The sequence below is a fragment of the Malania oleifera genome, chromosome 13 (genome assembly GCF_029873635.1).
Source record: "Malania oleifera isolate guangnan ecotype guangnan chromosome 13, ASM2987363v1, whole genome shotgun sequence".
NCBI lineage: Eukaryota > Viridiplantae > Streptophyta > Magnoliopsida > Santalales > Ximeniaceae > Malania > Malania oleifera.
Window position 1 is genome coordinate 7,747,747 of NC_080429.1, and position 57,535 is coordinate 7,805,281.

General features: G+C 37.3%; 1 protein-coding gene and 1 long non-coding RNA gene across 2 annotated transcripts in view; both read right to left on the reverse strand.

The window, feature by feature from the left end:
* Positions 1–20,378: 20,378 nt before the first annotated feature.
* Positions 20,379–29,810, reverse strand: LOC131145668 (DUF21 domain-containing protein At5g52790). Its single transcript, XM_058094869.1, has 13 exons — positions 29,630–29,810; positions 29,402–29,478; positions 29,230–29,313; positions 29,021–29,134; positions 28,709–28,795; positions 28,460–28,599; positions 28,291–28,378; positions 21,763–21,836; positions 21,390–21,574; positions 21,097–21,239; positions 20,917–20,963; positions 20,522–20,786; positions 20,379–20,426 (listed from the first exon to the last, which is right to left on the reverse strand). The coding sequence occupies exons 1-13, from the start codon at positions 29,808–29,810 to the stop codon at positions 20,379–20,381; spliced, it is 1,533 nt and encodes a 510-aa protein (XP_057950852.1).
* Positions 29,811–52,312: 22,502 nt separating this feature from the next.
* Positions 52,313–57,535, reverse strand: part of LOC131146749 (uncharacterized) — a 9,321-nt gene continuing 4,098 nt past the window's right edge. The window contains exons 2-3 of the long non-coding RNA XR_009134453.1: positions 55,481–55,551; positions 52,313–52,530 (exon numbers count right to left, since the gene is read on the reverse strand). This is a non-coding gene — a long non-coding RNA (uncharacterized LOC131146749). The remainder of the gene's footprint in view (positions 52,531–55,480; positions 55,552–57,535) is intronic.

A 57,535-nucleotide genomic window follows, 5' to 3' on the forward strand; every position in this document is an offset into this window, starting at 1 on the left:
CTGAGTAACTGTAGCATTTTGATGCTATATCTGTATAATTTGTCTTTATAAATTGTCTGTATAATCTGTCTGTATAAACAATATGTTATGACATTTAGAAAACATGGCATTCTGTAAATACTATAATATAGTGAACTGAATAAAATCTGTTTAAATCTGTCTGTTAAATATCTGTATATAGATACTATATAACATGATATGCTAAAACCCTATATAAATTCTACATCATGTAAATATCTACTCAAGCCACACAAACATTAAAACTCTTATTCTGTAAAAACTGTATAATAAACTGGTATATATTTATCTATGAGATCTCTATTAACATTCTTAAAACTCCTAACATATCATATTTCACTTACCTTAAATCTGAAAAGCCTCTCACTGAACTTTAGCCCTATACCCGCAGGGTTCTCCACTCGACACCTTGAAAACAACATCCCCTAGAACAAAACTTCAGTATTTTCTTACCTACAACATTTCTTATAACTACGAGGAAGACATAATCTGAATAAAATATCTTATCTTGGATTTGGGATGAATTCCAAACCAACTTCTCCCATGATCAGCTCCTGCATACTTGCTGAAAACTTCGCCAGAAGCATCGTGGTGGCCTCGGATTTTCGATCTGGCGAGAAACGAGACCATGATCGAAGAGAGAAGGAGGGAGAGGCATTTTAGAGAGAGAGAGAGAGAGAGCCCTTTTTGCACCAAAATTCTGCTGAAAAATCTGGGTTTTGGCAATTTATAGCCCTAGATTCATCGATGAGACACGTCATCTCATCGACGAGTCTTTAAGGAATTTTTTCGACGAACTTCCTTCTTCGTCGATGAATTTCAGACTACCCCCAAAACCTCTCTTGGTATTTTCTCTTCAATGAGGCGTGGCTTCGTCGATGAGGCCCTGTGTAAAACTTCCGAGTTATTACGTCCAAAGTGCAATGTCGTCGACGAATGTGAAGCATTCGTCGACGAAGCCTGCTGCCTCCTTCTGTTTCTGTTTCCATTTCCCTCCCTCTTATTATTTAAATATCATTATTCTTCGGGTCGTTACACGTCTTATAGCTGTCACATCACATATCAGCTTACAGCCATCACGTCACATATCGTCTTACAACCGTCACATCACATATCGGCTTACAGCTGTCACATCACTATAGCCGTCATTTCTCATATCGGCTTATAGCTATAGGAACCCGAACCTAGAAAAATAAAGGGAAACAATTATAAAAGGGAGAAACAAAAGAATATAAAAGAAAAGGAAGGAATTGGGCAAGTCAGGGCCAAAATCGACAATGATTTTCCAAGTCGGAAGAAAATCGGCCACAATTTTGGGTCAATTGGGCTAATCAACCACAAAACTGGTGACGATTTTGTGGGAAAAGGGGAAACCGGCGCTGATTTTTTCCTAGACTGCCCACCTATAAATACAAGTGAGCTCATTTTTTTTGGAATTCTCAAAAATCTCTCTTTTGAGCTCTACGAGGGTTTCGGTATTTCTTCATCAAAAGGTTCCTAAGGGCCCCCTAGTGCTCCCAGATCACTCTCTCACCGTTTGGTGCATAGGATCTCGTAGTTTCACTAGTTCAAAAAGTTAGGTTTTCAGTTTTTCGGTTCTTTTCGGTTTCTATTTCGAATATAGGTAAGGGGATTATGTTAATACAACATTTTTTTATGATTTTGAACTGATGGAAATGTTTATGGAGTAGTTATATTTATGTTTTCAATTGAGGTTTCTAAAACCAACCATTCAAAAGTCTCGTTTTTCAAACCTAGGATATACGATATTCTATTTTAAGTACAAATGAATGGTGGGAAGATTGATTTTATATTTTTAAACCGTAAATGTTATGTTTTCATGGTTGCCTATGGGCTATGTTTTAGTTATGAAAAATTGTGTGACAGGTGAATACTATTTTGAGAGTTATGGTAATACTGAAAATGAGATTGTTTGTGTAATATTGAACTGCTTGTGAAACATACTGGAACTGTTTAATTAATATAGGGATTTATATGATGGCCGCGAGGGTCGATTTTTGCCAAATGGTCAAGGGTTGGAGTTTTATTCAGTGGCTGAGAGCTGAGTTGTAACAAAGGGTCGAGGCCCGAGGTTGTATTAAACGACGCGAGGCCGAGTTTTGTAAAATGGCATGTTTTATGTGAAATGAGTTTTAACGTACAGTTTTAATTACTTAAATTATGTGATATGCTCTAGAAACCCTGAGAACCCAGTTGTTATGAGCACGGTACCGTAGCTAGAGAGAGTTTCACCATTTGACCGTGTGCGCCCACATTGTACTACGAGAGTGGTGTCGAGCTGTCCTAGCTAATTGATCCCGGTAGAGGTGTTACCTTCCTTGGAAGTACGTACCAGGAAGTGGTAAGGCAATCGGACCCGCAAGCGAGTTGTGGAAGCTTGCAGACATAGTTAGCAGGGAGTGAGTTGGTCTGGGTTAATCCCCCAAGTTTTAGTCCAGCCTTCGGACAACACAACCTTGACCACGGGGGTTTATACATGGCGTATAGTTCCAGGATGAGTCTTTAATGCATATTAGTATATTTATGTAAATGATGTAATTGTTTTCAGTACCATTTGATACTATGAGAAATAAGAAGTGAGTATACATACTATTTTCAATAAAAAAGAGATGTATGATTTTATATACACTGAAACACATGGTGACCACACACTGTCATTAACTTAGTCTTCCTTACTGAGAGGTGTCTCACCCTGTATATAACATATCTTTTCAGGGAATCACAGAGATCAAGTTTAGCAGAACCAGGGGGTGGAGACTAGTATAGTTTCTTTTTTTGAGTGTCTGCAAGAACTCAGATGTCAGATGTTTATGTTGTACGCCTTAGAGCTTGTATTGTGGTCGTTTGGATCGAGTTAGTTGATTTTTTTTTAGTTTGGCATGTAATATGATAATGGAAAGACTTTGTTGTATGTTAATGGTTAGACTCTGGTAATAGACTATGGAGAATGTTTTACTTATTCTGCTGCATGTTTTATATTATGAGATGATATCAGGTACACAAATGTTACAAAAGTAGCACCTCGGGCCCACGAGGGGTTCGGGCATTACAGGTGGTATTAGAGCCTAGGTTTGTTAGGTTCTGTAGACTTTGATGGTTAAGGATTACCAGAGTATAGGTTGAGATGAGTTGAGAATAATAATTAGTAAGTTAGGTGGGTTTTAATCTGGAGACTTGGAGGCGGACCTCTGTTGATGGCCTTCTTTGTTTTTCCTAAAATGACGATTTTAGGAAAACATGGTAAATCCATCGATGTTTTCGTTTTGGGGTCGAGAGGTTGAAACTCGGAATCTAAGTTAGAATGTTAAGTGAGTATGTAATTTTCCTGGAGTAGGGATAGAGGTTTATATGTCGATGGTTTTATGTCAGAATTGTTTGAACTGCCCTATTAAATTGAGAATTTTGTTGTCACGGTATTTCTTCATTTAATGATTGTGTTCCACATGATAAAAATTGAATATTGAGCTGGTTTCTATCCCATTTACAAGATGGACTATAGGGGAAATGATGTGGATGTTAGAGGAGATAACCATATGGACACATCCAGCGAGGACGATGTCGATGCTTCGGTTGTAATGACCTGCTTAATAAACTGGGTTTTTTTTTTTTTTTTTATACTATAAAATTCTACATGCTCTGATACCATACTGGGGAAAAACCCAATCATAAACCTAAGCAGCGAGAAGCATAAATCACATAGACCTTATCATTTGAACATATATATACTATACCACACAATACCAAAGTACTACATGTTTCCCAAAATATGTACATATACTTGTTCCCCAAAATACCCTCAACTAGCCAGGGTTTACAAAATCATTCCCAAAATATACTCACTCTCTAACAGAGCACTACAGAAGCCCCTCTATCTGCGAGCCTGGTCTGCTCGCCTACCTAGATCACCTGAAAAATAATTCAACACTGGGATGAGCCAACGCTCAGTAAGACGAAATATGTTATTACTAGTGTGTGGCAAATGAGCTACTATATCATAAAAATATGTTTTCAAATAAACATGTGTAACTGAATATATAAATAAAGTATAAGTGATAAATTCCACCACCCCCATCTCTATTGCTTAACATGACAATATTGGAGTTTATTATTCAAAATACTTCTAGTGTAAGTAAGTATGTTCCCTGTTTCTGCAAATCTATACATACGTAATAATAACTGAAAATGTTCCCTGTGGCTATCTGTGTGTCATGACTTACCCCCTCATGACAGGGTTGTGCGGCTCGTAGGCGGGATTTACCTTGGCTGGCCAATCAGGAATAAATCACTATACTCCATCAGTCGATCTGCCCACCTCAACCCATATCTAGATGGGGAGCCTAACCTCTTCAAAGGCCTAGGTGATTGACCTTACCACGTATTATCTAAATAGGTGGTTGCACTCATAAAGTAACATAATATCTGTAGCAATGGTACCATGCTTTGTAGCTGCAAGTCCAACAGGGTTTGATACTATATAATGTATTTCTATATACAACTATCTGAATTACCATGATTTTAAAATAATCGTAATAACCATGATATTGCATAACTGTACTGTAATTCATTTGTTGTAATACTGTGAACTGTATAATCATAACACTGAAACTGCATAATCATAATACTAAAACTGCATAATCATAATACTGATATTCGTGTAATCATGATAACAAGATTCATAAAATCATGGTACTGAAATATCGTAAAATCAGAATACTGAAATATCATAAAACATATATTCATATTCAAAAGCCACATGATATTGTAATACATAATTTTCATCATTTAATAAATTGTATAATATTTTAAAAATACCTAGCATAACATATTTCCCTTAATTGACTATTGAAAAGCCCCTAGGGAATACTAACTTAACACCCGCAGGGCCTCCTACAAAACACCCTGGAAACAATATATGCCAGAACATAATATCAGTATTTCATCGCCTACATCATTACTTATAACTACCATAAGGCCAAAAATAGGCTAAAAGGCCTTGCCCTGAATTTGGGATGAAATCCAACTTTATTTCCCCAATGATCCGCTCCAGCAAACGTGTAAAGAACTTCGCCAAGAGCGTTGTGGTAGCCTCAAATCTTCGATCTGACGACTAACGAGGCCAGAAACAAAGAGAGAAGGGAGAGAGAGAAGTAGGAGAGAGAGAGAGGAGCGTCAAAAGTGAATAAAAATCGGATTTTTAGCTATTTATAGGGTCATATTCGTCAATGAGACACGTTACCTCGTCGACAAGTAATTCATTAAATTTGTCGACAAAGCCATGTATTCGTCGACGAAATTCAAAGCAACCAAAAACCTCGCTCGGTATTTTCTCTTCGACGAAACCCTGTATTCGTCGACGAATTTCTTTACCCACTCATCAACGAAGCCCTGCATTCGTCGACGAGTCTTGGCAATTCCTTGAATTTATTTTATTCTCCAAAATGCAATGTTGTCAACGAACTCCTTATATTTCTGTTTCTATTTCTCTCTCTCTCTCTCTCTCTCTCTTTCTCTTTCTCTCTTATTATTTAAATGCTATTATTCTTCGGGTCACTACATCGGTGGTGCTACGCAGTATAGCGCGGCAGGCTAGGAAGGAAACCCGGAGGGATTCCAGAGAGCGGGATCAACCAATGGCTGACTGGGGCTGCATATTTCAACAGTTCACCCGAACTCGATTGCAACGAAGGATTAGGTTCAGGAGATAGAGGAATTACTGGGGGTGCTGGAATGAACCGAGGAGTAGAAAGTTTGGTTTGCCGCCTTCAAACTTGTGGGAGGCAAATAGGTGGTGGAGATCAGCCAGGTTAGAGGAGGAGCAGTGTCTAGGGTATGTATCGATCACCTGGAGCTGTTTCAGGGAGATCTTCTTCAGCAGATACCTCCCTATGCCACCCAGGAGGTAAAGGCTGAGGAGTTCTTCGTTTGACTCAAGGGTCCATGATTGTATAGTAGTATGCAGCCCGACTTGTGGAGCTATCTTGATTCGCTCCATATATTGTCCCAGACAAGCTGAAGAAGACTCAGATGTTTAAGAGAGGGCTAAGGCAGGCAATTCGTGCATAGGTGGCGGCATTATTGGTCCAAAGCTTTACTAAGCTGGTGGATAGAGCCATGGCGGCATAGGCCAGTATTTTGGAAGGGGAAAGAGAGGCAAATTAGAAGAAAAGGCCTTTATCTCAGAGTTTTCAGTCCAGCACCGGCCAGAGCTCTTGAAAGCGGCCTAGTAGTTCATCGGGCAAGCAACAACCGACGGGACCTCGAGCCCCTCAGGAGAATTTCAAGCACTTTACCAGTCCCAAATGCCATAAAAAGCATGTGGGTGAGTGGAGGGCTGGTTTTATGGGCTGCTATCGGTGCGATGGTGCGGGACATCAGGTGCGGTATTGTCGCGCCGTATTGAATTACGCGCCTTCATAACAACAATATTGTGGAAGTAGTTAGGCACCCAGAGGTAGTCACCAGAGGGGCACCGCGTAGGCGTAGGTGTACTCATTGACGTCAGGCGATGCAGAGAACGCCAATAATGTGGTGACATGTACGATTTTAGTTTTGTTACATAATGCTACTATGTTAATTGACTCAGGTCGTGTGTGCGCTTTGCACCACAAATCCTCTTAGTGATATAGGCAAGAAGGTTACTTTTGGACGATTTCCAGGGGTACCTAGCATGTGTGAAAGCGGTAACAAAGGAGGGACTGAAGCTGGAGGATATTCTAATAATACGGGAGTTCTCGGATGTGTTTCCTAAGAACTTACTAGGATTGCCTCCAAATCGTGAAGTGAAGTTTGCTATTGAGTTAGCACCAGGGATGGCACCAATCTCCAAGGCAGCATACAGAATGGCTCTAGAAAAACTAAATTAGCTAAAAGAGCAATAGCAGGAACTTCTTGATAAGGGGTTCATTAGATTGAGCATATCACCCTAGGGAGCGCCAGTGTTGTTCGTAAAGAAGAAAGACGGGTCGATGTAGATGTGCATCGACTACCGAGGGATTAATAAGATGATAATGAAGAATAAATACCCATTACCTCGTATTGATGACCTGTTTGACCAGCTGAAGGGTACTCAGGTTTTCTTTAAGATCGATCTGCGATCCGGGTATCACTAGTTGAAAGTGAAGACAGAGGATGTGTTGAAGACAACCTTTTGGACCCAATATGGCCATTATGAATTTTTGGATATGTCGTTTGGTTTGACGAATGCACCTGCAACATTCATGGACCTGATGAACAAGGTATTCCACAAGTACTTGGATAAGTTCGTAGTAGTGTTTATGTAGCGACCCAAAAAACTTAATTAATAAAAATAATAAAAGAAGAGAAAAGGGAAGAAAAAGAAATATTTTAATAGGTGTTAGTAAGAAATCGTTGACGAACCAATTGGTCTCATCGACGAGCATTCTACCTTGGCTCGTTGACGAGGACACATGTCTCGTCGATGAGGGGTTACCGAGAGGGGTTTTCATATTACTGAAATTCATCGACGAGTTTCCGGTTTCGTCCACGAACGGTGTGCTTGGACTCGTCGGCGAGTCCACATGTCTCTTCAACGAATCCCTCCCTATAAATAATGAATCCTTTCATTTTTAGCGAGGATTTTCTGCATGTAGCCTCTCTCTCTCTCTCTAGAAAACGACTCTCTCACCTTCTCTCTAGATTTCTGGCTCCGTTTCTCTTCAGTTCGACAATCGGAAGCTACCACGAGACTCTGTGGAAGATTCTCTACAACATAGGCTTAGTAGAATTTCAATTTGAGAAGTTTGGGAAACATCCCAAAATCAGGGTAAGTGAATTATTTTGGAAATTTTCTTAATAAATATATTTATTTGGAGCCTAGGAAGTATTAAATGGGTATTTTTCTAAGATTTGAGTAAGTTAGGATTTTTGAAATACATAGTCTAGTTTTGTTTGATTTAGGCAGGAATCTCGAGGAGCAGGTAAGGGGAAATATTTTATAACAACATTTTATTGATTTTAAACAGGCTAATTTTGAGTATAAACTCTACATTTTTAGGTATAATTTTCTGAATCGTGCAGGTATTGAAAATACTATTTTTGAATATATATTATATTGGAAAAAATTGTGTGGCATGAAAATAGCTTTGAAAATTAAATGGTTGCGAATACTATGAGATGATGATTTATTGTGATTGTGAATACTGTTTGGATTGCGATTTTTGCTTGGTTGGAAATATTGGTGTATTGCGTATACTGTGGTATATGTGTGGACGTGTTTGAGTGGTTGGATTTGCTTTTGATTTGTATTGTGGTTAATGTAAATTGCAATATAGCGTTGGCAGTGGTACGAGGAGGTCGTTATATCATACCTGATATAACCATCATATAATGTTGGCAGTGGTATAAGGAGTTTGTTTTACCTATTTACCATGAACAGGGTGGTATGTGTTATAATCTGTGTGATGATTAGTCCTATGTGGACCGTGTAACCTATGTGTGTATGATAGTCCTGTGTGGACGTTGCATTCTGTGTGGATTGATTATGGTATGCATATATGTGTGGAACTTTGTGAGATGATTGGTATCGGTTGTGTGTAATTTTAATTACTTAAATATTTATGGTAAAGTAGAATACTCCACTCGAAGGCTTGCTGAGGAAGGTGAGTACTCTGGTAATTATTTGTGGATACCAGAGTAGAGGGAAGCCACTTGTATGGGTGGGTGACCTTCCCTATTCTCGGAGACTTTATGTGAATAGATAACCCGAGAGCTTATTAAGGAAGGTGAGTGCCCTGGTGTTAGTACTAAAGTAAAGGGAATCTACTTGTATGGACGGGTAGACTTCTCTATTCTCAAGAATTATCAGTAAAATAATTATGTGTGTGTGTGTATGTGATTGGGTGACAGAGAAGTTGACGATGGTGTGTTTATGAATGCATTTACTTGGCTGCTATAGATAGTGGAATACAATTGTATGTATATTTTGAAATTATATATTAAACACTTCAGCCACACACTATTATAACTTATTTCTTCCTTACTGAGAGTTGTCTCACCTCGGCGATTATTTAATCTTTTTCAGGTCTTCTAGGTGATCGAGGTTAGAAAGCTCCAGGGTGGGGTAGTTTTGTGAGTAAATAAAAAGAACGGATATGTATAGTTTTATGTTTAACTATTCTGGCAATGTGACATGGAGGATATGGTTGTAATTTTATGGGTTTCCTTATGTAAATATAGAACTCTAGTATTATATTTGAGGTTATTTAATTATTTATGCTACGTGAATGGTATTAGAGACGTATGGATGATCTCATAACACTCCGGGCTCCACGTGGCGGGTCCGGGGCATTACAGTTTATTGATGACATCTTGGTTTATTCTAGGAGTCCAGCAAAGCATAGGACTCATATGAGATTGGTTCTTCAGGTACTCAGGGAGAATAAGATATTTGCTAAATTCAAGAAATGTGAGTTCTGGCTGGAATAGATTGCATTTCTAGGGCATGTAGCATACAAGGAGGGAATATCAGTGGATCCAAGTAAGGTAGAAGTGGTAGTTGATTGGGCGAGACCGAGGAACGTGCATAAGGTTCAAAGTTTCTTAGGTCTGACTAGGTATTATTGCCAGTTCGTCGAAGGCTTTTCTAAACTGTTAGGTCTTCTGACGCAACTTACGAGGAAGAATAGTTGGTTTGAGTAGACTGGAGAGGGTGACCAGAGTTTCTAGGAGTTGATACAATGTTTAGTCACTACTCTAGCTTTGACCATTCTATCAGGCGGTGATGGTTATGTTATCTATAGTGACGCATCCCATAAGCGACTTGAGTGTGTTTTGATGTAACAGGGAAAAGTTATCACATATGCTTCTCGCCAACTCAAGGAGTACTAGAATAACTACCCTACGCAAAACTTAGAGTGGGCAGCAGTGGTATTTGCACTAAAGATCTGGCGACACTACTTATACGGTGAAACGTGCGAGATCTTTACTGATCATAAGAGTCTTAAATACTTCTTCAACTAGAAGGAGTTGAATATGAGGCAACGCAAGTGGCTCGAACTGATTAAGGACTACAAGTGCACCATTAGTTACCACCCTGGGAAAGCTAATGTGGTAGCTGATGTTTTGAGTCGGAAGTCAGTGGGTGTTTCAATTTTAGTAGTTGTTGTACAACATTAGATCATGATGGATCTGGAGAGGTTAGGAGTGGAGTTGGTGGACAGAGACCCACAAGCGTTCATCGCAAGTTTAGTTATTCAGCCAACTTTGTAGGAAAGAATCAAAGCTGCTCAGAAGGAAGATGTAGAGCTGGTAAAGGTTATGGAAGGGATTTAGAATGGTTTAAATCCAGATTTCAATGTCTATATTGATGGGATATTAAGATTCCATACTAAGATTTGTGTACCAAATGATGTTGATATTAAACGAGTCATTATAGAAGAGGCTCATCTCTCTCTTTATACTGTTCATCCAAGGAGTATGAAGATGTATAGAGATTTGTGAAAGTCGTTCTGGTGGAGTAACATGAAGAAGGAAATTGCTAGATTTGTGGAGCAATGCCTGACATGTCAGTAGGTTAAGGTAGAACACCAGAGGCTAACGGGACCACTTAAACCACTTGACATTCCCAAGTGGAAGTAGGAGCATATCTTGATGGATTTTGTATCAAGGTTACTTGCAGTAGTGCACAGTCAGAATGTCATCTGGGTTAGAATGGATCGGCTGACGAAGACTGTGCACTTCGTTTCCATCAGAGTTAGTTATTCCATGAATAAGCTGGCATAGGGCGTCCCGATTTCTATCGTTTCAGAATGAGACCCACGATTTACCTCTCGTTTCTAGAAGAGTTTGCAGGATGCCTTGGGATCGCAACTCACATTCAGTACCTCGTTTCACTTATAGACGGATGGACAATCTAAGAGGACCATTCAGACTTTAGAGGATATGTTACAGGCGTGTGTGCTGGATTTTGGGGACAGTTGGATTTGGTATCTACCACTCGTGGAGTTTGCATATAATAATAGCTACTAGGCCAATATAGAGATAGCACCATCTAAGGCTTTGTATGGTCGCCAGTGTCGATCTCCGTTGTATTGGGACTAGGTAGGTGAGTGGTAGATTTTGGGACCGAAACTAATTCAGTAGACCTCTACAAAGGTCGAGCTTATTAGGGAGAGGATCAGAGCAACACATAGTCGGTAGAAGAGTTATGCGGATACTCGTTGATGGGAGCTAGAGTTCGAGATCGAGGATATGGTATTCCTGAAGATTGCCTTGATGAAAGGGGTGGGGTGATGAGGTTTGAGAAGAAGGGGAAATTAAGCCCTTGGTACATCGAGCCATTTGAGATCCTGGAGAGGATAGGTCCAATTGCTTATTGAGTGGCGTTACCCCCAGCACTATCCAGAGTTCATAATGTGTTTCACGTATCGGTGCTGAGGAAGTACGTGCCAAACCCTTCACTCGTGCTAAGTTATGAATCTCTGGAGATCGGAGACGCATTAGCATATGAGAAGGTACCGGTTCAGATTCTAGACCAGAAGGTACATAAGTTGTGTACTAAGGAGATACTATTAGTGAAGGTGTTGTGGCAGAATCACACAGTAGAGTACTAGAGGGGAAGCTTTTGGGAAAGTTAGAGTTGAGATACGCAGGAAATACCACGCTTTTGAGAGAGGTTTTAGGATTAGATAGGTAGGTAGGTTTGTATTATAATTATTTAGTTATGTTTCAAGGTCTGGGGAGAGTGTAGTATTGCGATTCTGAATGCCGAGAGACCTTATGTTGTAACCATGGTATTCCTCCGCCATAAGTGAGGGTATGTAATAAACTTGGGCTGGAGCTGCTATGTGGGTGGCTGCCGACTCTTTTGTAGAGTTGAGTTGTGAATTTAGAGTATGTTCAGTAACAGTTAGCAAATTTCGGGGATGAAATTCTTATAAAGAGGGGAGATTGTAGGAACTCGAACCCAAAAAAATAAAGGGAATTGATTATAAAAGGGAGAAATAAAAGAAAATGAAGGAATTGGGCAATTCAGGGCCAAAACCAATGACGGTTTTCCAAGTCGAAAGAAAACCAGCCATGGTTTTGGGTCAACTGGGCCAGTCAACCACAAAATAGGCGACTATTTTGTGGGAACATGGAAATCGGCGCCGATTTTCTCCTGGGCTGCCCACCTATAAATAGAAGTGAGCTCATTTTTTTTTTTTTTTGGAATTTTCAAAAACCTCTCTTTTTAGCTCTGCTAGGGTTTCGAGATTTCTTCATCAAAAGGTTCCTACAGGCCCCCTAGTACTCCTGGATTACTCTCTCATTGTTTGGCGCATAGGATCTCGTAGTTTCACCGGTTCGAAAACCTAGGTTTTCAGTTTTTCGGTTCGTTTCGATTTCTGTTTCGAATATAGGTAAGTGGATTATATTAATGCAATAGTTTTTATGATTTTGAACTGATGGAAATGTTTATGGAGAGGTTCGTGTCTGATTCTGTTTTCAATTGAAGGTTTTAAAACAACATTCAAAAAGTCCTTCGTTTTTCAAACCTGATTACAATATTCTATTTTAAGTACAAATGAACGGTGGAGATGATTTTTATATTTTTAACAGCGTAAATGCTATGTTTTCACTGGTTTCCCTACGGGCTATTTTAGTTATGGAAATTGTGTTGTGGCAATGAATTATTTGAAAGTTATGGAATACTGGACATGAGATTGTGTGTAATACACTAATGTTTGTGAAAATAACTGGAAACTATTTGATTAATCATTGCTCTCCACGCTCCACCCTCCACAGGCCTCCTTTCGACGCGATGGTTGGCCCGTTCTCCGCCCCCTGGCCTCGAGAGTAGGGGCTTGAACAAGACGGCCAAAGGGTGGGATTTTTATTACAGTGGCTGAGAGCGAGTGGTAACAGAGGGTGTGAACAGGCCGACCCTCTTACATGGGCCCGGCGAGTGAACTAATCATTAATTTACCTGATAATCCACATACTAAGATCAGTTTTTTATGACCGGAAACATAAATATAATCTCCAACCATATAATACCGAGTGCACTATCCTATCTACCCACCATAATAAATAAATTAATCATCCTATTCAACCTATATAAATATCCACTAAAAAACCTCCAGTATTCACAATTAATGTCCTTCATAGATAACTCAAAACCATAGTAACAAAAAACATTAAAATTATACATCTAAAAAATGTAACATAAAAATATCATACCCTTCTCTCTTTCTGTTTTCCAAAAAATGCTACAAACCTTGAGCTCTCTAAGCTCGATCTCGAGGAAGGAAATTCTTTGAAAGCTCATTTTTATATTCGGCGAGCCACATCTCAGGAGTAAGGGAAGAAAAGAAACATATATATAAAAACAGTGTGTGGCTAACATGAGTTATTCTAACAACATAATATTTTTTAAAAAACATGCTGGAAAAGCGTTAACACAAAATTTATGCTAAAATCTTCTTGTCCTAAACCAAAAAACACATGCAAAGATTAACCAGAGATTACCCAAGGATAGGAGTGATTACCCACCCATACAACTAGCACCCCTCTGCTATAATATTTAGGTAACCTTAAGGTCACAATTGAAGCATACCAAGGCACTCACCTTACTCAATAAGCCCTCAAATATTATATTGATCTCGTACTCACACAATTCAACAATAGCTTACCGGCAAAGGCCCTAAGGATAGGAAAATCTACCCGCCCATACAAGTAGGTTCCCTCTACCCTAGTACGTTAGTAGCTACTGTCACATCTGAAGAGTACATAGTTATACTCGCCTCTCAACAAGCTCTAGGACGAAAGAGTACGCCTCGCCTATCATAACGTTTCTACGTACATAGTACTTATGAGTTATCATAATACCTTATTCTCTTTTTATATCAATCCTTACTTTTCTATTATGTTTATAGCTTAAACATGATGGCATTCGCTTTACGTGGATCTTCTATATTACATGTTCACATTGTTATTTTAATTCATGCAGTGCCACAACATTTCATTTCATTTTTCTTCATACTACAAAATAGTCGTTAGCAATAATTATTGTCTATAACTCCTTTTAGCCGTCACAGGTGTCACACAGAAGAGTGGTTAGATTATGCTAACATGATTGTCGTTCAGGTGTCCTTACAGTTTACATCGGTTTACATTGAACATACACAAGGAAACATACGTTCCTAAAAGATTTATTCTCAAACTTTACGTACTTAGCCTGCATTCAGTACCCATTGAACATACATCTCTGTACAGAATCTCATGCCACAACAATTTAATAGGTAAATTAACATAGTCTTGTATAAATAGGCCAGACTCACATTAAAATTTAACTATGAAAATAGAAATTTCCCATTTTACCCAATTAATCCAAGACAATTTCATTCACTGTCTTTAGTTCTGCCACAATTACATAAACTATCATTAAGTGGTGGCTAGGCTCAGGGAAATCATGTTTACATGGTTGGACATTTTATATTTACACCAAAACATACATTAATATAACATAAATTATTACTTTTTTAATTCATAAATCTGAAGTATAATAATTTCCCTTACCTGGTTTCTTGGAACTACGCCAACAGGGACTCCGAAAAATGTTTTGCGGCGCTCACCCTAACCCAGAATGCAAAATTACTAATTACCATTAAATTACTTTCATAAATAAAATACTATTTTTAATAATTCCTAGGCCCTTTAAATACCAAATAAACGTTATACCCTTCAAATAAATCCCAATTTGCCAAAAAATTTTCAAAATCCACTCTCGCTTGCGTGAGGTTGAGAAAAAATCCCACTTAGAAATTTAATTCAATCAAATGACGACGATCACAACTAGGATCCCGTGGTGGTGTCTAATCGTTGATTTAATAACATATTTAACGAGAAATTGAGAAATTAGGAAAAAGTTACATTATCCTAGGAATGGTGCCTACGCCGCTCCCTTGATAAATCACCTCCAGTAGAAATGTCGGTGGCGGAGTTAGGAATCCAACGACACCTTCTGTTTTCCGATCGACACTCGTTAGACCAACGAAATTGAGGAGAGAGAGAGATGGAGATGGAGGCGAGCGAGACGGTCTAAGAGAGCTACAAAGAGAGAGATTAAGAAGCGCTGAAGAGAGGCGCATGTCTTCCCAGCTAAGCTTTTTATCGACGAGGGGGGAGGGGAGGGGGGGGAGAACGGGAAATGAGGCATCCGAGGAGAGGAGAGAAGGGACGGAGACGGAATATATATTAATCACCATTTTACTTAAATTAATTAATTAATTCAATAATAATTAATTAATTACCTAATACAATTTAAATTTAATAATCTTCTAATAATTTTTTTAGATTCCTTTATTTGTGTATTTAACACATGATGTTAATAATGTTTAACTAATTAATTGATAACTTCCTTTCTCATCTTTCCTCGTTTTCACCCTTCCATCCTTCTTTCACAACTCCTATTTTCCCAGCTTTTCTGCGGTTAGATTGGTGCTCCGCTCTTCTGTCATTAAATAAGTAATTAAATATTTTTTCATAATAATGGTTTTTCGGGTCATTACATTCGTCTCTCCGTTAAGAACTTTGTCATCGAATTTTTGACTAATCCACCATCTATGCCAAAATTAAATCATTATAGATAATCATAAATAAACTATACCAGCGCCTCTGACATATAGGCTGCTCTTTCATGTCGGGATTCAATGAGTACTCGTGTTGATTCTCCTACCTAGAGGGGGTAAGTGTGGTGTCCTCCGATACCCTAACCTCTGAATGAAATCAATTAACCAACCTCAGACCATAGTTCCCTATAACTCCAATTAAGATAAAAACACCCAACTGCCACAAATCATGTCACCACATCACCTAAATTATTCTCCATCAAAGATTTTTCCTCTACAAATCACTCTACCTAACCTTGTTGTCAAATTCAAAGGTCTAACTTTTTACTTGAAAAATCACCATCAAAATGGATTTATTCATGTGTATGATGAACACTAGCTTACTTTTTTAGAAAAGACACAGAAGACATCAAGAGAGTTAGGTCCCCAAAACTTATTGAAACAACTCGAAAATTCTAATGGTATCTAATCGTACCCATCCCTATCCTTATCTGCAATGCAACTATACTATAGTAGAAATCATTCCGAACCTAATATCCAAACATTTTCCATATCCGGCCGATGTGAATAAACACCATTTCGGTGCGGACATACTCTAACTATCGTAACGAGCCGACCCTCAATGTCGGTCGGAGTAGTGCTATAATCCATTCATATGAAATCCAATACTAATAGTATGTACGCAGCGTAAAACATAAATCTAATCTCCACAAATATATACTAGAGGTTTACATCCCTCTACAAACATAATACAAATCATTATCCATATGTATGCAAACATCTAGAAAAATCCCCAAAAAACATCCAATATTCACAATCATTCCTATTCAGGGATAATCAAAACAGAGAACAAAAAAATAAATTTTACACATCTAAAATTAACATACAATATATACCATTCTTTCTTTCGATTTTCCATAATGCTACAACACCTCGAGCCTCTCTAAGCTCAATCTCGAGGAAATCTGAAAACAGAATATGATATTCGTATGTGAGACACATCTCAGTAAGAGAAGAGAAAATATATTAAAAACAGGTGTGGCTAAATGAGTTTATATAACCAACATAAATTTAATTGAAACTCGTTAACACAATTTCTGAAATCATTCTCTGATCCTAACCAAACACATGCAAAAGATTTAACCCACGAGATTACCCGAGGATAGGGGTGATTACCCGCTCATACAAGTAGCACCCCTCTGCTATGATATGTAGGTAACCCTAAGGTCACAATTGAAGCATACCAGGGCAGTCACCTTACTTAGTAAGCCCTTAAGTATTAGATTGATCTCGTACTCACATAATTCAATAATAGCTTATTGGCAAAGGCCCTAAGGATAGGAAAATCTACCTATCCGTACAAGTAGGTTCCCTCTGCCATAGTACGTTATACAACTACTACCACATTTGAAGCTATTAGTGCACTCGCCTTTCTCAGCAAGCCCTCAGGCGCAGAGTACGCCTCGTCTAATCATAACGTGTTCTACGTACATAGGTACTTCTGATATCATAATACATTATTCTCTTTGTCATTAATCAATCATACTTTTTTGTTCATGTTTATAGCATAAACATTGCATTGACATTTGCTTAGGGATCTTCTACATTAACATCGTACACAGTGGTCATTTGCTTCCAGTCAGTACGGATCATGCATAACATTTTCATTTGATTTCTTTCATACTACAGTGGTTCTTTAGCCACATCAGTAGTCCTTGTAGAGCTGCCTTCCACTGTTCATCAGTTAGTTCTACACAAAAGGGTGCTAATCTGGCTAAATATGACTATCTTTCAGCTTGTTCCTCTTTAACATCGTTGCATTACACATACACCAACAAGCAACATAGTTATAACAAAATTTATTCTAATACTTACTCCTTCGCCTTGCATATCAGACAGTCACAATATTGTACATACTTCATGCACCCAAATTAAATAAAATTCATACATATTCTGTAAAATAGGGCCAAAGCCACATTAGCATTAATTACTTGAAATCAATTTCCATTTCTTAATTATTATCCAAAAAATTCCTTTAGGTCGTTAGTCTTTCCACACATACATAAACTAAATAATGGGGCTAGGCTCAGAAATCATAATTTTAAATGGGACATTTTAAGTATTCACCCCAAACATACATATAAACACAGTAATATTACTTTAATTTATAAAAATCTGATTTAATATATAATTTTCCCTTACCTGATTTCTTGAACTACGCCAACAGAGACCAAGAAAAATACCTGTGACGCTCACTCGGACCCTGAATAAAAAATCTTAATTCCATTAAATTAATCATAAATAAAATACTATTTTAATATTTCCTAGACCCTTAAATACCAAATAAACAGTTATATCCTTAAATATAACCAATTTTTCAAATTTCCTAAATCCCACTCCCGCTTTGAAGTAGGGCCTAAAAACCCAATTAGAAATTTACTCATGTTAAAATGACAACTATCACGACTAGGACCCCGTGGTGGTGCCTGATCGTCGATTTAACAGCAGATTTAATGAGAAATTGAGAAATTAGGAGTTAGCTTAGCTGCCCAAGGATAAGAAAGCAATTGGTTGCAAATGAGTTTATGTAAAGAAAGAAGGATTTCTAGATACAAATAATATTCGCTTCAAAACTAGATTGGTAGTTAAGGGCTACGCACAGAAGGAACACATTGATTATATTTAGGTATTTTGTCCAATTGTTAAACATTCTTCATTCAAATTTTGTTGGCTTTGGTAGCATAATTTGATCTTGAATTGGATCAACTCGATGTAAAAACAACATTTTTACTTGGTGATTTGGAAGAGAAAATCTAAATGACTCAGTAAGATGGATTTCAGGTTGCTGGAAAAGAAAATTGGTTATGTAAACTGGGTAAATCGTTGTATGGTTTAAAGCAGTCTCCAAGACAGTGGTACAAACAATTTCAGCAGTTTATGATGGGTCAAAAGTACATTAGAAATAAACATGATCATTGTGTTTATTTTTGCAGACTACAAAATGGATCTTTTATATATTTGCTTTTGTATGTTGGTGATATGTTGATAGCTTCAAAGAATAGGGAAGAAATCAACAAGTTAAAAAGTCAGTTAAATCAATAGTTTGAGATGAAAGATCTTGGTGAAACAAAGAAGATACTTGACATGGAGATTCGTAGAGACAAAATGAGAGGAAGAGTTAGTTTGTCTCAGAAACAGAATTTGAAGAAGGTAGTACAGAGTTTTGGCATGTCTGAGCAGTCAAAACTAGTAAGCACTAAGCACTTCTCTTGCTCCTCATTTCAAACTTAGTGCGGCTTTATCTCCTAAATCAGATGAGAAACGTAAGTATATGTCACAGGTTCCTTATGCAAGTGCTGTTGGTAGTCTGATGTATGCAATGGTTTGTACTAGACCTGATATTTCACAAGCTGTTAGTATGGTGAGCAGGTATATGCATGATCCGAGTAAAGGACATTGTCAAGTTGTGAAATGGATTTTGAGATATATTATGAATACGATTGATGTTGGTATAGTATTTGAGAAAAATAATACTATTGATCAATGTGTTGTTAGATATGTGGATTCTAATTTTGTAGGTGATTTGGATAAACGTCGATCAACTACTGGAAATGTTTTAACATTTGCTAATGGTCCAGTGAGTTGATGGGCGCAAGATACTTCTTTAGAAGATTGCTACAACTGAAAATCCCGTAGATATGTTGACCAAGATTGTGACAACAATTAAGTTCAAACATTGTTTGGACTTGATCAATATCTTGTAAGTCTGAATATTTTTTGAAGGCATCGATGATGTGAAACTCCAGAAAATGTTGGTGACTGAAAAATTTATTGAATTTATCGTCAAGGTGGAGATTTGTTGTTTTTTGTCCCACATTGGTAGAATAGTTTCACATTAGTATAAAAAGTTGTTTTGAATTTTTTGTATTATTTGTCCCACATTGGAGAGAAGTATTTTTTGGACTTGAGGTTTAAGCTATATAAAGAACTCAATTCTTTATTTGTAAAACACACCTCAAGGTTGTACTTTGTTTAGAAGTAGTGGATTGATCGCGAGGACGTAGATAATTCTATACCGAACCTCATTAATTTTTTGTCGTGTTCTTTTTATTATTTTATTATTAGTTTTTGCATTACTTTAGTTTCTTATATATTCAATAGTAATAGTTGTATTATTGGCGTTTGGCCTAAGTGGGGTGCCTGACACAACACACTATTATAAGGAAGAAAATATATAGAGTGTAGCAGTACAATACTCTCTTTCTCGCTCTCTCGTGAAGTGTGACGGCTTAACCTAATCACCCAAAAAACAATCGTTTTATATGCTACGCAAAAGATTCCGAATGGGCTACAAAACGGGCTCAAAGCTTGTATCAGTACTTGGACTAAGCCTTAGGATAGAAATATCTTTTTAAAGAAAAGTTGGGTCATCATCCAGATCAAACGCAATTAGACTCACAAAGCCCAACACATGCAGTATGACATCATTAATTTGCAAAAGCATAATTTTTTGTTAACACTAGGAAAACAGAATGATCCACAGAAGGGCAGGACAGAAATGGATACATAGTTTGTCAAGCTATTTATATCACATGGGCAACTCAAATGCATGCACGTGATACATAGTAATGGCGATCACCAACTCTCCCAGTACAAAACAAACCAAAAGAAAAAGAAAAGATAATTCCTTTGAGACTAGATATTGCAATTTACAAATGGGATTGTTGAAGGAACTGCTTGGGATCATCCTATTGGTGATTAACAGAAGCTTTATGAACCATTAGGCTGTCGAAGCTTCTCATATGACTTTCTTGAGACCTGCCAAGAACATGTTATAAAGTGGATGGGGTTGATCCTATGACCGGACATGGCAACAAAGAAAATATACAAAAATTCTGCACATATGCATATACCCGGTTGGAAGATGGAGAGTTGCGAACAGGGCCGATGGATCCAACTGCAGGAGAATTCGGTGCCGACATTCCTGGTGAAGCTAATAGAGTTGGTCGTATAAGTGGTGGCAGAATATATGGAGAAATGGGTGAACGAAGTACTACAGGACTATATGAATGAAGTACTGGTGATTGCTCTGGGGTCCTCCAGATATGTGGAGAAACCGGAGCTCCTGCAGAAGATATTGGAGATGATCTTCTTGAAGATAGCAGTGTCATTCTAATTCTGAAAGGGGGGAAAAAAAAAGAAACAGCCACAGGTACCCCAACAGTATTAAAACAAAGGATAGTGTACTTTTGTTTTTAACTTTTTATACATAGTATCTGCAACAAGACGAAAAATTGGGATTACTCACTTGTTATGAATATCAGTGCATGCATCAGTTTCATCCAATATTTGCCCCTTTAACACAAAGAATGGATAAGTTTGCTTGGAGAAGCCTCAAAACAAGGGATTTTGGCATTATAATCACACTGAAAGTCAATTCAAATTTAATAGCATATACGCAAAGTGTTAAAACTTATAAAATATGAACCTGGAGCAGCTCCTCTAGTACATCCTCCATTGTTATGATACCAGTGACCTCTGTGCTGTCTAATCCGCTTGCAAACAATTCTGAATCCTTGAACGAGAAATTTTCATTCCCTTGCTTGCAGTTTAACTGGGGAGAACCCTGACCTGAAAAACAAGGAGCTACCCCATTAATTAAATAATGTGACCTGTTTACTAATTTGTAAATGAACTTGTTTCTGTTTACCTGCAGAAGGTAACTCCCACAAAGTCTAAAATTAATTGTGAAGTTTGTATTCCCTTGCTAACTATTGTTACCTTCCTTCTTTGTTTTTGCCGAATTTGAATCTGGATCAACTTTGATCTCCAACATGCTCAGATTGCCTTCGGCATTTTCTGCATCTTCCTCGACATCCTTCTTACATTTCACAACTACGGCCATGTGGCTGTGACCCTTCTGGAATTGGTTCAGTATATCATACAATGGCCAATTATCATGAACCCTGTTACAGAATAAAATCACCTTAAGTGTATTTTTTTTTTCGGGTAAGCAAGTGTATTGAGCAATGAAAGCCAATATATGATTGTCATCAATATATTTACTTTGAATGTGAAATACTCTAAAAGCTAAAGATGCTGTCGAACATTTGCTCAATTTGAAGAGTTTAGAAGATTGAAAAAAACATCATACCTAGGAATTCTTCTGATGGTCAAATTTCTAATTGGCGTTTCATCTTCAGGGTGGCAGAAGATCAGATTTTTTACCTAAATACAAAAAGAAAGTGTACCATGGTCACATAACACCAAGGTATTTTCCAATATGAAAGTGGCAAGAGACTAAGTATCACATCAGTGTAACCTTTATCCATGCTAACTCTAAATTAACATTACCTAAAGTTTTCTGCAGGGTACTTTAAAGAGAAGCTATCAGAAGGTACTAAGAAATGGTCAAACCTCACAGAAGGTACTTTCATTTAATTAACAAATAATCGACGCCTCCAACTACTAGGAATTTCAAGCAACAAGAAAGCAAAACTGTGCATATGCATGATTTTTTCTTTTTAATAAAAAAATTCAATTCAATTCATCACAATCATCATCAACATTATCCTCACACGATAAGCCATATCCCAATAATTTTAGGATGGGATTAATGAATTATTTTCTCAACCAAAATTTAGAAAAAACTATACTGAAGTTAGGAGATGCATCATCTTGACTAGACAATCCATATCCAGGCAATTTTATTTTTCACAGGTAATGCGGGTTGACACTAACTTCTAACTTGTGTCTCCAGCAGTGGTTGTGGTTGTGAACCAGTGGTTGGCGAGTTTAGTCGCTGAGCCAGTGTATTTATCACCATGCTGACCTCCTCCACCCCCATTTGCCATCGATCTCCTGCTTTGAACTCATGAACAATTTTTTTCAAGTCCATGAGACTACAACCCGGCAATTCTCCAAATCCTTTAACCTTCATAATCTCTTTCACCCTAGCAACATCATTCCATTGGCCTGGCACAGCATAGATATTCAATAGCAATGCATAGTATGACAAATTTTGAGGTTCTAATTTGATCAAAGACTTGGCTATTTGCTCTCCTAAAGTTACATATCCTTGGAAAAGACATAAACCGAGCAAACCAGCTCAAATTGTGGATTGTGGTGACGCATTTGCATCATCTAGTGGCATGCTCTTCGAGGTTTCAACTGCCTCTTGAATTAGCCCAACACCAGCAAAGAGATTGGTCATGCACCAATAATGTGCAAAAGTGGGCTTTATACTAAATTGATTAATCATTTGGTTGAAGTAATTTTTTCCCCGTGTCAACAGCCCCATGCGGGCACAGGAACACAAAACACCAACAAAGGTAATTTCATTTGGGAAAACTCCTTCATCTAAATTCATCCCCTTAGGAAGGTCGGTCATTCCATCTTCATCTTCATACCTCATTCTATCCACAATTTCTACAAATAGATTAAGCCCGTCTTCTAGATTCCTGTGAATGCAATGCCCCAGAATCATTGCATTCTAGCAAACCGAATTCCTCCCAATCATCCTGTCAAACAATTTTTGGGAAACACTCTGTTGGGAAGTGGATCTATGAGCAACAATCGCACAAGCACTCACAATCTACTATAACCGGGAGAATAATACAAGGAGGAGGAGGAGGCTACTACCCTCAACTCCACTCTCTCTCTCTCTCAACAAAGATTCACTCTGCCTCACACAACACTCTGTTCCTTGCACAACACACCACTCCTCACTACACTGCACACCTCTCTACAACAACACAACTCACAGCACACACAACTCACACTCTTTCCACTAACATACATCACATATATATACACATAAAGGAGGGGGGAAAGTCATACAAGGTGGCTGCAAATTCAACATGGTAGGCAGCTGTTTGGTGGCCGTCGGTTTCCAGCATCAACTATTGCGGCTGGGTGGTGCGGCTGCTGACGTCAATACAAGCCATACCCTAACACACTCACCCTCCGGCATTTTCTATACATATCAATCAAAGTAGTATTCATGATTAAACTCGATTCTAGGAGTGTCCTCATGAGAGCCCGTGAACTGATTTGCCTTCCTTCAGTCTAGCTGATCGACCACAAGTAGTAAGCACGCTTACCATCATGGTATCATTCCTTCTCATTCCTTTATTCGTTATTCCCATAAATAACTTCAACCCGCACCCTGGATTCCAACCTGTCAAATACCCAACAATCAATATGTTCCAAGAAATCACATTTCTCTATGGCATTGCCCCAAACAGCCTGTGGGCAACACTCAAGTCTCCAAATCTAGCATGCCCATCAACCATCGAATTCCAAGACACCAAATCCCTCTGAGACATTCCATCAAACATCTGACCAATATCACCACAACTACAGTACATGTGAATCAACGAGTTACACTCCAACAGTGTTAGAGATGGAGCCAGAGACAGCTGGAGATGATGCGTTGCTGAGTCAAAAAAACGCGTGGAATTATCTCTTCATTATCATCCCCATTGTAACTCTCATTTGTGATTAATTTTTATCTTAAATGTAATTTATTCCAAGCCACTATAAAAGGAGGGCTGTGGAAGATGTTTTTATATGGAAGCACAGTAGCTCAGAATAGCACAGAGAGTGCAGAGAGAGCTGAGAGGAAGAAGGGAGGAAGAGAGAGAGAGAGAGAGAGAGAGAGAGAGAGAGAGAGAGAGAGAGAGAGAGAGAGAATTGTAACATTTTTTCGGCGAGTTATTGAATAGTTGGTGTGTGCTCCGTGGACGTAGGTCGTTCTTGACCGAACCATGTAAATTCTTGGTGTCATTTTCTTCTGGATGCTCACAGGGTCCTAACAAGTGGTATCAGAGCCCGGTTGGAGCAGAAAATCCAAATCGGAAGTGATCCCAAAATTCAGAGCTCTGTCCAGTAGATCGAAAGTGTGTTTTGAAGCCACCATCGTATTCTTCTCGCCGAGACGAAGAGAAGGGTGCCCACCGGAGCTCGAACGGAATTCAGACAAGCCCGTACGCACCCCCACGCGCCTTGTCGGAGCAAGACGTTTCTTCACGCGCCGGCCAACATCTCCTCATGGGCTGCACGCACCGCACGCGTCTTCTTCGCCCGTTCCTCCTCTACTCGACCCAAAGAGAACCCGACCCGACCCTGCAGGTGACTCAGATTCGGGTGAACCCGAGATCTGGTTCCTGACCCGGCTCTGTCCTCAGCGCCACGTCACGCGCACGCGCCAGAAGGGCCACGTCAGTAGGAGTGCCACGCGGCAGAGGAGCCACGTCATCAAGTGGGTCCCACTGACACGTCAGCAGGTGGACCCCACTGCCACGTCAACAGAACGTCGCAGTCCCATGTCAGCAGATGCCACGTCAGCGCCACATCATCGGTTTGACCAGGTTTGACTGAAAACTTTGACTAAGCTTTTCGGGGTTGTTTTGGGTCCATTTTTCGAGCGACTCGAACCATTTCTAGGGTTTTCGATCGTTCCAGATCCATCTGTGCTATCCATTTGAGCTAATTCCATCTCTAGATTATCAAATCGAGATGTCGAATGAAAAGAGCTCAAAAATCGAAATGTTCAACGGGAACAATTTCGGTTTCTGGAAGATGCAGATAGAAGACTATTTGTTTGGGAAAGAATTACACTTACCATTGAAGGGTAAGCCAACATCCATGAACGAGGACGAGTGGGAGTTGCTTGATCGAAAAGCCCTCGGAGCCATCAGAATAACGTTGTCGAAATCTGTGGCGTTCAATATCAAGCATATAACATCCACCAAGTCTCTAATGAATGCGCTCTCAAATATGTACGAGCAGCCTTCAGCCGCAAACAAGGTACATCTCATGAAAAGACTATTTACCATGAATATGTCTGCAGGTGAGAGTTTCAGCAGACATCTGAATAACTTCAATGAGTTGTCTGATCAACTCGCCTAAGTCGGGATAACGTTTGATAATGAGATTCGGGCTCTATTGATTCTCAGTCAACTGCTTGAAAATTGTAATGGTGTCATCACTGCCATCAGTAGCTCCGCAGGAAAATCGAAGCTTGTATACGATGAGGTCGTCAGCATGATTTTGACGGAGGAAATAAGAATGCGGCCGAACCATAGCTCCAATTCGAGTTCAGCCTTGAACATGGATAATCGAGGCAGAGGAAACAGGCATGGACGATCAAACAATCGCGGCAGATCTAGGCCCAGGTGGTCTCAATCCAGAAATCCCAGAGGTACTCAAGACACAGGTTCTCAGAGCACTAAAGCTATTGAGTGCTGGAACTGTGGAAAGACTGGTCATTACAGGAACCAGTGCAAGAGTTAGAAGAAAGAATTCGAGACGAGGGCAAAGACAGAAGCAAATATTGCTTCTGAGAATGATGAGATGTTGATCTGCTCTTCAGAGAGCAAGCAGGAGTCTTGGGTCTTAGACTCCGGAGCCTCATTTCATGCCACATGCTGCAGAGATTGCCTAGAGGAGTACACACCAGGTAATTTTGGTAAGGTGTACCTTGGCAACGATCAACCTTGCGACGTAATCGGCAAGGGAGTTGTGAAAATCAGTATAAACGGGTCAGTATGGAAGCTGAAGGATGTCAGGTATATTCCAGACCTGAGAAAGAATTTGATCTCAATTGGTCAGCTGGCAGATGAGGGATACACGACGAAATTCATTGGCGATGAATGGAAAGTGTCAAAGGGTGTACTAACGATTGTGCGAGGTAAGAAAAGCGGAACTCTTTTTCTAACCTCCAATACCTCCATGTCTATTTTAGTTCCTGCAGGAAATGACGACAGCAACATCTGGCACCAACGACTTGGTCACATGAGCAAGAAGGGACTCAGGGTGATGCACTCAAAGGAAAAATTGAGTGGTCTACAGTCAGTGCAGGTTGACATGTGTGAGGATTGTATAGTCAGGAAATAGAAGAGGGTTAGTTTCCAGATAAACACCCATGAATGTGTTGGGACACATCAGCAGAATACCGAGAATCCTCAGGTGGAGGAACCAGTGGAGCAGATTATCGTACCACCATCTCCTACTCCAGCTCTAGAGCTTAGGAGATCTACTCGGTCTCATATACCAGACAGAAGGTATATTGATTAGTTACTTCCTACAGATGGAGGAGTGCTCGAATGCTATGATGAAGCATGTCAGGTGGCAGATACGAGCAAGTGGGAGCTTGCGATGAAGGATGAGATGAAATCCCTCACCTCCAACAGAATGTGGAAGTTGCCCAAAGGCCTTCATAACAAGTGGGTGTACAGAATCGAAGAGGAGTTTGACGGTTCCAGAAGGTACAAGCCTCAGTTGGTAGTCAAAGGCTTTGAGCAGAAGAAAGGGATTGACTACACTGGCTTTTTTACACCAGTTGTGAAGTTGACAGCCATCAGATTAGTCCGTAGAAATCGAGCAGACAGAAAGGTGGCGACTACAGAGAAGCTGAAGTTGTGTTCAACTTCAGTTGGTCTTCATGCCTGAAGACATGTTATGAGCACATCATTTATTCATGATACTCTGGTTGAGAAGGTGTCTCTGTCTCCAAGTGGGAGATTGTTAGAGATGGAGCCAGAGACAGTTGGAGATGATGCGTTGTTGAGTCAAGAAAACGCGTGGAATTATCTCTTCATTATCATCCCCATTGTAACTCTCATTTGTGATTAATTTTTATCCTAAATGTAATTTCTTCTAAGCCACTATAAAAGGAAGGCTGTGGAAGATGTTTTTATATGGAAGCACAGTAGCTCAGAATAGCACAGAGAGTGCAGAGAGAGCTGAGAGGAAGAAGGGAGGAAGAGAGAGAGAGAGAGAGAGAGAGAGAGAGAGAGAGAATTGTAACATTTTTCCAGTGAGTCATTGAATAGTTGGTGTGTGCTCCCTAGACATAGGTCGTTCTTGACCGAATCACGTAAATTCTTGGTGTCATTTTCTTCTGGATGCTCACAGGGTCCTAACAGACAACACATCATCAACGCCATTCTTAACAGCCTGCCCATGGCATTTCTTCCCATTTTCCAACCGACCATATTTGGCGCAAGAACTAATTAGTGGAGGGTAAGTGAAGCTGTTGGGGAAGAATCCATTCTGCAGCATCTCAAAATAGAATGCCACAGCTTGGTGGGGCACATTGATGACTGAGTACGCCCTGATGAGGGTATTTACGCAGTCAGTGTGGGGCGATTCGATGAATCGGAAAACCAACACGGCGCAGTTGATGTCGCAGTAATATGTGGAGTGTTGGAGAACTCTGGCGGCGAGAAAAGGGTTGAGAAATAGCCCCGAGGTGATCAAGTGAGCTTGGATTTGGAACAGGTGTCTCGTGCTTTGACATGTTTTGAAGAGGGCAACGATGAAGTGGTAGAGACATGCAAGCTGTGCTATCCTTAGAAGATGAAGAGCTAAAGGCAGAAGAATAGAAAGCGGATCTGGAGGGAAGTGTAGTGGGATGAGAGAGAAAAGAGTTTCTAATATGAGAGGTTCCTCGTATTGAGATTCTTGCCATTCATCTCGAACTTGTGTTTCGTTGATCCTTGTACTTAGTTTGGTTTTCGCCATTAACGCCCATTCCTCTCTCGCTTTCGTGTTCGACTCCTTTGTGCATATGCATGAATTGAATTGGCCAATGCTTATCAAAAGTTCTCTGTTAAACTATTGAAGTTACTGGCTAGAAGTTGAATATTATGGTGCATCAATTCCTAGAATTACTTACCAAAATGAGACCAACTATATTTGTTTGACTTCCAAAGTAGATAGGTATTCGACTGTGACCTTTGCTCATAATTAATCCCATTGTCTGCCTGAGGACAGTAGCAAATTAATATTATTTCTGTAACTGTTAAAGATATGTAAAAAAACATTTGCTGATAAGAGGAACATACCTGTTGAGTTTAGAATTTACATCAAGGGAAAAGGTTTTGGATATGGGTGTCATTGCATCTTTGGCGGTCTTTTGTGTCAAATCCAAAGCACCACAGATGATAGCAATTTCTTCATGTGTCAATTCTCCACCTCTTCCTGACTATTTCAGGACATCAAAATTATAATATCACTTTCATCTACATATATATATATATATGCTATAATGTTTGAATTTGGTTGAAGTATGATGACCTCAGAATTAACCTAACCTCCTTTCCATGCAAGTCCACCAGTGTCTTCAGCTCTGCTCGTCTTAAGAGCACTGAATGGCCTTTCCCAAGGAGCCAATCCAACAACTGTCATGGTGAGAAGCCCCCATAAATATTATAAAGAAAAAGGCAAAAAAAGAAGCACCCATATCATTCTAAACACAAGGGTAAACTTTGGATCCTATGTATTATTGGAGTGAAGAACAAAAGCAAGCACAATATAATCAAGTGTATAAATAATGAAAAGAAGTGTCAATTGGAACAAACCAAGCTAAAAATTTTCTCAAGGAATCCAAAGAATGAGAAAGTTACCTTACTAATTGGATGTGCTATGGGAAAGAGTACCAACAGAAGAAACCTTACGAGGATGGACAGTTTTGCACCAAAACTTAGTCCATACCGTGCGCACGCAGCTTGAGGGAGGATCTAGACAAAAAAACTTAATAAACATTAACGACCATATTCTATTAAGTATTAACAGTTCAAACTATCAAATCACATTTGATAATACAACTATTTACCTCGCCAAAAGCTAGAACAAGGATGACTGACATAAGAATGGCACCCCAAGATGGAAGAATCCTATCCAGGAAAATAGGCAGTGCCTTAAACAACACAAAATTTCACAACCATTGTTTTTAGAGCATAATTAATCAAAATTGCCAAACCCATATGCAGTGAGTAGTAACTTACTTCCATTGCCAGTGTTTTACTTATGAGGAGTGTACACAAGAGTAAATGCTCCTTCTTAACAATAGGCAGAATCTTTGCTGGTGAGCAGCAAGAAAAAGAGATCAGAACATGTATGCAGCAGGTTAGGATGCTTCAAAAAAATAGAGGTTACTAAGAGAACAGATTCAGAAAATTGGCCAAAGGAGCAGTTGGGTCACAGAATGTGGAATAAAGGGATTATAGAAGAACCTGCATTGTCCCGGTCTTGGGGCTGGCCAGCCTTGATGAGGACCTCTAGATCAACCTGGGTAAAGGACAGGAGTCCTAGAGCAAGGCCTGATGTGAGACCTGCAAACGACACAAGGCCCAAACATGTGGTCAAGTACACCCAAAACATGGGTTCGCAACATGGCACATCGTCCTGTCTCATTTTGCTTGCTATATATTCAGCAAATTATGTGTCTTTACTATACAGAGATAAGGAGATTGATGAAACAGAAAAACAAGTACTGGACAAATGGAGTGAAGCAAATCAAAAAAGGGTCTTGGGTTTGAAAGGAAATGGTCATTAATTAGCTTGCAGACGAAAACAAAGAGATGGGAACTTCACAACAAAGACATGGGGAGAGGAAGATATGGTGACGAGATGTTGGGCTCACAAGTCCAAGACTTCTCAACTGATGTATGCATGTTTGTGTGTGTGTGTGTGTGTGTATAACATATATATAAACCTTTAGACTCTGGAGAGACGTAGCAATCACTTGTATAACGGTGCCATTCATGTGGCTGATTAAATCAATAATCAGATATGATCTTCCTCTATTGTTTTCTTTTAATTTGTCTCCGCAAACATGAGGTAGGTTGTTCTAATTTGCATGGATGTGTATATGCGTTACTGGGGTGGTTAAGATCCATGTAGTGTTTTAATTTCCAACGGCGGCCACTTTCTCCTGGCCAGAAGGAAACTCCACCAAGTTGTGAATAATTAAGAACTAAAATTTTGAAAAGATATAGGACGAAAAACTTTAATTTAATTGTATGATGTTGAATATATGTGCCTGCTTGAAAACAAATAAAAATGTATGGATAAGCATTCATCCCAATTTCTATGGTCAAAGGATACCTTAAGCTTACAAAGCTGGCACCTTGGAAGAATTATTTTGAGCCTAATTGATCAGCTAGCCTGCCAATCTATAAATTCACAATTTGATTAATTAATCTGCACCCACATAGTTATAGCTTAACTAGCTTGAAGCTAGCTGGGGACTCTATCGATCCAGCGTGTGTGTGTGTTTATATATTAGAGTTTGAAACTTTCACATTAAAAAGCCTCAAATTGTAACACCTTCAAGAGGAATAGCAGGGAGTACAGGATCAACATGGATTACCTCCCGTTATATAGCTTAAGTCCAAACAACAAATTAATATATATATTTTTATTTATATATCATGAACATATACCTGCTTATTCAATTGGTAAGAAACAAGAATTGCAGCCACCAGTGACACAATTAATATATAAATCTTGATTCTTATAATAATAAATAAATAAATAAAAACTGCACAATAAAGCAGAGGAATAATAAAATGTGATTTTTTGAAAGTCATGTATATGGGAATGATTCTATGCAGGCCAGCTAGTTACTCCCAAAATCATTTATTATTATTACTATTATTATATGCACACACAGAACAAATTGGATACACCTCATCAATTAATTATTTCTTTATTCAGAAAATTCAACATCTGCCTCTGGACATAGCTGATAGTAAGAGCATTGTCCTAATCCTTTAAATCAAAGCAACCAAACTCTAATTAGTTGTAAAAGCATTTTCCTTTAGGCCCTAAAGACTGAATTCAAATCATGAAATATGCCACCCAAGGCTAGCATCATGAATGAAATTAAAATAGTGTGAAATCTAAATTATAGGATCCATCCTCACCCAAAGCACATCTTTAATTTTAATTGCTAACGTGACATTATTAGGTTTCGAATCTGAAATAGTTTTTCTAAGCATTTTAATTCGCCTTGCCCTATAATCTAGATGGGACTTTAAGCTGAGGTATAAGGGAAAAGTAAAAGAAAAGGGCATAATGTTAGAGTATGGACTTGTTGGCAAACCCTATTAATTTTTATTTGATTAATTACAATGTTTGTGTGTGTATATACATTGGGTGGTGGTTGGCTATGCATCAAAATTAAGGTTGTAATAAATGCGTGTATGGATATAAAAAGTGAAAGCAAGGAGAAGAAATTAGGAATGTGGGGAAAATAATTTGAATATGTAGACCCCCAGTTTGTTCAAAGCTTATATAACAAAATTTAACAAGATTTTATTTTATAAGATGGAAAATATGGGGAAATGAAATTTTACATGGAAAATAAGAAAATAAATGATTAAAAAAAAACAGAAAAGGAAAAATAGAAGTGGGGGTTCAGGTTCTTCAATTCTCCACGCTGACACCTGCACACACACATGAAATAGTAAGCCATTAAGAAATATCGCTTTTTAATTTGATTAATTCGTTTTTAATTTTATTGATCAATTTAAATGTTGATTTATCAATTAAATTCAATGTTGATCAATACCCCCAAGCCTATAAATAGAAGGTTTTTGAGAAGGGATAAGACACACGCAAAGGAATAAGCCATTAGGAAATCAACAATAAAAATTGATTGATCTATTTTTAATTTGATTGATCAATTTAAATGTTGATTTACCAATTTAAATTAATGCGGATCAATGCTCCCAAGCCTATAAATAGAGACTTTCTAAGAGGGACACAAACACACATTCACTGAATCACAGAGAGAGCATAGGCAATCGAGAGAAAAATCAGAGAGTTTTTTATTAAGAGACAGATAGACAAGAACAGAGAGAAATCATACATGCAATTGTGAGAAAATCAGAGAGCTCTGATCGAGGATAAGCTATAGAGCTTGGGAGTTGGAGATATTGTGAAAGAAAGAAGCTGGTTGAGGTTTGAAAAGTCCAAACTTGAGATTTAAGGATTACAGATAAAATAAAAGAAAAGCTGAAGGACCAATATTAATCTGAAGCCCAAAGGAGTTGAAGACTAAGGTTGGTTTCGATTTTGTTTTTGTGCTTAATTGGGCTTTTAAATTGCACAAATTTTTGAAGATCTAGTAATTAAAAATGCAAATTTTTATTCTAAAATTGATCCTTTGACCTAGATCCGATCCATTATTTGGATCCAACCCATCAACCCAAACACCATGACCCAAGACTCAAGTCAAGTTGGACCTAGGTCCATTGACTGTTGACCTAGCCCAGATAATTCAACTTAAGCCCAAAACCCAAACTGAATTGGGCTCGATCTAATTCGTTAAAGCCCAAGATCATTAAATTCATTCCACGACCCAACTAGGCTTGGCCAAGTTGGACCTAAGTCCATTTACTATTGATCCAGCCCAGATAACTCAACTTAAGCCCAAAACCCAAACTAAATTGGGCTCGGCCCAATTAATTAAAGCTCAGGATCATCAAATTCATTCCATGGCCCAACTGGGCCTAGCCTAATCCAACAGTAGCTAGAGCCCAAATACCATGACCCATTAGCCAAAACCCTAACACAACTTGGATTCAGGCCCAAGGATAACTTTACCCTAGGTTAAACATATTTGGTTCATAAGAAAATGATAGAAAATTTGAGAAAATTTACAGGAAATTCAAAAGAAAAAAAAAACTTATCTTCACTAGCTAGGGGTCTGGTGCTCTCAATTAGTGCTTCCCTTTCAAGTCAAGACTTGCAAAGATTTTAAAAAAGGGGGTTGTATGAGATTTGAGAAAAAAGAGCAGAGTGAAAGGAAAGAAAATAAAAGTGAGAAGAGAAAAAGAAGGAGAAAGAAGAAGAGAGAGTTGCGAAGCATAGAAAACAGAAAGCGAAAGAAGAAGAAAAAGAAAGGAAGAAAGAAGAAAAAACAAGAAACACACAGGGAGAGGGAGTTGCAAACTGCGGAAGAAAAGGAAGTAACTGTTAGGAATCTACAAGCAATAAACACATGCTAGAAAAATAAGAGACACCAGAAATTACGTGGTTCGGTCTAGATTGACTTACGTCCACAGAGCACACCACAATCCACTATGAAATTGGGAGAAAATATAAACTCTCTTCTTAGCTCTCTCTCTGCACTCTTCCTCATGCTCTTTTCTACACATTTTCATTTGCACACACTTCTCTATTTATAGATAGCTAGAGAAATTACAGTAAATGGCAGATTAAGTTGTAATCAATTTTAGCTTCAATCAATAGCCGCAGACAGCTGCGGATTATAGCTTAACGCAGCTCAACAGCTCACACGCGGCACCAGTCACACGCGTCTCTGGCTCCAGCTACTCAACAATCTCCCACTTGGAGACAGAGACACCTCCTCAACTAATGATAAATGATATCCTCAAATATGTCTTCAGGCATGAAGACTAACTGAAGTTGAATACAACTTCAGCTTTTCTGTAGTTACCACATTTGTTAACATATCTACTGAATTCCTACTACTTTGGATTTTTTCAAGTGTCAACACGCCGTCCTCCAACAGAGATCTAATGAAATGATAACGAAGTCCAATATGTTTGGTTCTGGAATGAATTGTAGAGTTCTTTGCCAAATGTATTGCACTTTGACTATCACTATGCAAAACATTTCTCTCCTACTTTATTCCGAGCTCTGTTAACAAACCCTAAAGCCAAATCATCTCTTTACTTACTTCTGTCACTGCTACGTACTCAGCTTCTGTAGTGGATAGAATAACAATTTTCTGTATCTGTGACATCCAACTAATAGATGTTGTGCCAACAGTGAATATATACCCGATGGTACTCCTACGATGATCAATTTCACCTACAAAATCAGCATCTACATACCCTTGAATTTTCAAGTCGCTTTTGCCGAAACATAGGCACTTATTAATAGTGACACGTAGATATCTCAAAATCTACTTCACTGCATCCTAGTGAGTCTTCGTTGGATTTGACATGTACTTGCTGATAGCTTCCACTGCTTGGCGAATATCTGGTCTGGTACCAACTATAGCATACATGAGACTTCCAATGGCTGAGGCGTATGGTACCTTAGCCATGAAATTTTTTTCTTTATCTATATGGGGAGACTGATCCTTAGAGAGACGAAAGTGACCTGCCAATGGGGTATTTACTGTTTTGACACTTCTCATGTTAAACCTTTGTAAAACACGGCTAATGTACTTTGACTGAGATAACCGCAATGTTCCTTGTTGCTTATCTCTAGAGATCCGAATCCCAAGAATCTGTTTTGCAGGATCCAAGTCTTTCATCTCAAACTCCTCTGACAATTGCTACTTTTATTTTCTGATCTCTTCTATATTTGATCCTGTGACTAGCATATCATCTACATATAACAATAGGATAATATAGCTAGTACGATACCTCTTTAAGTAGCAACAGTGGTTGGCATTGCACTTATGAAAATTTTTCCTCTGCATACAACTGTCAAACTTCTTATACCATTGCCTAGGAGCTTGTTTGAGACCATACAAGCTCTTCTTCAATCTGCACACAAGATTCTCTTTGCCTTTAACTGAGAAACATTCTGGCTGTTGCATATAAATTTCCTCATCAAGATCACCGTGAACAAATGTTGTCCTCATGTCCAACTGCTCAAGATATAAGCCTTATAAGGCAACAATACTCAAGACAGATCTTATGGTTGTCAACTTCACAACTGGTGCAAAAATATAAGTGTAGTCAATTCCTTCCTTCTGCTCGAAACCTTTGACTACTAACCGGGCTTTATACTTCTTGGATCCATCATGCTCTTCTTTGATCCTGTACACCCATTTGTTGTGAAGAACCTTTTTACCTTTGGGCAACTTAGCTAGTTCCGATGTCTTGTTGGAGATAAGAGACTTCATCTCGTCTTTAATTACAAGCTCTCACTTGCTCAAATCTCCTGCTTGACATGCTTCACCATAGCATTCAGGTTCTCCTCCATCTGTAAGAAGTAAATGATTCACATACCTCCTATTTGGTACATGCTACCGAGAAGATCTCCTAAGCTATGGAGCTGGAGTAGGAGGCAGTGGTGCAACAATTTGCCCCACAAGTTCCTTTGCCTGAGGATTCTCAGTGTTCCACTATCATGTCCCTACACCTTCTAGGACATCATTCACATCTACATAGGTTGTTTCAAACTCTGTTGGTTCTGTTGTGTGTCTTTCTTTGTACAATACATTTTCATTAAAAAACACATCTCTGCTTTTGATCACCTTTTTGTTTTCATTATCCCAAATGCAATACCCATATTTATCTCCACCATAACCGACGAAGGTGCATTTCTGGGATTTTGGATCAACCTTATTTCTAACATGATCATTGATAAGTTTGACTGCATACACATGCTTCTGGCTTTTTTTGTCAGCAATCTGTTCATCTGCTCAGCTATGCCATTGTGTTGAGGCGTACCTAGCACAGTTTTTTCCATCCTAATACCATACTCATAGCAGAATTTCTTGAACCCGGTGTCATCATACTCACCATCGTTATCGGTTCTCAGCTTCTTGTTTTTCAAACCAGTTTCATTTTCAACCATTGCTTTCCAAATCTTAAAAGCAACAAAGACATCAGATTTGTATTTCAGGAAGTAAAACCATACCTTTCGAGAATGATCATCAATAAATGTCACGAAGTAATGCTTCCTAGTTGTGGATGAAATGGTCGTTGGTCCTTATACATCTGAATGGACTAACTCAAGTCTCTCCTTCTTTGGGGTACTAGTGTTCATCTAGAAACTGACCATCTTCTGTTTCGCAAGTATGCAATCCTTACACATGTCAATCTTCACTAACTGTAAATCACTCAACTTTCCCTTTGAGTGCATCACCCTGAGTGCCTTCTCACTTAGGTGTCCGAGTTGTTGATGCCAAATGTTGCTATCATCATTTCTTATAGCAACTGTAATAGACATACATGCATTAGGGGTTACATAAAGAGTTTCACTTTTCTTACATCGTGCAATCGTTAGTGCACCCTTTGAAATCTTCCATTCATTACCAATGAATGTTGTGTTATATCCTTCATCTGCTAGTTGACCAACTGAGATCAAGTTCTTCCTCAGATTTGGAATATATCTAACATCTCTTAGATTCCATATTGACCCATTCATCTTGATCTTCACTGTCCCCTTGTTGGTTATGTCACAAGGTTGATCATTGCCAAGGTATACTTTACTGAAGTCACCTGATGTATAATTCTCTAGGCAATCTCTACTGCAAGTGGCATGAAACGAAGCTCCAGAGTCTAACACCCAAGACTCCTTTTTGCTCTCTAAAGAGCATATCAACATATCATCATTTTCTGAAGCAACATTTGCTTCTGTCTTCGCCTTCGTCTTATATTTTTTCTTCGGACCATTGCACTGGTTTCTGTAATGACCAATTTTTCCACAGTTCCAGCATTCCATATTCTTTGTGCCCTGGGAACCTGTGTCTTGAGAAACTCTAGGATTTCTGGATCTGGACCGTTTGGACCTAGATTTGTCGCAATTGTTTGATCGTCCATGCCTGCTTCCTCTGCCTCGACTTTCCATCTTCAAGACTAAACTTGAAGTGGAACCATGGTTTGACTGCATTTTGATTTCTTTTGTCAAAATCATGCTAACAACCTCATCGTATACTAGCTTTGATTTTCCTACGGAGCTACTGATTGCAGTAAAAATATCATTCCAACTTTCAGGCAACTGACTAAGAATCAGTAGGGTACGAATCTCATTATCAAATGTAATCCCTACTTAAGTGAGTTGATCTGACAACTCATTGAAACTATTCAAATGCCTGCTAAAAATTTCACCTGTAGACATGGTCATAGTAAATAACCTTTTCATAAGATGTACCTTATTAGCGGTTGACGGCTGCTCGTACATGTTAGAAAGCGCATCTATTAGAGACTTGGTGATTGATATGTGCTTAATATTAAATGCCACACTTTGACAATGTCATTCTGATAGCTCTGAGAGCTTTCCGGTCAAGCAACTCTCGCCCGTCCGCGTTCATAGATCCTGGCTTTCCCTTTAATGGTAAGTGCATGTCCTTCCCAAACAAGTAATCTTCAATCTGCATCTTCTAGAAACCGAAATTGTTGTCGTTAAACATCTCGATCTTTAAGCTCTTTTCATTCGACATCTCGATTCACTGATCTAGAGATGGAATTAGCTCAAATGAACAACACGGTTGGATCCGAAACGGTCAAAAACCTTACAAATGGTTTAAGTCTTTCAAAAAATGGCTTTGAAATGACTCCATAAACTTGGTCAAACTTCTCGGTCAAAAAAAGTCAAATTTAACGGAATACACCTACCGTTAGTGATGCCGTTACTTGATGTTGTTACTGACACCTTCTGCTATTGTGGTAGGGATGGGGTCTACTGCTGATGTGGCACTGTCAGGCCCACCTGCTAGCAGATTCTGTGAGTCCTAGCTGCTGATGTGTCGTGGGCTAGGGGTGACGTGTCGGTTGACTTGGCCGCTGATTGGGCCGCTTACTTGGTGCCACATGGCACTGACGTTGCTGACGCGGCGCGCTAACCTAGAGCTGACGTGGACAGGTGACGTGGTGCTGATATCATATTGTCTTCAACCTTCTGCTGCTTTGCCGGGCATTCGTCGGTGCGTGGGTGCATGTGGGATGACCTGCCGACTGTCTACTGGTGCGTGAAGGCGCATGGGAGCACGTGGACACGTCGTCACGTTGGCGGTGCGTGCAGTGTCGTCTGGGCTCCTTTCGAGCTCTGGTTTGCATCGTTGGCTTCGTCTTGACGAGAGGAACACAATGGTGCTCTCAAAATGAAATTTTGAGACACTGGACGAGGCTTTGTTTTTCAGTGAATTTCTTCAATCTGACGTTTCTGCTCCGAACCAGTCTCTGATACCACTTATTAGGAATCTACGAGCAATAAACACACGCCAGAAAAATAAGAGACACCAGAAATTATGTGGTTCGGTCTAGATTGACCTACGTCTATGGAGCACACCACAATCCACTATGAAATCGGGAGAAAATACAAACTCTCTTCTCAGCTCTCTCTACACTCTTCCTCACGCTCTTTTCTACACATTTTCACTTGCACACACTTCTCTATTTATAGATGACTAGAGAAATTACAATAAATGGAAAATTAAATTGTAATCAATTTCAGCTTTTATCAATAGCCGCGGACAGCTGCAGTGTAACGACCTTAAAAATCTTAAAATAAAATGTAATATAATAAATAGAAAAGTCAACTTGAACCCATGGGTAATAGGGACACCTATCATTCACAGCGGAAATCTACGCAATAGTAAACATAAATCACATTTTCAAAACCATAGAATACATAATACCAGAGTCTACTACAATCCCATAATACTGTATTTATATACAGCCTCTAAAACATCAAAATAAACCTAAGATCATGTAGCAAAAATCTCCTGATCCTAGATCAACACTTACCCTTCTAGTAGAGAAGCTCAATTCACTCAACAGCGGCCTTGACCCACTGGTTTCTCCGTGTTTCCTGAAAATCATTTAATGTTCGGGGTGAGACACTTCTCAATAAGGGAAAATAAACTAAACACAGCTGTGTGGCAACATGAACATTTAATGCAATTATACATATACAGTACATTTCATATATTTGTACACATTCATCATATTGTACCGAATAATCATATACTTTCATAATTGCTAATAAATCATAACGTTCATTAAACATCTGTTATAACTGATCATACTGAAAACATACTCAAGATGAATAGTTAGTTGATGTCATGTATTACCCCTCATGGTGGGTTGTGCAGCCCGAAGGCGGAACCCGACAATGGTTGGCCGACCACTGCCAAGTAAAAAATGTCTGTAAGTACGATGGGCCCGCCACACTCTAGTTCAGACTGCCAAGTGGACGTCCACACTTCACTAAAGGCCACATCGACTATCCATCTCCCACCCCCTCGTGGGGTGGTTAGCACCAATCTGATCATAGATATCTGATCTATAAGCTACGGTACCGTACTCCTGAACTGAACTAAACTAACATCCGGGTTCTGATAACATATAATATATGATAATATAGCATCTTTCATAATTTCATAAATATAGCCTCGTGCCGATCGTTTCATAAATACGGCCTCGCGGCAAAATCATTTCATATATGTATATCATTCTGAAAATAATCAATTTATCATGTATTTTCAACATTATTTGTACTGTAACATTTCATAATTTCTCAAAACATATTTTATTAATGTCATTGTCATATCATGACATTTTTTTCCACATAAAATAATATTTATGCCACACATTTGCTATACAAAACCATACATTGTATTCTAAAATAATAGTTTTTTGACATCTCATACATACATATTTATTTCAACATATTAGCAGTATTTTCCCAAATATACAATTCCTTCGTAATATACAAATATAATACATGTTTTTCTAAAAATAAATTTACTCATACATAGTAATAATTTGTATGAAAAATAACTGTTTTAGTTTGTTCGCTTACCTGGCTACTGAGAAAAACCCCTATATATTCCTGGACTCACACACGTAGGATTTCCTGATCAATACCCTGAAAATGAAAACTTCCAGTATTAAACTTCAGTATTTTCACGTGTATATCATTTCCTATAACTACCGTATGATCAAATTTGGCTTAAAAAGCCTTACCTCAACTCAGGGATGATTTTCAACGGAGTTCCACTAACGATCCGCTTCAGCAGATTCGTAGAGAACTTCTCAAGGAGCGTCGTGGTGGCTTCAGATCATCGATCCGGCGAAAATCCGGCCTGAAATCGAAGGGAGAAGAGGAGGGAGCCGAAGGGAGAGAGAGAGAGTGAGAGATTTCTTAATTTTGAAGTTAAAATCCGGTTTTTTGATATTTATAGGACTGGATTTGTCGACGAGCCACGTCATCTCGTCAACGAGTCCTTTAATATTTTTGTCGACGAAACCCACTCTTCGTCAACGAAATTCAAATTGCTCAAAACCTCTCTCGATATTTCCTCGTCGACGAATCCTGTCTTCGTTGACGAGGTCCTATTATACTCTCGTCGACGAATCCCCTGTGTTCGTCGACGAGGCCTTGGTAATTTCCCTCGGTTACTCCTTCTGTTACTATTTTCATTACCCTTCCTCTTTATTATTTAAATCCCGTTGTCACATACAGATTACAGCTCACACGCGGTGTGATGACCCAAAATATATATATATACGATTAAAACATAATAATAATAATAATAATAATAATAATAATAATAATAATAATAATAATAATAATAATAATAATAATAATAATGGTCATTAAGTTAATATCAATTCAGAGGTGCTTTTCTATAGGATCCTTGATTCTATGTTTGATGCATAAGAAAGACCTTGTCTTAGCGAGTGCTCAGAGACCACTGTTTATACACGTAAATAAGTACATATACATAAAATAATATTTTGACTGACATAATTTGTAAAAATATATGATAAAATAATAATAATAATATAGGTATTCTATTTGGGGCCACAAGACCGTGTGGGGCCCACATGAGTCCCGAGGCCGTGTGGGGTCTACATGAGTCTCAAAGTTATGTAAGGCGCATAAAATTATGTGAAGACTATTGGAGTTACGTAAGACCCACTTAGGTTTCGAAATTGTGTGGAACGCACATGAGTTTTCGAAATTCGAATTTATTATTTTTCATAAAAAAAATACTAAAACATAACTTAAAAATAGTAATAATGATTTCAAAAAAATTAATTAATTAATTAATTAAAAATTAATCAAATGGTAGTGTCGGAAAGCACTCCCATTTCTCCCACATGATCCCCATCCCCATCCCATACCTAACTCTTCCATGCTCATTCCTTAATTTTAGAAAATTATAATTTCACCCCACTCCCCACACTTTTACAAATTCAATTTTCTCCCCCAAATTTTTCCTATAAATAGGAAGCTCTCAACATTCAATTTTTCACAAAAAAATTTCCAAAGGAAGAGAAAAATTAGTGAGTGAAAGAATTAGTGGTAGAGGGAGAATTTTTATTATAATTAAAATTCTCATTCACTCACTCTTTCTGATCTCATTTTTTAAAGATATTCATTGTGATCGTAGCACAAGGTTAAGTAAGAGGTTAGTAAATTTGATTATGTTAAATTTTTATTTAAAATTTATACTCAAGTTTATTTGTAAGTAAATTTCAATTATGTTAGTTAGTTTCATAAAATTCTCCCGAATTTATTTTTACGCATATTTAATCATACCAGTTTTATCTTTAATATACTTACATTTATTTTTGAGTAAAGAAATATTTTAAATCCCTCAGGTATTTTACAGCACTAATTTTTATTCAAGAAAATATTTTTAACACAAAAATTGTGTGGCATGAGCTTATTTTTACGTTACATATTTCACAAAAATATGAGTAAAAATGCCATAAGTTGATTTTTACGTTGCGTATTTCACGAAAATATGAGTAAATATGAGATTTTCATGATATTATTGTAATTTTATAAATTCTATAATAAGATGTTTTCAAAACCCCTTATGACACAGACGATACAGAAAATTATGAATGTTTGGTACCGCAACTTAAAATTTAAACGAATTAGAGTGCACCCACGCTGTTTGCAAAGTGATTTTATATGGTAGTGGGTTTCTCTTGAGTGCACACTTGGGTCGAACCAAAGTTTAATAGGGAAAATCTTACTTAATGATGATGTACGCTGATTTAGTTTGACCGGTCAGTTAGTTAAGTCCAATCTTCGGACCGCACAACCCAGTCATGAGGGTAAACATGACTTTCGATTAACAGAACTAAGGGTGGCTTTTACATTACGTGTATATACATATTTAATTACGTATATAGAGCTATTGATGAATTGAAAGAAAAATATATGTTTATATGAACAGGGACATTTTTGTACCTAGATAATGATTTAATAAGAAAAAATATGTATATATATATGATTGAGTATTATAGTTATAGTTTTAAAAGTTAAAAAGTTCAGTTTAACAGTTATAATTTATTTTTATAAAATTTTACTGCTATAGATGACAATAAAAGTTTTATATAGAAATTTTTAAATTTACATTTATTTTTAAAGCAGTTTTGAAGTTATAGTATTAAATATTATTTTACAAAATTAAAATATTATGAAAGCTCATTTTGGTCACACACTAATAATAATCTTATTTACTTACTGAGTGTCGTCTCACCTCAATCATTATTTTACATTTCAGATCATTTTGAAGAGTATACCAGAAATCTGGCGTAGCAAGTGCATGGGCGGGAATAGAAAGAGTAGAATAGAATAAAAATTTAGTATAATACAATTTAGAATATGTTTGTATATTTTAGAATTTTAGAAATTTACATTTTAATAGTTGAGACATATATTTGTAATAAAACTAATTAGTGCTCTGGTAATAAAAATAATTTAGATTTATTTGCGTCCGTTGAAAAATTTATATGTAGGAACCCACTCGGGTTCGAGTCCTTACACGCGGCACCAGCTCACACGCGTCTCTGGCTCCAACTACTCAACAGTAACATGCATAGAGAGGAGAAGAAAGAGAAGAGAAAAGAGAGTGTGAGAGATCTGCAAAAGAGAGGAGGAGAGAGAGAGAGAGAGAGAGAGAGAGAGAGAGAGAGAGAGAGAGAGAAGTAGAAAGAAAGGAGAGAGAGAAAGGAAAACAGAAGAAGGAAAGAGGAAAAGGGAAAAAAGGGTTTTTATATAGGTCTTACTAGGACACCTATCACCGTCCGTGTGGTGACACGTGACGCAACCAAAACCGTTTGTTTTGAGGGTGATGTGGAGCAATCTTGACCATCAAATCTATGTTTTCTCTAAATGGCTAGATTGTTGGCACGTCAACAATCCGTGTCAAATGTTGAGAGCTATTCAAAATATGCCACATGGCGAGTGACGTCATACTAACGTCACCTTGTTGGAATTTTTTTTTAGAAAAAAAATATATAGAAAGGCTGTCACATGGTGGGTGACGTCAGCACATGTCACGTGTCACCACTGTGGGTGGACATGTGACCCACAAAGCCCAACCGGGCTAGACTTGATTCAAATCGGTTGAATCGGTCCAATTTTTTAACCACCATTTTACTTATTTTATTTTATTTATTTTTAATTTTTGAAAATTGAAAAAATAATTAAAAAATTAGAAAAAAATTAAGAAAAATATTTTAAAAATTAGAAAAAATAAATAAAAATTATTTGAGTTATTTTGACTCAAATAATAAAAAAAATGGAAAAATAAAAAATACTAAAAAATGAGAAAATTTCCAAAAAATTTTAGAAAAATGTTGGAAAATTTTAGAAAATTTTAATAAAATTTTGGAAATCGAGGAATGTTTTAAAGACTCTTTTGCTTAAATTTGATGATTTTTTTTTTCTGTGTATGTGTGCATCCCAATGATTTAACAAAGGGTAAAGAGATATTTCCGATCTCACCTATATTAGTTCCGAGAGGAGATTATCTAACAAGATCTCCTCTTTTGAATTAGCCATTCCTAAATTGCATTGTGATTTTCATCTTTCTTTTAATTTTATTTATTTATTTATTTTTTATTTTAAAAGGAGTGAATTAAAGACCATTAAATTTAATTTAGAGATAATTCATAATTAATTAGGTATTGTTCGTAAAATGAGTGTGTAGGAGATGCTAGTACTTTCTCTTCGTATAACTAAACTTTCGATCCCAATTTTAGTAAAAACAAACAGAGACTATTAGTTTCTTGGCTTAGGAATTGTCTAGAGATCAATCAACAAGTAGTAATTAGGTGAATTAACCATACTTAGGAAAATAACAGTTTAGTGCGCGATTCCATCGAATTTTCAATATTATTATTTTTCATCATTTCGAATCCTTCGAGACGTTGTGATATAATAAAAAGCATATCATGCATGATAAATGGTGTAGGTAGTTGGTCATCGTCAATGGTCATAGATAACAATTTCCGCATATCAATTCCATATCCATTGCCACCTATCACCACCTTACACACCCACTCCCCATCGACACCCCACATGCTGCTTTCATTTTATAATTATGATTATACTCTCTCTCTCTCTCTCTCTCTCTATATATATATATATATATATATATGTATATATATATTTCTGCTTGGGGGGGAGGGCAATTCTAGTAACTTATTTTTGTGACTAATTAATCATGAGTAGGAATCTGAAGAAATAATCTATCTATATAAAGTTAGGAGTAAAATTGCATACACTTACCATATTGAACTAATTTGTTTTATCTATAGACCTATTAGTGGCAGCCTACTCCTTGATTTTATTTGCAAGTAAAATTCAGAGATAAATGCCTCTTCAATATAACTGCACCAACTTCACCTCTTAAAATTTTGATAATTATTAAAATATTATAATAGTGACCCAAAAAGATCACTACATAGCAATTGATAATGAAACAATAAAATTATAAGCCATAATAGAAAAGTAAACAACTGTAACACAGGAAATTTACATGATTTTATATATCATAAACGTGTAAAGAAAATATAACAATAGAGTTCCACTCCTTTTTACAATTGCCACAACTTACAAAACCCAATAAAAGAAAAGTGTAAGAGGAAGAATTCAAAGGTGAATCCCTTTTACAAATTCACTCTCTTTTGACTTGCACTTTACAAAGCACCATTTACTTTTCCTTCTCCCTCTCCCCCTCTCTCCATAGGACAATTAATGAGATTCCACTCCTTAGATAAAGATCCACTATGCATATAATGATCAATCATCCAACAAATAATCATACTACAATTGTTTAGACAATTATCCCAAATGATTTGATGAAAAACTAGTCTTGTATACTTGTGAAGTTAAGTTATACACATAATCCCACAACGAGTTTTCAAGAAAGAAATCACAAAGTTGCTAAGTCAACCATACATGTCTTGGAAAGAGTACTCTTGCTAATGCATAAACAAATCTAAGAATAAGACTAAGTAATTAGTCATATTAATTGGCCTTAAAAACAAGTTTGCCGACAATAAACGTCTATACTAATTGTTAGGAGATGTGTGGCTCGTATGGGTGTCGGCAGCTGCACCACCCAACAGAAAATGTTGAAGCTGGAGATGGACAGCCACCAACAATTGACCTACCATGTTGACATCACAGCTTCCTTATTTGACTTCTTCCCTCTCCCATGTGTATATATATGTAATGTATGTGCGTGTGGAATGTGTGGGGAATTGCAGTAGTGTGTGGTGAGTTGCAGTTGAGTGCAGCAAAGTTGCAGTGTGTGTGTGCATGCAGAGAGCTGCATTGTGAGAGTTCAGAGAGCTGTGTTGTAGAGAGTGTGTGGTGCTGTATTGTGAGGCAGAGTGAAGAGAAAGTGAGAGAGGAGTTGAGGGTAGTAGCCTCCTCCTTCTCAAAATCTGGTCTCAGAGCCAAGTTCTAGTTTAGGTTTGCCTATCCCTTAAAACCTTTCTTTTGTTTCTTTATTCTGTGTTCTTGTAGTTTCCAAATTCAGTTCACATACCCTAGTTTAGCCAAATTTCCTCTACCTCATTCCGCTTGTATTTTGTTTGTTCTAATTTATTTCGAAATCTCATTCGGTTATTGTCAAAAGCTAGTTGTTGATAAAATAAAATAAAAAAAGAGAAGAAAAAGAAGAATCGCAAAAAAAAAATAAAAGCCATGTATTTTATGCTTCCGAAAATCTAATCAATTGTGTTCCTTGTATTCCTGCTATCTGAAATTCCTTAAAGAGTTCTTGGTGAATCGTTGTTGGAAATTTTGAAGTATTGTTTAGTTTCAAAAGAACTGGAAGAGAATTATCGAGTGGAAAATGGCAAGAGCGGTGAGAACATTAGAGGGTTAAAAGCCACGTATTTTTTGAGTGAAACACGAGTGTAGAGTGATTCACCTTTCTTGAGTGTAAACACGTAAGGGAGAGAATTGTGAGGTCCTTTTCTTTTTTTTTTCTTTTTTTTTTATTTTTCCTTTCTAACTTTGCCCTCCAGCAATCATGTCTCACAACAGCGCTAAAAGCGTTGTCAAAAATGCTACAGAACTGGCTGATCCGAAAGTGTTTATGGAGACCATGATGAGTGAGAAAAGGCGTGTGATGATGTTGGAACTGGAGTAGGTTCACGAATGGATAGATCAAATGGAGAATGCATGTGAGAAGCAGCCACAAAACGCCCCTAATGTGCGTAGAAGGGAAAGAGTTCAACCGAGGAGAGTGAGGGTTGAAGATGAAGAGCCTTATGGGGTGGGTTTTGATGAAGAAGATGTTCGGGATTCTATTGTTAGTAATAGGAAATATGGAGGGCGGTTTAGAGAAGCTAGAATTCGGGAAGATAACAACTTGGGTAATATTAAGATGAAGATTCCGTCATTTCAAGGTAGATCCGACCCTGAAGCATACCTTGAGTAGGAGAAGAAGATGGATTTTGTATTTGACTGCCATAACTATTTTGAAAAAAGAAGGTAAAATTAGTTATGATTGAATTTTCTGACTATGCTATTACTTGGTGGGATCAGCTTGTTATAAACAGGAGACAGAATAGAGAACGACCAATAGAGACATGGGAGGAGATGAAAATAGTGATGAGAAAGTGGTCCGTTCCACATTACTACTACTGAGAGTTAAACAAAAAGCTACAAGGTCTTAGGCAGGGAAGCCGGAGCGTAGAGGATTATTACAAGGAGATAGAGATTGCTATGATCAAGACTAATGTAGAGGACGATGGAGAAGCTACAATGGCTAGGATTTTATTTACATTAAATCGGGAAATCCAAGATAAGGTAGACATGTAGCATTATATGGAGTTGGAAGATATGGTGCACATGGCTATTAAAGTGAAGCAACAACTCAAGAAGGGGGGTGTGTCTCGTGCAGCCCATAACTCCAGTTCTACCTCTTGGAAACTGAGTTATACCAAGCAGATGGACAAATCACAAACGTCCAAAGCCGAGCCCAAGTCCGTGAACACCCGCTTAACAGATCCGAATTCCCGCCAAATTAACGAGATCCGACAACAAAAAAAAGGAACCCAAGATCATACTACGTTCAGAATTGAATGATAGACCTCGACCCATTGTTTATGACAAACAAGAACCTTGGTATATACGACCTCAACCTGTTGTTTAGTGCGAAACAAGAACCTCAGTATAAGGAAGACGCCACAAACGATGGTGGAAAGACCATTTGATAAGTCGTTGGTGAACGCCATGGGAAATCTCGATAAGTTCGAATAGTTCTTCAAAAAACCGCAGAGAAAATACTCTCACAATTTTAATCAATTGATAATAATCCTTTGTTCTTACAATAAGAATGCTTTTATAGACATAGCCTAGGAGACAAAACATTAAACACTTCAAACCACTTTTAACAACTCACAACAACTTACTAAAACTTCTTACAAAATTATAAATTAGACTCGACAACTCTCAACAACTTACTAAGACTTCTTGTAAGATTACAAATTAAATATAACACAAAAGTCAAAGGTAGACTCAACAACTCAACAACTTACTAAGACCATACAAACAAATAAGTTGTCTTGCATGATTACAATTATAACACAAAAGTCAAAGAGTTAAATCTCATATTTGAATAGCACACCATATTTAAGTTCCATAAAAAACTTGGATTAAATTTAGTAAACCTTCATATTTCTTTGGGTCAAGCTTGGAGTGACCTGTTTTTTGAATAATCCCAAATATCTTGAATCAACCCATGAAGTACTTCTTTGATGTTCTTGGATCTTGCTATAGTACTAGGTCCAACTGGAACATGTAATGGATCCTTTAACGATGCTTGTTGATTCTCATCATTGGCCTTGGCCAGATTCTTCTAAAGCTTCAATCATGTTGATGAATCTTGGTTGCTCACGTGGGTAATGCTCAATGGGCCTCCATGAATTTGCTTGAGTCCATGCCTCTTGAATCAGTCCGTTGAGTGCAACTTTAAATTTCCTTACTCGTGCTCTCATAATCGGCCCAATTGGCACTTGAACAAGTTCCTTTGAAGTTGTGCTATGATTTACATCATTCCCCTCCTCTTGAAAAGGATTCGCTCTCAAATCATCACCTACATCAAAATGACTCAAATCAATAACATTAAAAGTGACACTTACATTGTACTCACCAAGTAAATCTAACTTGTAAGCGTTGTGATTGATGCGCTCTAGGACTTGAAAAGGTCCATCTCCTCTTAGGAGCAATTTGGAACGTCTTTGTGTCGAAAATCTTTCTTTTCTCATATGCAACCAAACCCAATCTTTGGGTTCAAAGAGCATCTTGTGACGACCCTTCTTGGCTTGTTTTGCATACTGCTTCGTTCGTCGCTCAATGTTGAGTCGTGCTTTCTCATGAATTTGCTTGACAAAGTTAGCTTTCTTTTTGTCGTCTAAATTAACATGCTTAGTCAAAGGTAAAGGAGATAAATTCAATGGAGTTAAATCCATACACAATTTCAAATGGTGAAAATTTAGTAGCAGAATGAACAGATCTGTTATAAGCAAGCTCAATATGTGGTAAACATTCTTCCTATGTTTTGATGTTCTTTTTAATGATTGCCCTCAATAAAGTAGACAAAGTCCTATTTACTACTTCAGTTTGACCATCAGTTTGTGGATGACAAGTAGTAGAAAACAATAGTTTAGTACCTAGCTTACACCACAAAGTCTTCTAAAAATAGCTCAAGAACTTAGCATCTCTATCCGAAACAACTGTTCTAGGCATGCCATGTAATCTCACAATCTCTCTAAAGAACAAATCAGCAACATGCGAGGCATCATCCGTTTTGTGACATGGAATAAAGTGTGCAATCTTAGAAAATCTATCCACAACAACAAAAATTGAATCTCTCCCACATTTAGTCCTAGGCAATCCTAACACAAAGTCCATTGAAATATCAATCCAAGGCTCACTAGGAATTGGTAAAGGGGTATACAAACCGTTGGACCTCACTCTGGATTTGGCTTGCCTACATGTGACACATCTACCACAAATTCTCTTAACATCTCTTTTCATGTGAGGCCAATAAAGTGTTCCTGCAAAACGGCTAAAGTCTTTGCAACTCCAAAATGTCCCATTAATCCCCCACCATGAGATTCCTACACTAACAACTCCCTCAAGGAACAATTTGGTATGCATAACTTATTCTCTCGAAACAGAAATCCATCAAGCCTAAAGAACTTACCACAAGCGGTTTTCTCACAAGCCCGGTATGCTTCAGAGAATTCGTGGTCATCAACGTATAAGTTTTTAATATGCTCAAAACCAAACAATTTTGCATCAAGTGTGGGGAGTAATGCATACCTGCGAGAAAGTGCATTGGCAACCACAGTCTCCTTGCCTTGCTTGTACCGGATGATGTATGAAAATGTCTCAATGAACTCCACCTAGCGCGCATGCCTTTTGTTTAGCTTGTGTTGTCCCTTCAAGTGTTTCAAGGACTTATGATCAGTGTGAATCACGAATTCCTTAGGCCATAGGTAGTGTTGCCACGTTTCTAAAGCTCGAACCAATGAATACAACTCCTTATCATAAGTTGAGTAGTTTAAGGCTGCCTCGCTTAGTTTCTGGCTGAAGTAAGCAACTAGTCATCTGTAACGCCCCGAACCCTTAATTTCGGGTCTGGTGCGTTATACCTGATAAAATCCTGATAATCCATAATTCATAATATACGCAGCGGAAAACATAAACATAATCTCCATATAACATAATACTAGAGTTTACTAATTCTAACTATAATCCATAATAAATCATCCATCACCTGGATTCCCATAAATCTACATAACTCCCAAAACAATTCAGTATTTTCACAATCATTCCTTACTCAATGGCCTTAAAACATAAAGATATAGAACTTAAATATTTACATTCACCAAAATTAACAAAGAAATATACCCTTTTCTTTTCCTAATTCCCAATAATACTATAAAAACATCGAGCTCTCAAAGCTCGATCTCGAAGAAATCCTGAAAAAAATGAATTCATATTCGGGTGAGACACATCTCAATAAAGAAAGAAACATACATATTAAAACAGCGTGTGGCCAACATGAGGTAAATAGATATCATTTTTATTTCATTTGCAAATCATCATATAACATTGAAATCGTTTTCTGAACCTAAACAATCACATGCAAATATTTAACTCACGAAATTACCAAAGGATAGGGGTGATTACCCGCTCATACAAGTAGCACCCCTCTACTATGATATCTAGGTAACCCTAAGGTCATAATTAAAACATACCAGAACACTCACCTTATTCAGTAAGCTCTCAAGTGTAAGATTAATCTCGTACTCACACAGTTCAACAATAGTTTACTGGCAAAGACCCTAAGGATAGGGAAATCTACCTGCCCATACAAATAGGTTCCCTCTACCCTAGTACGTTACGTGGCTACTGTCACATCTGTAATTACTAGTGCATTCGCCTTACTCAACAAGCCCTCAGGCGAAAGGTACGCCTCGCCCAAACGTAACATGTTCTACGTACATACATACTTCTAATATCATAATACATTATTCTTTTTATCATTATTTAATCATTTACATTCTTTCATGCTCATAACTTAACATTTCTTTGTGTTTCACTTTAAGTGACTATTTCCCATTTGTATCATTCACATTGCACATTTCATTTCATTACATTGTCATCCCTTGTCATTTCATTTCCTAACATTTTCATTTCATTCCTTTGTAGTACAGCTGCTCTTAATCCATATAGAAATGCGCTAGAATCTGCTAACCCGACTTTCAGCTGTCGTACCTTTACATGATTGCATTTAACATACACAAGCAACATTATCCATATCATATTTTATTCTCATTGCTTTACTTACTTAACTTGAATCTTATACATTTAACATATAATTTACACAGATTCTCATGCCACACAATTTAGTAGTAAAATTCATACATATTTCTCATAAAATAAGTCAACCCACATTTAACATTTATATACTCAAAATACACTTCATTTTTTTACATAATTTTTAAAAAAATTCTTTTCGCATTCGTTTGTTTACTTTCGCACATACATAACTATATAAACAACCCTAGGCTCAAAAACATGAATTTCATGGTTGACATTTTAAACCCACATGAAAACATATATACATAAATAACACATGATCTTTTTTTAATTCATGAAAAATATGATTTAATATATAAATTTTTCCCTTACTTGATTTCTTGAACTACGCCAACAGGGACTCCGAAAAATACCTGCGGCGCTCACCCGGACCCTGAATCAAAAATTCTTAACTTCAATAAATTATTATTGAATAAATATTATTTAAATATTTTCTAAGGTCATAATTTCTAAATAAATAGTAATACCCGCAAATATACTCAAATTGTCAAAATTTTCAAATCTCACTCTCGCTTTGGAGTAGGGCTTAGAAAACTCCAATTGAAAATTTATCCACGTCAAAATGACGGCAATCGCAGCTAGGACCATGTGGTGGTACGCAATCGTCGATTTAACAGCAGATTTAAAGCAAAACTGAGAAAATGGAGAAAAGTTACCTTTCCCCAAGAGTAGTGCCTAAACCGTTCCCATGACAAATCTGCTACAATTGAAATGTCGGCAGCGGAACCAAGAATCCAACGGCACCTTCCGTTTCCCGATCCGCCGCAAAGCCATTGAGAAATTGAGAGAAGGAGAGAGACGGAGAACACAGGAAATAAAATTCAGGGGGGGGGGGGGCGTGTTTGTACTTCTTTTTCTTTCTTCTTCTTCTTTCTTCTTTCATTATATATGTAACGACCTGCTCCTTTTTCACATATATTTTTTTTTTATATAAATAAATTATCATCACATCATACATTCCAACTCAGCAGGTCACAATCCATCTGAGCCCGTGGGCACCAGGGATATAACAAAACATACAGCAGAAGCCTACGCAGCAGAAAGTATAAAATCATATACATCTCATCATAATGTGCATAACACATACCAGAGTCACTACAATTACTATCTCACAGTATATACATCTCAAAAATGAAATCTAGGGACAATCCCCACAAAACCTAACTGTCCCTACCAAAAACTTACCCTTCCAAAGAGGGCAAACAACTGATCTAGATCAGCGGGGCTTTTCCCGCTCTCCTATCAGGGGCTCCTGAAAAATGTATAAGATTTAGGGGTGAGACACCTCTCAGTAAGAGAAATAAACTAATACCAGTGTGTGGCAACATGAGTATTCTGTGTTCTACATATACTATACATAACATATTTAATACTGTTTATCAAATCTGGGAAAACATATGCATATCAAAACATGGCAGAACATACTACATTTTCATAAACATTTCTCATCTCATATCATAATAATAATAACATAAAAACAACCCTGGTAGGTTAGCTGGCTGTTGTCATGTATTACCCCCACATGACTGGGTTGTGTGGCCCGAAGGCGGGACCTGACAATGGTTGGCCGACCACTGCCAAGTCAAACAGTAGTCTGTAGGTCCGATGGGTCTACCCAGACTGGTCCGTACACTAGGGGCGATAACAGCACACTTCTTGAAAATAACCACATCGACCATCCAATCTCACACTACTCCGTACAGCGGTGTTAACACAGATATCATGATCACGAGTACCATGGACACATAGCAACGGTATAGTGCAAGTGCTAGCCTAGACCAAGCCAACCAGGTTCTGATATCATATACATATACTAAAACCATGATACATAAATATCTCATATCATTTATTTTCACATCAATCATATCATTTCACATATATACGTGTATCATAAAAATCATCGGCTCGTACGCCGGTATTACACATTTTAACATAGCACTGCTCGTACGCCGGCAAATCACATAGCACAGCCCGTACGCTGGCAAACCACATAACACGGCCCATACGCTGGCAAATCACATAGCACGGCCCGTACGCCGACAAATCTCATCCACATAGCATGGCCCATACGCCGGCAAATCACATATACATATAAAAATATCTCGGCCCGTACGCCGATTTTTCATCATAGAAATTCATATCGTCCCCATTCAAAAAAAAAACAGTATTTCACAACATTTTTATACTCATGCCACACTAAACAAATTTTCTACGTATTCAACATATCATCATTTAAACAGTATTTTCCAAATATAAATCATATATATAAATATATTTATTTTTCCTGAAACCAGATGCTATATATATATATATATATATATATATACATTTTCTCAAAACAAAACTAATTTAGTTTATCTCCTTACCTGATTCCTGAAAAGCTCCTAAGAAAATTTTCCCCGTACCCACAAGGTTCTCAATTCAATACCCTGAAAATGAAAACTCGCAGAATTAAAGTTTAGTATTTTCGTACGTACAACATTTTCTATAACTACCACTAAGTCAAATTCGACTTAAAAAGTCTTACCTCAACTTAGGGATGATTCCCAACGTTCCCAATTAATACCCTGGAATTGAAAATTACCAGTATCAAAGTTCAGTATTTTTACGCGTATATCACTTTTTTCAACTATCAAAAATCCAAATATTGAATATAAAACCCTACCTTGGATTTGGGATGAAATCCAACTTCATTTCCCTGACGATCCGCTTCGGCAGACTTGTAGAGAACTTCGCCAGGAGCGTCGTGGTGGCTTCAGTTTATCGATCCGACGTAAAACTAGCCCGGAATCGAAGAGAGAGAGTCTTAGGAGAGAGAGAGAGAGAGAAGAGAGAGAGTGAGAGAAGAGAGAAAGCAGGCCCACCAAAATCCAAACTTTGATTTCCAAAGCTTCTTAACGAAGCTTGTGCTAGTTTATAAATATATATAATAATAAACCTTAAGTAAAGTAAAGTAAAGTAAAGTAAAGTAAAGTTTTTTTAAGAAGCTTTCATACTTTATATATATATACATGCTTTAATATTTATATATATATATTTGTTCCTTATCATACTGTTCATTTTACTTGTTAATTTAATTAATTAATTTTATTTTATTATTATTTTTTTAAAATTTTATTTTTTTTCCCGGTTACTACAATATATACATATATATATATATATATATATATATACATATTTATATATTATAATAACTTACCTATATATGTATATATATATTTCTCTTATTTCAATTAGTTTTTTTTAATCCAATGCAAAAATGTTTAATTTAATAACTAATTATTTAATTATTTAATTTATCTTAATTTAATTTAATTTCTTTAATTTTATTTTTTAAAATTTTTTTTCTTTTTTCCATGCAATTCCTTTTATTTATTTATTTTTTATTTTATCTTTTTTTTTTTATTATTTCAAATATTTTAATTTTTTCGGGTCTTTACATTCTCCCCTCTTTAAGAAATTTCGTCCTTGAAATTTGTTACCCGGTCTTTCATTTTCATAATTCTACGATTTACTATATCTCATACCATAATCCCAATAATACAATTACGTACTTTAAATCCAATGCACATCAAAGTTCTCCATATAAGAACAGTCACACGGCTAAGAAACATCACCATCGATGGATTTACCGTGGTTTTCTGAAACCATCGACTGAATCAGAAAATCACAGAAGTCTGCCAAAAGATTTCTGCCTCCAAGTTATAAGACAAAATCCTATACTTCCCTACTTCATACCTAGTTCTCAACACCTAACCTGACCTATACATCTAGCATCATAATCCTAACTATTTCCTATACTTTGGTATAAATCATCTCTAACCTAACACTCTAACATTTCTATATCCAGGCGATGTGAAATTAATCACACTTCTAGCTGGAACCTGACTCTGATACCATCTGTAATGCCCGAACCCTTAATCCCGGGTCCGGTGCGTTATACCTGATAAAATCTTGATAATCCATAATTTATAATATACGCAGCGAAAAACATAAACATAATCTCCATATAACATAATACTAGAGTTTACTAATTCTAACTATAACCCATAATAAATCATCCATCAACTGCATTTCCATAAATCTACACAACTTCCAAAACAATTCAGTATTTTCACAATCATTCCTTATTCAATGACCTTAAAACATAAAGACATAAAACTTAAATATTTATATTCACCAAAATTAACATAGAAATATACCATTTTCTTTTCCTAATTCCCAATAATGCTACAAAAACCTCGAGCTCTCAAAGCTCGATCTCGAAGAAATCCTGAAAAAAATGAATTCATATTCGGGTGAGACACATCTCAGTAAGGAAAGAAACATACATATTAAAATAGCATGTGGCCAACATGAGGTAAATAGATATCATTTTTATTTCATTTGTAAATTATCATATAAAATTAAAATCGTTTTCTGAACCTAAACAATCACATGCAAATATTTAACCCACGAAATTACCCAAGGATAGGGGTGATTACCCGTTTATACAAGTAGCACCCCTCTGCTCTGATATCTAGGTAACCCTAAGGTCACAATTAAAACATATCAGAGCACTTACCTTACTTAGTAAGCCCTCGAGTGTAAGATTAATCTCGTACTCACACAGTTCAACAATAGTTTACTGGCAAAGGCCCTAAGGATAGAGAAATCTACTCGCCCATACAAATAGGTTCCCTCTACCTTAGTATGTTATGCGGTTACTGCCACATCTGTAACTACTAGTGCACTCGCCTTACTCAGCAAGCCTATAGGTGAAAGGTACGCCTCGCCCAAACGTAACATGTTCTACGTACATACATACTTCTAATATCATAATACATTATTCTTTCTATCATTATTCAATTATTCACATTCTTTCACATTTCATTTCATTGTCATTCCTTATCATTTCATTTCATAACATTTTCATTTCATTCCTTTGTATTACAGCCGCTCTTTAGCCGTCATCAGTTAGTTCACATAGAAATACGCTAGAATCTGCTATAGTTAGTTTACATAAAAATGCGCTAAAATCTGCTACAGTTAGTCCGCATAGAAATGCGCTAGAATCTACTAACCAGGCTTTTAGCTGTCGTACCTTTACATGGTTACATTTAACATACACAGACAACATTATCCATATGATATTTTATTCTCATTGCTTTACTTACTTAACCTGCATCTTATATATTTAACATATAATTTGCACAGATTCTCATGCCACACAATTTAGTAGCAAAATTCATACATATTTCTCATAAAATAAGTCAACCCACATTTAACATTTATATACTCAAAATACACTTCATTTTTTTACATAATTCCTTAGAAAATTCTTTTCACTTTCGTTCGTTTACTTTCACACATACATAACTATATAAACAACCCTAAACTTAGAAAACATGAATTTCATGGTTGACATTTTAAACCCACATAAAAACATATATACATAAATAACACATGATCTTTTTTTAATTCATGAAAAACCTGATTTAATATATAAATTTTTCCCTTACCTGATTTCTTGAACTATGCCAATAGGGACTCCGAAAAATACCTGCGGCGCTCACCCAGACCCTGAATCGAAAATTCCTAACTCCAATTAAATTATTCTTGAATAAAATATTATTTAAATATTTCTTAGGGTTATAATTTCTAAATAAATAGTAATACCCGCAAATATACTCAAATTGTTAAATTTTCCAAATCTCACTCTCACTTTGGAGTATGGCCTAGAAAACCCTAATTGAAAATTTATCCAGGTCAAAATGACGGCAATCGCGACTAGGACCACGTGGTGGTACCCGATCGTCGATTTAATAGTAGATTTAAAGCAAAATTGAGAAAATGAAAAAAAGTTACCTTTCCCTAGGAGCAATGCCTAAGCCGTTCTCACCACAAATCTGCTCCAGTAGAAATGTCGACAGCAGAACCAGGAATCCAACGGCACCTTCCGCTTCCCGATCAGCCTCAAACTCGTCGAGAAATTGAGAGAAGGAGAGAGACAGAGACAAACGCAGGAAATAAACTTCAGGGGGGGTGTCTATACTTCTTCTTCTTTCAGTATATATTTCTCTTATTTCAATTAGTTTTTTTTTAATCCAATGCAAAAATATTTAATTTAATAACTAATTATTTAATTATTTAATTTATCTTAATTTAATTTCATTTTTAAAAATTCTTTTTCTTCTTTTTTCCACGCCATTCCTTTTATTTATTTATTTGTTATTTTATCTATTTTTTTTATTATTTCAATCATTTTAATTTTTTCG

Coding starts and splice junctions, on each gene's coding strand:
- LOC131145668 (XM_058094869.1), bottom strand. CDS start 29,810: ATGAGACAGGACGATGTGCCATGTTGCGAACCCATGTTTTGGGTGTAC. Junction 29,135..29,229: donor TTGTTCTAGCTTTTGGCGAG/GTAAATAGTTGT, acceptor TTTTTTGTCTAG/ATCCTCCCTCAAGCTGCGTG. Junction 20,964..21,096: donor TACTAGAGGAGCTGCTCCAG/GTTCATATTTTA, acceptor TTTGTGTTAAAG/GGGCAAATATTGGATGAAAC.